Below are 71,403 nucleotides of genomic sequence, written 5' to 3'. Positions count from 1 at the left end.
ATGATCATATATTGACACTGGTAGACAATAAATGGACCATGTATTTTGATGGTGCAACCAACTTATCTGGATCAGGAACCGGGGCAGTATTGATCTCCCTAGAATGCCAACACTATCCGATATCTGCGAAATTGGTATTTTCATGCACCAATAATGTAGTTGAATACAAGGCATACATTCTTGGCTTACAATTAGCCCTTTCAATGAAGGTAAAAAGGTTGCAAGTATATAGAAATTCTATACTCATCATATTGCAAACAACTGGTGAATGGCAAACTCGAGACGCCAAGCTAATTCCTTATCACAGATACTTAGAAGAGATGATAGAAAACTTCGAAGAAGTAACATTCGATTATCTCCCAAGATCATTTTGCAGATGCTCTTGCAACTTTGTCATCCTTACTACAAGCTGAAGATAGTATGGATATAAAATCATTGAGAATCAATATTCTCGAACAACCAGCTTATTGCATGATGGTTCAGGCAGAATTTGACAACGAACCATGGTATCATGACATCAAAAGATATCTTCAATCGGGAGAATTTCCTGAAGAAAGCCAACCAGGTGATAGAAAATTTAAAAGGAAGATAGCCAACAAATTTTTCCTCAGTGGTCAAACCCTCTACAAAAGATCGTTTGATTCAACCCTACTAAGATGTGTCGATGCTACGGAAGCTGAACAGATCATGAAAGAAATTCATGAGAGTGAATGTGGACCGCACATGAATGGACTTCTTCTAACCCGAAAGATTATGAGATTGGAATATTATTGGATAACAATGGAATCAGATTGCATCCAACACGTGAGATGTTGCCATCAATGCCAAGTTTATGGAGACAAAATTAATGCACCGCCAAATGAGCTACATCAAATGTCCGAGTCATGGCCATTTTCAATATGGGGTATTGCTATGATTGGTCCAATAAACCCCAAAGCCCCAAATGGGCACCGGTTCATCCTGGTTGCTATTGACTATTTAATTAAATGGATTGAAGCAAACTCCTACACAAATGTTACTGCCAAGAATGTTGCAAGATTCATTAGGCGGGACATCATTGCTAGATATGAAGTTCCAGAAGCAATAATTATGGACAATGGTTCAAATCTAAATAACAAGATTGTGGATGATTTACTCGAACACTTCCACATCCGACAACTGAACTCATCTCCATTTCGTCCACAAATGAATGGAGCAGTTGAAGCGGCAAATAAGAATATCAAGAAGATACTGGCCAAGATAGCCGAAAATTATCGTGATTGGCACGAAAGGTTACCGTATGCTCTGATGGCATACCTAACTTCAATTCGAACATCAACTGGAGCAACTCCATTTTCATTGGTTTACGGAATGGAAGCAGTGCTACTTATTGAAGTAGAAATTCCTTCATTAAGGATACTATCCCAATTGAATCTTTCAGAAGCTAAATGGATTCAACAAAGATATGAACAACTCAACATGATCGATGAAAAGAGATTAAGAGCTATATGCCATGGGTAAGCCTATCGAAAAGTGAAACCGAGGAATTTCAAAACAAAGGATTTAGTAGTGAAGAAAGTCATCTTCAACAATTCAGATCCTCGTGGCAAATTCACTCCGAATTATGAGGGTCCATACATTATCAAGAAAGTTCTTCCTGGAGGAGCATTGATTCTTGTAGATATGGCAAGAACAGAATTGGCCTATCCTGTAAATGCGGATGCTGTCAAGATTTTCTACCCATAAAATGAAGACAAACATTCAAGAAGAGATTTTGGTTACTTTAGAACATGTGCATATCATGCATATCATACATATCACGCATTTCACGAACATGTTTATTTGTTTTGCAGAAAAAAGCAAAAGAAGTCCAAACCAGTCGATGGTTTCAGAATCCCCAATGAAGTTGTCAGATAATAGAGGGAAGTATCACTTCCAATTCTATTTTCCAATTGATATTCTCTAATGTGCTTTCCTTTTTATCATCCCCAGGGAAACAAAGAAAAAGGGAGCAACAAAAGAAAAATCTCCAATGGAATCAAAGCAAAAACACGCAAACAAGAGGGATTTTGGTAAGTTGATCAGACAAGTATCCCTAAATCATGAGTGCATATGTCGAAGAAGTTGCCTTTTTAAGAGAAAAACGAACTTCTTTTTCCCAAGCGGAATGACACTAAATTGAACAAAACAAAACAGATTGTTTTGAAAAGGAAAATACCTCAAAAATGTTTCAAATCAAAAGTTTTGAAACACGCTTTCTTTGAAAATGCACTAAGCATCAAAATTCCCTAAAAGGGATAATTTGACAAAAGGCTTTGAAAAATTTCATAGAAAAAGTTTGGATTAAATCGAATGGAAAGACATTCAAATGATGAAAGGTAAGCCATATCCAAACACGTCCCCTATACACTCAAAGTCAAAATGGAGAAGTGAGTGAGAAAAACTCATCCGAAGGAAATAGGGGATGTTCGCAATGATTACACGGATTGAAATGATGAAAGGCAGTCATTTCACTATCCCAAACACATACTTATCCCTTGCAAACCAAATTTGAGCCAAAACAGTGGAGAAGTTTTTCCAAAACAACCCTGTTAAGAACCACCCCACATTGGGGCAAATCAAGAAGTTTGTGATTGACAGTTATGGAGAATAGAATCAAAAAAGATTTTATTGCACACTCTTGCATCAATCTTTCTGTGATAACTTCGGATGAAGTCATATGGAAGCTTAAGACATCCCAACAGGAAGAAGAGCACTTCATTTCTTATACCCAAACACATTACCTTTGGCAAAGCCCAATTGAACTTGAATATTCATTTCAGAACCCTAAATTGGTGATCATCTCTTCACACTGGAGCATGAGCATATGATCCGCTTTAATAGATAAGAAACAAAAGGGCATGACACAAAGTCCTTAGAATTCAAAAAGATCAAAGAATCTGGGGCTTGAAAAAGCAGTGTGCCTGGTAAAAGCAAGACCAAATGCCCAAGGAAAATGAGAAAGAAAAAGAGAGTTCAAAAGAAAGCTCAAAATGAAAAAAAAAAAGTCATGACAAAGCAAAGCTAAGATCATGAGAGATCATAGATCACAACAAGTGAGAATGAGCAAAAGAAAAGAGATTGTAATGAATGTTTAGGGGACTCTGATATTCATAAAAGAAAGACCCCTAGTAAGCAAAAAAGAAAAAGGTGGTGATGCCAAGAAGATCACTAATTTCATAAAAATTCTGAATTCAAACAAATGAGCCTTTTGAGCCTACCCAATACCAACAATACAACCTCTCCCCAAAGACTCTTCAGATTGGGATGTTGAGAGTAGAAATAGGACTTTATGACAATAAGTCATCACTCAAAGAAGTGTATGCAATAATATCTTGTCTTGTCCTCGAGGTTCTTAACTTGTAGACCCGAAGTCAGATATGATGAAATCCTTTTTCTTGGCCTCAGAATGCCTATCCTTTGAATAGCCATTGACCAAGCCAACATTACAACCTTTTGAAAGACCTTATCAGATCAATTGGATTGTATACATTGCGAACATCTCCGAACACCTAAGGATTGGTTAAGAGAGATAAAATTGAGGGACATCATACCAGTCCCCTTTCAATCAAATAAAGAAAAGACCAAGTTCATAGATTGAAACAAATCCTTTCTAATGAAGGTCTTCCAAACGATCATTTCAAGCATTTCTTGAAAGATTGCAAGCATTTTGTTCAAATAATTCCTTGAAAAGGAAATTTGATTGTCTGAAATGCGTTAATGCAAAGAATGCATATTTCAAAACTATTTTTCAAAAGTTTTTGGTCAACTTAAAATCAAGTTTTCAAACAGTTTGTGGTAAGCTAAGAAAAAATCACGTTTTAAACAGTTTTGATTAATTTCAAAACTACTTTTCAAAATAGTTTTTGGTCAACTAAAAAAACCATACAAAGGTTAGTGAAACCTCAAAATCACATAACTCACGATCAAGGCATTCATTGTTTGAAGTCTTCCCAAAGTCCTACTGGTGAGGAGCCCCTAGGCAAATTCAAGTCCTACAGGCGAAGAGCCCCTAGGCAAATTCAAAGTCCTACTGGTGAGGAACCACTAGGCAAATTCAAGTCCTACATGCGAGGAGCCCGTAGGCAAATTCAAGTCCTACAGGCGAGGAGCCCCTAGGCAAATTCAAAGTCCTACTGGTGAGGAACCACTAGGCAAATTCAAGTCCTACAGGCGAGGAACCCCTAGGCAAATTCAAGTCCTACAGGTGAGGAGCCTCTAGGCAAATTCAAAGTCCTACTGGTAAGGAACCACTAGGCAAATTCAAGTCCTACAGGCGAGGAGCCCCTAGGCAAATTCAAAGTCCTACAGGCGAGGAGCCCCTAGACAAATCTAAAGTCCTACAGGCGAGGAGCCCCTAGGCAAATTTAAAGTCCTACATGCGAGGAGCCCCTAAGTAAATTCAAAGTCCTACAGGCGAGGAGCTCCTAGGCAAATTCAAGTCCTACTGGTGAGGAACCACTAGGCAAATTCAAAGTCCTACAAGCGAAGAGCCTCTGGGCAAATTCAGGTCCTACAGGCGAGGAGCCCCTATGTAAATTCAAAGTCTTACATGCGAGGAGCCCCTAGGCAAATTCAAGTCCTACAGGTGAGGAGCCCCTAGGTAAATTCAAAGTCCTACTGGTGAGGAACCACTAGGCAAATTCAAGTTCTACAGGCGAGGAGCCCCTAGGCAAATTGAAGTCCTACTGGTAAGGAACCACTAGGCAAATTTCCAAATCCTCAGGTGAGGAGCCTCAGGTGTTCATGGTTCGTGGGTTCGTCCTTAAACCACGAAATCAGAATAACCATCATAATCATTACCAACATGAATTCATGCCCTTGGATAAGCGATAAAGAGATGCTCACAAATAGGTAAGTTTCTCTTTCTCAATCATTAAGAACCTTTCAAAATACATCTTGAAAAGAAAACCTTTGGATTAAATTATGAATTTTAAAAGCAAGATCCCTAATCAGTTGTTGTGAAATTTCCATCTTATCTTATTCAGTGAGTCGACTAAAAATTCAGGTGTCATCTTGTCTTTGAGATCAACCTCTAACGAGCTCAATCTTAAAGAGAGGCAGCTGTTGACACCTGATTTTTAGCTAAAATTTTTTTCATATTTTCAAAAATCGCAAAATTAGGACTAGGAATCTTGGCCAAACCTAGAAACCTATTTCTAAACCAAAAAAATAATTTTTTTTAGCATTTTCTTGCATTTTTCATTAATTTCTTTTAGTTAAAATAAGTGAGAAAATCAAGAAAAATAGCAAATGGAATCAGAAAATTCCATAAAAATAGTCATTAGTCCTATTTTAAATTCAATTTCAATAACACATCATCAATTTTGAAAAATTTCAATTGGGTATGTGTTTTTCCCAAAATTGGGCAAAATCAAACTCGAATTGAACCAAAAATGCAATTAAATTTTTTCTAGTAATTTTTAAGTCATAGTGTCTTCACAACAAATGATTCTGGGACCTTGAATTGCATAATGGTCGGTCTAATTGCACAATTTGACATAAAAATAAAAAAAATCTCCAAAATTTAATTGAAAATTAAGAATTTTGAACCCAAATTGGGAATCGTGCCCAATATGAAATTGTCAAACCATGAGACCATCATTTCGAGGGTTAATCAGATGTGGGCAATTCAATTTTGGCATCAATTTTTCCTAATCAGGTCATTAGGACATCAAATTGAACAAAACCCTATTAACCCGAATACAAAAATGTGAAAATCTTGGACACAATTATAACAAAAATTGGGGAAAATCATATATTTGGGTTCGAAATGTGATGGGGAATTCAATTTTGGGGTTTAATTTTGAAAATTGGGTCAAAATTGAGCTTAATTGGCGAATTTAGACCAACCCGGGTCTGCCGGGTTGGTCACCTTCTTCGCCCGACTCACCCGAGTCACATTAAACCCAGAAAAAACGTTTCAAGCCTGCGACTTCGCCAATCTTATCTGGTCAAATAGACACGTGTTTGACCTGAACGACAGCTTGAGAATCTCTAGCTGTTGTCAGAGATCGGTTATAACCGATCAAAAGTCGGTTCTAACGATCTTGAGGTGGGAAAAATGGATAAACAAAAACTAAGAAAAAACTGAACATTGAAGAAGAAGTGTTCGACGAAATTACTAAGACAGGAAGGAGAGAGAAATAAGCGAAACCAAAGAGAAAAAGTTAGAGAGAGAGAGAGAGAGAGAGAGAGGGTCTGAGGTTCCCACCCGAGTGTCCGGCGCCGCCCTAGACGGCGGAGCACCGGCGAATCGGAGTTTGGCCGAAACCTCCCCTTCGTTGTTCCAGTCGGATCGGCTGGTCTTGAAGGTCTGAAACCGAGGCTTTTCCGGTCAATCCAGAGCTCTTCCGGCGAAGCCAAGACCACCAGGAGGAAGTACAAGTGTCAGGGAACAACCCTATAGGCGCGGATCAGTTCGACAATTTCTTCTGATCATCGAACGAAGAAGGTAAACATTGTTCATAGTCACGGTTTTCCCAAAAATTTCCAGAATTGAATCTTATGCTTGTGTGATTTCGTTGATGATTTTTTCGCATTTTGATGTTGGAAACATGTTCCTGATCATGTTTTGTGTTACATGATTGCATTTTGGGCGTTAAACGAGCATGAATTGTGTCGGCCATTGTTAAAACCATCTCGCTAGAGCTCGAGGACCCCTGCCGGAGCCCCATTTTGGTCTTAAAACATCCAAGTTAGTGATTCCAAGCCCTTGTTTGATGTTTTGTTGATTGTTAGAACCGAATTAGACGGCTAGGGCGAATAGGATAGTGATTTGAAATCTGGAAATGTTATTTTAGGTTAGTGTTAGGTTAGGTTTTTCTAATCGGTTTTTCGCCGGCCGGCAAAAGTCCGGCAATACTTCAGTTGGGGTAAATTGGTAATGGGTAATGTGGACTTTGTAATGGATTAATCGGAATAGCAAAATACCCGTCGGAAGGTCGCCGAAGATCAATCCAAACCGGCGGCCTCGAAAAACACTAGACTTGAGATTGTGCACACCAACCGTTCGAGGAAATGCCTAAATGAAAAATGGCATTAAACGGCACCATTTTCTAGGCGCTGAGCTCGCCGGAGAAGGTGACCGGCATTGGCGAAGCCCGGTTCGGTCAAGCTGAACCGGGTTGAACTGGACCGGTCCGGTTCACCACTCCGGCGGGAAATTTTAAAAAATAAAAAAATAAAAAAAATCTAAAAATTCATAAAAATTCATAGAAACATAAAAATTCGAAAAAGTGTGAAAAATCAGAAAAATATAAAAAATTTTAGAAATTCGAAAAGTTTCATAAAAATAAAAAATTCACAAAAAAAATAAAAAAAAATAAAAAAAAATTAGAAATTTCATAAAAATTCAGAAAATACAAATAAAAAATGTGAAATATTTAGAAAATCAATAAAATATTGAAAAATTGGAAAATTCAAATAAATTTTCAAAAAATCATAAAAAATCAATTCTCGATTAATGAAATTTCCGAAAAAAAAAATTCAAAAATTTTAAAAATTCACAGAATGGTCCAAAAACACTGGGGCCAACCTTAAAAAGTGAAATTTGAAATTTTGGAAGTGCCCAAATGGCATTTTTAGAAAATCCCAAATTCAAGGGTTATAACCCCTAAAAAACCCTAAAACCCTAAAAAAAATGTAAATCATAAAACGAATAAGCTTCTAGAGCTTCATTAAGGTTTGAATGTTTTTTGATTGATTTTCATTTTTAGAGACTATTTAGGATTGATTGATCTAATTGACATTGATTGTATATTTAATACTTGTTTGGTTCTTGCTGCGATTAGAATGGATAGAATTAGTGGGTAAGCCTCGGAAATTTGCATGACACGTTAGACATCGTATCGTTCTCAGGTACCTAAAGGGCGTTAGGGATCTCGATTCGGGATCAATAACGTAACCAAGTCCCCGTACTCAGAATCTATGGTTCGTAGAATCGTGGTATTTCTCCCGTACCTCGATTAGGTTTCTAGTCTACCTACCAATAATGACTAGTGGCAACTCCAAAATCACAAACTTAGATTAAATAGGAAATTACCATCCGCTGTCACATGAGGTATGGTCTGGGAGAGACCCTTACACGGAAATACCTCCTTAGCGCGCAAATCCCGAAAGCCCAAAAAAAAAAAAAAAGTGCGGCGCGACACTAGGCTAACACGTATCTCCAGACAAATAGAATAACACCCAACACATTCAATCAACATGCAATAACATTCAAAGGCACTCTCTAGCCTTACCTCGATGCATATATAACCCTGCATGTTAGTTGGATCATCATAACATATCAGACCACATATGGTCCATACACTTCAAAATACCACCAATTCCTAACATATGCAATTATAAAGTCAATCCAACAACTCCTCATTCATTACCGACCCACGTAACACGCCTCAGGTCCACCACTTCACATGACTCGCATAATACGCATCAAGTCCACGGCACGACTCGCATAGAGACGCATCAAGTTGGCTATCATCCGATATCACCGGGCATTGTCTCACGTAACACGCCTCAAGACACACTCAATTCCTCTTGTAAATACGCATCAAGACTAAAGGATCACATGTACATCCTTGCTCAATTTCATTTCTTTCCCCGCGTAAATACACCTCATGGCCTATCGATTATATGCAATATGTATCTTACTCCAACCACACCATATTAACATGTCCTAATGACACTCAAACATGCTCAATTTCCAACCAATCAATTCAGCCACTTCAATCACCGATCCAATCACCGAATCAACAATTTACGCCACCTCTCAGCAATCACAAGTGAACACACCAAGGCATTCAATCTCGGCCATCAAATCATCATAGAACACCCATATTCAAGCGCCAAACCATCTACAAGGGTAGCAAGCATTCGGCCACAACATCCTACATTACTCCACTTTACCAATCAAACCATAAATCACTAACACTAATCCACCCATGCCAACATTAAATTCAACAACTAAGCATCACAATGCGGCCACAAGGAACAAGGGAAAACCGAATACACAGATTCGAGGCAAATCTGGGCCAACGTACAGTTCTGAAATTCCTTTTAAAACAAATAGTAATTCAACTCCAAAAATTATGAATTTCGGATATGTCCTAGAAAACATCCTGATGAACATTTTTTATGAGAATATAAAATCCAGTTCTGTCTAGAACCACCTCTTTTTGTCACCCAAAGTCAGACATAAAATATTTCATTCGGACTGGCCATTTGGCTTTCAAAATGCATTTCAAGTAGTAACCAAATATCCTTAGAAAACTTTAAAATTTTTATATGTCATAGATACAAATGTCCCCAACAAGTTTTGTGAAGAAAGTATTTTTAAAATAGGTCTGGAAAAATTTATAAAAATTCGAACAGACCCGAAGGTCGGAGGAACAGTGTTTCCGGCAGACTAATTTCGGTCCAAAGATGGACTTTCGAATGGCCTCAAATGACTTCCAAAAATTCCCAAATTAAATTATATTATACTTCAAGATGTTTTTAACAACTTTTATGAAGAACACTACCCCAGATTCGGCGCACAAAAGTCTCGACAAAAATAGCAAAGTTCGGCGGCATAGCAGCAACAACATCCGGGAAGACAACCAACAAGCAAATCTACTTGTCTAGCCCTTAAACCAATTAACCACAGCCACTAATCAACCCCTAATAAGCCTATTGGTAACCCCTTAGCTTAGACAAGGTTTAGAATGCCACTTACCTAGAGAGCCTAAGCAAACCGAGCAAAGAAAGAGGCGGTAGCAGCTGGACGGCGGTTGGGCAGCGCCTCCGGTGGTGGCTGCTGGTGGTGGCCAAGAAGAAGGGAGAGGGAGAAAGGAGAGGATTCGGCTGAAGCAAAAAGGGGAAGGGGGAAAATGAGGGAGATAAGTGAGAGAGAGACTAGAATGGTTGTCATCTTTGGTGAGTGGGAGTGGGTCAACCACCCCACTACAAAGACCAAACTACCCACTCCACTTACACTCTCATCCAATGGTCCAAATTCAAGCACACATCACATCTATCAAGAATCAATGGCCAAGGTTGCATCTTGCATAAAATATCTAAGGGCAAAGAGGGAAATGAGCAAAGTTGATGGGGGCATTCTTGTCTTGTGATTTTCGGCCACACTAGAGGGAGAGGGGGTAGCCAAAGACCATTATAACCTTCACTTAATCAAATGCATTCACAAAATCTCAAGGGCAAAATGGTAATTTTCCACTCCTAGTCCAAATTCCAAATTTCCGACAAATCCAATAAATCTTAAGGTTGGCCACGCCTATGTGACGTCGTTCAAATAAATTAGTCGTGACACTTCGAGAAATTCGACATCCAAGTTCGATTCAAATGACGGCCAATTTCACTCAAATGTGACTTTAGTGTATCTCTGACTAACGGGCGGCTTTTTAGGATTTACGTGTATCGACCTGCGGTTACTCAAGTCACCGAAGGTCGACTCATGGTCGAGTTCTTAGGTCTATGTACATTTCCCTAGGTAGCCATTCCCTAAAGGTTAGTATCCCGAGAATGATCAGTTCCGGGCGAGATTTAACTATAAATGCATTGAAGAATATACACATTTCATTTATTCCAAAAGTGGGTCGAAATTCAGAATGTCACAATATGCATGCGTCCAGATTATTGAATTGAGGTTTGAGTTTGGTTATGCATTATGTGATCTTGTTATTTGCTCATTGGAGCTTATGCCACGTAATGCAGGTTGGATGAGCCAAGGTAAGTACATTGTGTTTGGTTTTCCATCGTTGTTAGAATTATATGTTTAGGGCATTCCGTAGGTACGCGTTATCTTAAGCGAGGCTTAGGGAGTTTACTTATTGAGTTTTATTTCATTGTTGTTATCTAACCATTTTAGACCCCCGACCATGAGTCATCCTCCCTTGCATTTTGGCGTGCCTAGAGACATAGACACGGAGTTTACGAAGTATGTAGTTGGTCCAGACATGGCATACCAGAAGCACGAGTCCACTGTCTTGGTCAACGAGGGTCTACTCGGATGGAAGGCTCATCGGTTTGTAGCATGGTTTATCCGAGAAGGGGATGTGGTATTTGGTCCCATTCGTGGTTTTGACGGACCTCCTACAGGTGGTATTTGGGAGGAAGTCTGGGATCCCATGGACCTCGATCCCCCAGATGGGGAAGTGTCCGATCCGGAGTCTGACCCGGATGGCATGGAGTCCGATCCTGAGTCGCCTCCCGATTACTATCAGTAGGATCGATGGGTTTGGATACCTCATCCTTTTTGGACCACCCCTCCCCCCTTTTTGAGAGCGAAGCTAAGCTAACCCGACTACCAATTCCTTTTTGTATGCGAGTAGTCTATTAGGAAGTGCCTCTAGTAAGGCTTGTATGTATGAACCTTCCTAAGGTTGGCGTTATGTTTATAAAAGTGGCTTCGCTTGTTTGTGTATTAATGTGTTTCCTTTACTATCCCTTGGTATAATTGTTGTTTAGGTGTTTCAAGTTCACTTCCGCATGTGTTCTCTCGTTAGTTAGTTGTTTGGGTCGGCGACGAATTTTGGGATATCGCATTCATAATGACTAAAGCGGGATGTTGCACGCTCGTAGGATTCGGGGCGTGATATGGATGTAGGTCACTATAATCGAACCACATAAATCTGGTATCCGATATATTTCCTTATTTTGTCAAATTTATTATTCGATCACTTGCTTCCGCAACAATTGGTATCAGAGTTACGTTTGGCTAAGTTGAAGCAAATCGATGGCGAGTGAAAAAGGAAAAGTGAGAATTGACAGATTTGATGGGAAGGATTTTGGTTTCTGGAAGATACAGATTGAGCACCATAAATATCAGATGAAACTGCACTTGCTCCTATCTCGGGAGAAACCAGAGACAATGAAGCAAGCTGATTGGGAATTGCTGAATAGACAAGTTTTAAGTGTTATTCGGCAGACGTTGGCTCGTAATGTCGTGTTTAATATCGTGAAAGAGAAGACCACTGCAGGTTTAATGAAAGCCCTATCAGACATATACAAGAAGCCATCTACAATCAACAAGGTCTATTTGATGTAATGTCTGTTTAATTTGAAGATGAGCGAAGGTGCGTCAGTTACTGATCATACCAATGAATTCAATGTGATCGTTAGTCAATTGAGTTCAGTTGATATTGACTTTGAAGATGAAGTAGTACTTTGATGTTATTATCCTCATTACCTTACAGTAGGAATACTATTGTTACTGCTGTTAGTAATTCGTCTGAGTCAACAAGTTTGACGTTTGATGGTGTTCGAGATTTAATTTTGAGTGAAAATATCCGCAGAAGAGAATCGAGCGAACATATTTAATTTTGTCTTGTTTGTCACTGATTATTTGTCGTTTAATGGATGGATTATGGATTTTGGTTGTTCTTTTCATGCTACACCAAATAGGAACTAGTTTACTACTTATCAATGCACGGATAGTAATAAAGTGCAGTTGGGGAATAATTCTGAGTGCGATGTTATAGGTGTTGGTGATATTAAAATCAGAATGCATGATGGTATTGTGAAGACATTGACTGGAGTGAGGCATGTTTTAGAGTTGAAGAAAAATCTAATTTCCTTGAGTGCCCTGGATTCAGCTAGGTATCGATATTATTCAAAATGTGGAGTTCTGAAGGTTCTTCGAGGTGCCATAGTGATAATGAAAGGAATCAAGTATAATGGCCTATATGAGCTTCAAGGTGAGACAGCAACGGAATTCGCTGTGGAGATGCATCTGTTCAAGAGTTTGAATTATAGCATATGCGTTTGGGGCACATTAGTGAGAAAAGCTTGAAAGTTCTAAGTGAAAGGAATTTGCTATGTAGTTATGTTGCTGACGAACTGAATCTATGCAGGTGTTGTGATTTAAATCAACGGTGGAAAGTGTAATTCAGTACATATGTCAGAGAAACCATGGATATTGCAAAATTTATTTACTTAGATGTTCGAAGGTTGTCGCGGTTTCCTTCAAGGAAAAGTGCAAGGTTTATGCTAACAGTTGTTGATGACTACTCAAGGAAGACCTGGGTGTTTGTGCTTAGGCACAAGTTTGATGATGTTGTCAGGCTCAGGCAGCCAAGAGCTTTGGTCGAAAAGGAGCAGGTAAGACGATCGAGCAGGTGCAAACTAACAATAGTATGGAGTTTTGCTCGGAGCTGTTCAACGAATTCTTCATGAAGGAAGGCATAGTGAGACACCGCACTAGTGTCAATGAATCACAACATATTGCAAAATTGATGAGCAAAACATTACTAGAGATGGCCCATAGAATGCTCACTAGTGCTGATATGGTTAGACGATTCCTGGCGGATGCGCTTAGTAAGCGAGCTACCTGAAGAATAGATCCCCATCAACTGTGATTGGATGTCGGACTCCTGAAGAAGTTTGGTTAGGTAATGTTGCTGATTATTCTATTATTAGAATATTTGATTGCCCATGTTATGTTCGAGTTAGTGATGATAAGCTTGATGGAAGGGCAAGAAAGTACATGTTCCTAAATTATGTACAAGTTGAGCGAGGTTATCGGTTGTGATGCCCGGAATTAAACTCACTTGTTGTCAACAGAGAAGTTACGTTTGACGAGTCTCAAGTACTTCTGGGTAGGAGTGTTAATAGCAGTGTTCATACGGATCTGAACAGTGTTCAGCTTGAGATGGAGTTGCAACCAGAAACTCTTAAGATAGTGGGTACTAGCAGAGTAATCAACACAAATGGTGCTTGTAGCGAGGTGGAGCCTATTGAGCCAACAATTGCTGTAACTGTTGATATTGACAAGGTGCATATTCAATCTTCTGACATATATTGATGCAACGATAGTTTTGTTTTATTTGCGGTTAATGAGGTTGTGTCGAAAAATCCTTATGGAGTGGTTAAAGGTGCATGTGGAGTTGGTGTTTTGATGAATAGCGAAATTCAAGCGCGCTTGGACTTGAAAGATATCTGTGGCGATTGAGCCTATTGGGGTTGTGGGAGAGTAGTAGCGAAGTCATGACAAAACGATTATGACTTGGCTCAAGCGTCAAGCCAAAGTGGAAATTGTTAAAAATATGTCTCGAGTTTAAGCCCGAAAAGAAAAGTTTCTCAATTCAAGTAGGTTTCCTATTTTGGATAGGTTTCCTAATTAAATAGTTTCCTAGTTGGAAAAGGTTTCCTAAAAAGAGGTTTCCTAATTTGGATCCAATTCTTGCCTATAAATAAGAAGGAAATGTTATTTGTGAAGATTATCGAAGATGAGTTTCTGCCAGTGAATTACACTCTGAAGATATCCGAGTGTTTGTAGCGATTAAATATTGTGGTAAGATCTATGTATAATTCTTTCGTGAGATTAAGAAATTCTTTCGTGAGAAATTGTTGGACGAAACACTGTGTGAATTATTGTGTGTAATTGGGGCTTGAGAAACACTGAAAGTGTTTAAGTGACTCAAGTGTGATTGTAATCTCCGTTGTATCGCTGGATCTATAGTGGAATTGTGCGCTACTCTCCCTGTAGATGTAGGTCACTACGACCAAATCAATTAAATTTGGTGTTCGATTTATTTCATTATTCTATCAAATTTATTATTCGATCGCTTGCTTCCGCAACCATTTTTTATGAAAAGATTTCCGAAATCATTTGTTTTCCGTGAAACTAACAAAGTCTTAAAATACTAAAATAATTACTACAGTGGTATACGAATAGATTTTAACCAAATAAGTATTATCGTTCGAAAAAAGGAAAATGACATAAATGGTTATTGAATTTTAACTTAATCTACAATGTGGCTTTTGAACTTTTAATTTATTCAATGGGGCTCTTGAATTTTAACCTAATGTGCAATATCGTCTCTGAACTTTTAATTTTTTCAATGTAGTTCTTAAACTTTGGGTACATATTTAAACTAGTCCCTGAACTATATGAAAATGTTCAATATTGTCATTGAACTTAAATTAATTAAAGAATAATATTGACTATTTTCATATAATTTAAGAACTAGTTTCAACATTTACCGAAAATTCAAAGATCACGTTAAATAAATTAAAAATTCATAAATAATATTATATATTAGATTAAAATTCATTAACGGCATTGAATAAATTAAGAATTCAAAAATTACATTATCCATTACTTGCACCATTATCCGTTCGAAAAAGGGGTAGGACATTCATAAAGAGGTACGACAGCTTCCTCGTGAACCGTAAATAATCGAATCGGCTAATCGCTCGTCGGAGCTTGGCGTTTGCCCAATCCATCAGCCACTGGGCACACGTGGCAGGCCGAAGCACCCCCCGCTCCCCGAAGGAGAGATTTGTAGCAGGTGCGATACAATGAGCACAATGCTCTCTGCGCAATCGAAGGCATTGCATTGCCAAAGCCAAACCACCAAACTTGGAAGAAGTCAGTGAGATAAGTCGCAGTCGAAAAGTCTCTGAGAATTCTTGAGCTGAGAAGATCGAAAGCCGAGAGGGGTGTCTTCCCTCTTTGGTTGGAATTGCTGATGGAACTGTGTTAGCTTTTGCTGCTACAAGCAAGAAGAGAGAGATAATGAAGGGCCCGGTGCTTCGTAGGCCTTTGATTTCGGGAGTGAAGCTTCCCTTGTTAGTTGGTGTGGACTCGTTGCCTTGCACTGCGACGTCGCCCGCAGTTCAAACCTCGTGTTCTCGTGAGTTTTTCCCCTCTTTTCTCGTACCTTGTCATCGTTCTCTGATCTTCAGTCGTTCATGGTGTCTGCGAAAATGTTTGCGAAAAGTTAATTTTCCGGATGCAATCGGTTCTTCGTTGGACGGCTGAATCGGATCTCGTTCTTGCTGAGAAAGAAAGAGTTTGAGTTGAGGAATTCGTAGTTTGATGCTTACCCTATTCTAGTCAAGCTTCTGTAGTGAGAACTGAGCGAAGTTTTGGCATCATTGTCCTTATGATTGGTGTTGGACTATGCATATGGGGCTTAATCGATGGTGAGATGATTGACCTTTGCCCTTTTCTGGTTAAGATTTTTAGCCGATTTAAGTGAATTGGATGTGCAATCTGCTCGATTTCTCCCTCTCTGCCATATTAGCCACTTGAAAACGGTGCAGTTTGTACCAACCAATCGTTTCAACTTGTAAAATCACCGGGTTTTATCGAAGCCAGTGTATCTAGAAACTAGTTTTTATAATATTTGCTCGAACTGCAAAGATTTTGCTATATAATGATCGATGTAAGAAGTGCAGGAATGAAACCGATGAGTGAGGATGAAACACAATGCAACACGGATGTGGAAAAGAAGATGGCATCTTCTTAAGTATATGCAATTTCATGACATCTTCGTCATATTCTGGACCCTAAAAACTGGATGATTCTTCTCCTTCAATTTGCCAAATGACCAGAATAACATTGTACTGAAAACTGTTTAGGTTTCCGAAAATTAGCTTCATGGATATTACAACTTAGGTTGACAGGTACTCCTCATAGACCAAAAAGAGTTACAAAAGATTTTGGCACTCTTCCATGTAAGGAGACAAATATAAGCATGAACCTTGGTACACTTGCTTCAGAAGATGGCATACTTTTCCTTAATTGTTGTCGACTTTGGGCTGCACTAATTTTGACAAATTAGCCTGAGTTTTCTTTTGGGCTTGGGCTGAATGCACATTAGGTTGGGTTGGCTTACTGAAAATCAGGCTATACTGACTAACCTCCTAATCTTTCTCTTATTTTAGCTAGATGGAGAGGATTATCAAGAACGAAACAAACATGCAGCACATTCCGAGCGCAAGCATCCAATGTAAGTATTGGATCGGGGGGATATGAAGGTAGGGATGAAAATGAAAATCAGAATGCCTTGGGAGAGAATCCACCCGGAAGCAGTTCGTCAACAATGTGAGTTCTATCTGATTGATTAACAGCTCATCCCTTTTTCTGATTTGTATTTGCAGAATCTTGTTTTATTGGATAGCCTATCCCATTCATGACGATGACGGGTTATATTTTTTATTCTAAGAATGTGTTGGATATGTTGCTGTTAGATTGCAGTAATAATGAGTGGATGCTTGATGTATGAATCCAAAGCAGCAATTGCAATGTAATGATCCACAAAGTTTTACCTTCACCGGATAGGCATGTATGATATTCCTAATTTGTGCTTTCGGTATCTTGTTTGTTTGTCAAGACGAAGGGAAAGAGAAATCATCATTAATAAGAATTGAGGTAGAAGTTCTACTGAACATGCTAAACTAGATATGCTGTCTAAATGAGTTGAGTTCAAGCTCTTTTAAAAAGATCATTAGTCCTAATCATCATGATCTTTCAAGATCTTATAGAAAGATGCATTGTCCTTCCACCCTTGCTATCTTTCAACATTTGAACTCTAGCCCTTAGATTTGAATTAGGATTGGTATAGAATCTCTGTATATTGTAATCTCTTATTATAGGTATTTTATATGTTCAGTAAAAAAGGAAAACAAGAAGCTTTTAATAAGTATGCTTGGTGTGTATCAATATTGTAGCTTTTGGCCTATACTTTGTCTCTTCTACAAAAGTCCCATCCTATTTGCATTGTAATAAACTGCGATTTTTCAAAGAAGAAAAATGGTTTCTTCCATTTCTTATTTTTTATCATACTTACATAACACTTAAATAGGGCCTACAATAACTAGAAAATAGCAAGAAATAAAAAACAGATTTCCTACTTCTTAATTCTAGCGATTTACTTCCTAATCCTAAGGATTCAGGAATAAAAATAAATGGAAACAAAATATTCCTATCTCGGGATTTTCTCCGAGATCTTCGAGATTTTCTTCTAATTCTTCAACACCCCCTCTCAAGTTGGTGCGTAAATGTCTATCATGCCCAACTTGCTGATGAGAGACTCAAAGTTAGGTCTGAACAATCCCTTTGTAAGAATATGCTATTTGTTGTGTTGTTGGCACAAATGGCATACAAATTGCTCCTGCATCAATCTTCTCTTTGATAAAGTGTCTGTCAATCTCAACATGCTTGGTTCTATCATGTTGCACTGGATTATGTGCAATGTTAATTGCAGCCTTGTTGTCACAGTACAACTTCATGGGCATTTTCACTGATACTTTAAGTTCTTCTAGTACTCGTGTTAGCCACAACATCTCACAAACACCGTGGGCCATTGCTCGGTATTCCGCTTCTGCACTGCTTCGTGCCACAACATTCTGCTTCTTACTTCGCCAAGTAACCAAGTTCCCCCATACGTATGTACAATATCCTGAAGTCGACCTTCTGTCAGTAATTGACCCTGCCCAGTCTGCATCCGTGTATGTCAATCTCCCATTGAGTAGATTTTTTGAATAGCAGACCTTTTCCGGGTGTGCTCTTTAGGTATCTTAGGATCCTGTACACAGCCTCAAGATGTTTTTCATATGGAGAGTGCATAAATTGGCTTACCATACTCACAGCAAAGGCAATATCTGGCCGAGTATGTGACAAATAGATCAGTTTCCTTACTAGCTTCTGGTATCTTGATGTATCAACAGGAACCTCATCTTTGTCATCTCCAAGTTTCTGATTGGGATCTATAAGAGTTTCTGCCGGTCTACGACCACTCATTCCGGTTTCCTTTAGAAGATCTAGGACATATTTCCTTTGTGAGACTACAATTCCCTTTTTCGATCGAGCTACCTCCATTCCAAGGAAATACCTTAGAGTTCCCAAATCCTTGATCTCAAACTCAGAAGCGAGACATTCTTTCAACCTGTTCATCTCAACAATATCATTCCCAGTGAGAATGATGTCGTCCACATACACTATCAAAGTTGCAACCTTCCCGTCACAAGAATGCTTTACAAACATGGTATGATCAGCTTGTCCTTGAACATACCCTTGTTTCTTCACAAAATGAGTGAACTTCTCAAACCAGGCCCTCGGTGACTGTTTCAGTCCATATAATGACTTCTTCAATCTACATACCTTTGATCCAGAACTTCTATCAAAGCCCGGGGGAAAATCCATGTATACTTCTTCCTCCAAATCTCCATTCAAAAAAGCATTCTTCACATCTAGTTGTTGCAGGGGCCAGTCAAGATTGGCTGCAAGTGACAGGAGCACTCTTACAGTGTTTAGTTTTGCAACTGGAGCAAAGGTTTCAAAGTAATCGATCCCATAGGTCTGGGTGTATCCTTTTGCGACCAACCAAGCTTTATACCTTTCGAGAGATCCATCGGATCTATGCTTGGTTGTAAATACCCACTTGCATCCAATTGTGGTCTTTCCCTCAGGTAGATCCACTATATCCCACGTTCCATTTTTTTCTAGAGCTTTCATCTCTTCAAGAATTGCTTCCTTCCACTCAGGAACCTGTAGAGCATCCTGCACAGTTTTCGGAATCTCCACACAAGACAATGTTGAGGTAAAGGCACGGAAATTGGGTGAGAGGTTTTTGTGAGACACATAATGAGACATAGGATATTTGGTACAAGACCTAACTCCTTTTTGGATAGCAATAGGTATGTCAAGTTCATCAGGTCTGACAGATTGAGTTGGAACATTACCTGGTGACTCTATGGAGTTCTGGTCATGCCCCGGTTCGGACTCATGGCACCTTAAGGGAGCAGGAGACTCATTTCTTTGAGTTTTGTCTCTTCTCGTGTAGACTTGAGAATAGGATGGAAGCTCTGTATTCTCGGTACTAGTTTTGCACCTGTTATATTCACAAGTAGGATGCGATGACAATATATGTGGACCCGAATTTTCATTATTTAAAACACTTGGTTCAAAATCTGGTATAAGGGTTGCGGGAATATGATTTTTAGGAAGAGGTTTTTCAGGTTCTAGACAAAAAGAATCTATGATGGAGTTGTGCGAATCTGCACTTTCTTTCCCCCTCTGAAGATGAGCTCCAAAAAAAGGTGTTGATTCAAAAAAAGTGACATCCATGGTGATAAACATTTTTTTGGAAATCGGGTCAAAGCATTTATACCCTTTTTGATTAGGTGCATAACCAACAAACACATCGTTTTGCTCTAGGATCAAGTTTCCCCCGATTTCTATCATGGATGTGGACAAATGAGGTACAACCGAATAGTTTTAAGGGTAAGGCTGAAGCAAGTCTATTAGTTGGGTAGGTCTCCTGAAGAACTCTTAGGGGTGTTTGAAATCCTAACACTTTAGAAGGCATCCTATTGATGAGATATGTAGATGTAAGAAGAGCTTCATCCCAGAGATATGTGGGAACTTTAGTTGTGAAGAGTAAAGCTCTAGTTACTTCTAAAAGGTGTTTATTCTTCCTCTCTGCCACCCCATTTTGTTGAGGGGTGTCAGGGCAAGAACTTTGATGCACAATCCCCTTTTCCAAGAAAAACTGTCCCAAATTTTTATTGAAATATTCTTTCCCATTGTCACTTCTAAAAATCTGGATTTGTCCTTGGAATTGTGTTTGTACCATGGTGTAAAAATTTTTGAAAACAGTCTCTACTTCGGATTTCTCTTTTAACAAGTATACCCAACTCACCCTTGTATGATCGTCAATAAATGTGACAAACCATTTCTTTCCTGAGAATGTAGGAATTCTAGATGGGCCCCAAACATCACTATGAATTAAGGAGAATGGTTTCGATGGCTTGTAGATTTGTGAGGGAAAATTGGTTCGATGATGTTTGGCTAATTCACAGAATTCACACTGAAATGAAGATGGACTTTTATTCAAAAATAACTTTGGGAACAAGAACTTTAAATATTGAAAATTCGGATGACCTAGCTTATAATGCCATAACATAATGTCATCATCCTTACTAAGAGTAACAGATTCAAAACAACTACCCTGGACTTGTCTACTTGAGCTTGTTCCATCTTCAAAGAAATAGAGTCCTCCACTCTCTCTAGCATTGCCAATCGTCCTCCCCGAGGTCAAGTCCTGAAACTCACAATGAGATGAGAAAAAGTTAGCTTGACACTTTTGATCGGAGGTTATTTTACTAATGGACAGCAAGTTACAAGATAGCTTTGGGACATGAAGAACTTTATGAAGTGTGAGGGCTGGTGAGAGCTTGATAGATCCTGTTCCAGCTATGGCTGAAAGAGAACCATCTGCAATTGTGATTTTTTTATTTCCTGCACACGGACTATAAGTGGAAAAGAGTTTTGAACAACCTGTCATATGATCGGTTGCTCCTGAATCGAGAATCCATGGAGCAATTTGGTGTGGATTTTCTATGAGGAAAGCAGTGGAAAAATAATTACCTTTCTGGGCTAAAGAACAAGATGGATTTGAAGAAGGTTGTGGAGATTGAAGGATTTTGTATAGGTGCTCTAACTGTTCCTTTGTGAATGGAACCAAATCAGACTTGATTTGCTCTTCATTTGTTGCTTGGAACGCACGACCATCGTTACTGCTCCTTCTCTTCCAACCTTCTTTCTTCCAATTCTGTGGTTTCCCGTGAATTTCCCAGCAAGTCTCTTTGGTATGCCATGGTTTCTTGCAATGTTCACACCATGGTTTCTTCCTCCTGTCTTCCTCAGAATCAGGCCCCCGAGATACAAGAGCAGAATTTTCGGATATAGAGCTGACACTTGTTTCCGAATCATGTAGCATGATTCGCCTCCGAGATTCCTCCCTTCTAACTTAAGAGAAAACCTCGCGGATGGATGGTAGAGGTTTTCGACCAAGGATCCTGCCTCTCACCTCATCCAGGCTTCGATTAAGGCCTGCGAGAAACATGTATACTCTATCATTCTCTTCTCTTCATTTGTCTCTGACAATCAGCTGGACTTTCCCATGTATCATCATAGCATTGATCTAATTCCTGCCACAAGGTCACCATTTCATTGTAGTAAATAGTGACCTCACGATCCCCTTGCTTCAATTGCCATAGCTTTGTCTTGAGTTCAAAGATCTGGGAAGAATTTTCCAAATCAGAATATGTTTCTCTCACAACGTCCCACACATCTTTAGCGGTCGGAAGGATTAGGTGAGGTTTTCCAATTGTTGGCTCCATAGAATTGATCAACCAGGCAATCACTAAGGAGTTCTCAGATCTCCAAATCTTCCAAGACGGATTGCTTTTTTCTGGTTCCTTCACCTCGCCTGTTAAATGGCCGAGCTTCCCTCTGCCATCAATTGCTAGTTTCACCGATTGAGCCCACTCCAAATAATTTTGGCCATTCAATCGGTGAACTTCAATAGCAGGTTGGAGTTCTGGGAGAATTGCTCTCCACCATTGCTCGATTGTGCAGAGAGATCAGCTAGGTTGTTCTCTAGCATGACACCTAAAGGAGTGGTGTTCCTACTAGCTCCAGTCATCGCTGTTTTCACCATAGTAAGAGCCGGATTTAAAACCAAGCTCTGATACCATGCGATTTTTCAAAGAAGAAAAATGGTTTCTTCCATTTCTTATTTTTTATCATACTTACATAACACTTAAATAGGGCCTACAATAACTAGAAAATAGCAAGAAATAAAAAACAGATTTCCTACTTCTTAATTCTAGCGATTTACTTCCTAATCCTAAGGATTCAGGAATAAAAATAAATGGAAACAAAATATTCCTATCTCGGGATTTTCTCCGAGATCTTCGAGATTTTCTTCTAATTCTTCAACATAAAATTTGTTTGGCAAGGCAATAGGTGATGCTGTGACTAAATATCTATACTTCCTTTAGTCTCTTAAACTGTGCTTTAAATATCAGCCAAAAAAATGTCCATGGTTTGAATTCGCTTCTCTCTCTCATCATTTGAATTGTGATGCTAGGAATCTGTGAACTTAATTAACGAGTGTTTACTTTTGTGATTTGCAGCAAGAAGATCCCTAGCCAAATTCCTTATCCTCTCTCTGTTGCTTTGGTTCTCTTTGGATGCGCTTTGGTATTTTCATTGATTGTGTTTGTCAAAGGCAGACCTTCATCACTATTAGCTGCAATCGCAAAGTCAGGCTTCACAGCTGCATTCACATTAATATTTGTTTCTGAAATCGGGGATAAGGTAGTTTATCATGGACAGACTTATACTTTTGTCACAAAGCATACATACGAGAGATTCTCATCTCTCTGCTTATTCATCATCTCATGTCAATTTAGTTTCTTTTGCTTCGCAACGTCCTGATTTCTTGGTCTAATTTCACTAATACTTCGGAAGAGTTATAACATATGGGCTGGATTTACAAATGCCTGTTTGGACTATTGTCAACTTGAGGATGTAGGTGACTACCCACTAAAGTGTTATCGACTACTAAGCCCAGCTCTTCCTATGTGATTGATGATCCAATAAAGAGGAAAAATTTGGCATTGAAGCGTAAGAAACCTATGAAATTGAGACCAGTTTGTTGTCTAGTAATATGGCTAATAAAGAATGATGCAATGGAGGCTTTACACCTATGCATCACACTCAAGTAGTTTGAATCTAATTTACTTATGACTTAAGCATGATACTAATCTCACTGCATGTTGACATCCAATAACTATCCCCCTCTCGATGGTTGGTCTAGGTTTGGTCCTCTTTATCCATTCTATGTGCTTGTGATGGTCTGATATAATTAGAGACTGTGTATCTCTTGTAATTGCTCAGGTCCTGGAAATGCTAGATCGTAGTGTCCCTTCACTTCACCCCATGATATCTCCTTTTCTGCATTAAAAACTCGGGATAAGTGCATTGAAAGCCCTAAAATTTGTCGAGACAGTGCAATTTAGTCCTAAAACTTTCAAAAGGTGCAATTAAGTCATAAAACTTGTCGTGATAGTGCAATTGAGTCCTAAAACTTTCAAAAAGTGCAATTAAGTCATAAACCTTGTCAAAATGGTCTAATCAAGTCCTTCCATTGATTGCACTTTTGAAAGTTTTAGGATTTGATTGCACTTTTGTGACAAGTTTTAGGACTTGATTGCATCTTTTGAAAGTTTTAGGGCTCGATTGCACTTTCTTGACAAGTTTTAGGACTTGATTTCACTTTTTGAAAGTTTTAGGGTTCAATTGCACTTTAGTTACAAGTTTTAGGATTTCCAGTGTACTTGTCCCTAAAAACAAAAGTTACTTTGCCTGGGCTCCTATTGAGGTCAATTGCATGGTTTCTTGAGTCTAATATATTTGGAGCTCTTCTATGTCTTTGTAAAATCTGACTTATTAGTTAACCTATCTCTGCTGCCAGATAATCAATATGGTCATTGGAAGATTTGAATTTTCTTCTTGTGCATTTCTGTTCTCAATTTTACTAGTAACACCTACCTTGTCTTTATTGTAAATTCGGTACATGATATGACCTCTTTAATCTATTAACTGAATTTGATGAGAGAAGTTAATGCTTGCTTAACAGCGGATACTGTTTAAAATATGTATTAACTCAAGGTATGGTTGTTCCTATTGCCCAGACATTCTTCATTGCTGCATTATTAGCCATGCAATACAGAAAGGGACTGGTAATCTCTCTCTCTCTCTCTCTCTCTCTCTCTCTCTCTCTCTCTCTCTCTCTCTCTCTCTCTCTCTCTCTCTCTCTCTCTCTCTCTCTCTCTCTCTCTCTCACACACACACACACACACACACACAGACATGCTAGTGGTGTAAGAAGTTGATTTGGCACGAATAAGTATCTAATATTGTTATTGAACTGTAGATTTGACCTGAAAATGTCTCCTTATGAAGGAAATATCATCTGTGGTTCACCAATAATTTACACCTGTCAGAAAATTTCCATTTTGCTGCTTGATAATAATAGAGAATTTACTCTTCATGTGAACTAATATCAAATGCTTTGACAGGATTCTGCCCATGATGGGCGATAAATTGTAGCAATGGAAACTCAGTGCTGTTGTTTTACAAGCTTGTTTACCTTCTTTACTGATTTTAGAGCATGGAGAATATTCACAGATCAAATGATGCATGAAGTGACACTGCTTCTGAATTATCTGTTTAACTGATGTCCAAGTGCTGGGATGGACAGCCTGTAGTATGATGTCTAAAAACTACATGTTCTTATGCTCTTTAAAATATTTGAACAGGTTCTTTTAGGATCAATGGGTGCTCTTTCATTAATGACCATCCTGTCTGTTGTGATTGGAAAGATATTTCAGTCAGTACCTGCTCAGTTCCAGACTAGTAAGTTATGCTGTTCCTTCGTGTTTTCTTGTTGGTTTCTCCATGAACTTTGAAAGAGCTTCAGTAGAGAGACTTTCAGAATGTGCTTGAAGTATCACCTTATAGGTTGCAACTAAGTTGGACATTTGATACGTGTCTTCAACAGCAGTTATCACGTGTAACTCTGCCACATCATTCAAAAGATATGAAAAATTCGAGTTAGCTCAGCAGAATGAGCTTTAAATAATGGTAAAATGTTTGCATACCTCCTGTGTTGAAGTAGCCCTAATATTTTGTTTTGGTCGACTGGAGTCCATGTATCTTCCATTAGTTGAAAATAGTCCTTAGTGAGGATGGATGACATGACATCCCCTGTCTGATGAGGCATTTATATCTTCCCTTTAGCTCTAAACTTTCTGGATGATATTATATCCTCTGTACTATGATAAACTTAGACTTGTGCTGTAAACAATGTCATTAGCTAAATAGTAGCATACAAAAGCAGAATTCTCACGCAAATAGAGTTTTGTTTGCCTGTGGTGAGTGTTTGGATCTTCCACATTGACTATGTGGGTGCAAATTGACGTAGTTGCCTGTCACATTTTTAGCACTCAAGGCAGGGTCATGGCATGTCTGCATTACCTTCTATTCGACTTGTAGAGATTAAGTTATTGACATATGAACTTGCAAATTCAATCAAGAGCCAGAACTCAGCAGAAAGCTGTTCTGCTAGTCTTTAATCCCCTGACAGTTAGCCACTCTCTGGCTGGGACTGAAGAGCTCTGGAAAAACTTGTGCTACAATGCCTTTATTCATGTGGTAACCTGGCAAAGAAAGAAAAGGAAAAAAGAGCAAAAGAAAAGGAAAGAAAGAGCAAACGAAAGATAAAGGTTATGTTTCTTATGTATGTTCTGCTACAGGGGTTTCTCAGACACGCCTGTATATACTAAAAGGAGACTTTTGGTGCAGTTCAGTCTCTTGGCACGCTCTGATTAAAGCACAGAGATTTTTTATGCTTTAAGTGCAGTAAAAATCACCTGTCAAGTAAAAGTTACTTGTACATATGAAATTTCAGCCACGTGCTGATGCTGATAGCTTCTCATTACTTCAAGTCTGAACTTTGTGTCTGTCTATCACAGAGTAATGTAGGATCGAGATATCAAATGACGAAGAACTAAAGTACACAATTTCCCTAGTGATGCGTGATTAGGAATGCGCATTGCGTTTTAGGATTTATTAGAGATTTGGAACATGAAAATCAACATTCCCGACATTTCAATGTAAATGATAATGTAACCTTGAAGACTTATGTGCTCAGCAATTTTTTTTTTTTTTGTGTAAAAGTCATCTGTTTGAACTTCAACTTGGATGCACATAACTATCAATTATTGAATTTACCAGTTCTAGATCTCTGCAGCTTGTCTTTTCTTGTCATGATAGAGAATCCATCTGATCCTTTGGCCTTTTTCTTACAACTTTTTCATGTCTCTGCTCTATGTGATCATTGAAACAGCCTTACCAATTGGGGAATATGCTGCTGTGACTTTGCTTATATTCTTTGGTCTCAAATCAATAAAAGATGCATGGGATATTCCGTCAAATGTAGAAAAGAGTGGAGAGAAGTGCAGTCCTGAACTAGATGAATACGTCGAAGCTGAAGAGCTTGTAAAAGAAAAGGTTTTTTCTTAAATTAGATGCTTGCTTCCTTGTGATCCTTCAGTGGATATACATTTTCTCACTCGGCTATTTTCTGATCCATCTCTCAGCATGCTTATGATAGGTTTTGGCATTTAAGAAAGATTGTGGCACCTGATTTGACTCAATATGTTATTAGGTCGCCAAACGGCTTTCAAATCCTCTTGAGATTGTCTGGAAGTCCTTCAGCCTCATATTCTTTGCTGTAAGCATTTTCGTTCCTCTACTGGTGCTATATTTCATGCAAAGTAGAAGATGCAGGATTAATTTGCCTCTCACTGCATTCAATGAAATTATTAAATTTGCCTCCAGAAAACTTTACATTACCATTGAAGAACCTGTCTTGGCTTGTTTTAGTGTTCTACAGCTTTTGGTCGTTGACTGCATGATGATATCTGTATTTGCCTTGCTCTTTATCAATGTTGCGTACACATACTGCGGATATGGAGATCCTTTTCCGCTTTTTAGTACTTTCAATATTAATGAACTTATTTGCTACATGTTGGTACTTTGAATGGTCATTCCTACGATAAAGATGTCTTCTGACCTTTAAACTGCAACCAGGAATGGGGAGATCGTTCAATGCTCGCAACAATAGCCCTCGGTGCGGCACAGGTCAGTTAGGTTTAATTATACTGCAGTGCAATCCTATAGATGTTGGCTGATATATCCTGATACTACCTTCCTCGTTCACCTCCAGTCTCCATGGGGAGTTGCGAGCGGAGCTATTGTTGGACACCTTGTGGCAACATCTATTGCGATTCTCGGGGGTGCATTTCTAGCCAACTACATATCTGAAAAGCTTGTGAGTTTGACACAAATTCGAATACTGACAATTTACTCTCTCTCTCTCTCTCTATCGCAAGACATGCACTCCTTTGAGCATTAGGGACGCGGATCCTCTATCCTGCACCATACTCCCATGTGTCTCAACATATGTCTGCTCTTGATGCTTACCTCATTCACACGCATCAACGGTTGAGAAGTGGTTAAGGGTTACAGCACGAATGGGAGCCCTATGGTTATAGAGTATCTTCATCCAGAATATGCTTTCTTCTTGGTGGCCTGCTATTTGACTAACCTTTCTGTGTTATAGTACATTCTCAGTCTAAATGCAGAGCTGTCTGTTCCGAATTTCCACTTGGAAAGTATCAAAGAATTCCACTTATGTACTTGTTGCTCTTGGTTGAAAAGCTTCCACTTGGAAAGTATCAAAGAATTCCACTTATGTACTTGTTGCTCTTGGTTGAAAAGCTTCTACTTCATTATGCAGTATAGTTTTGGTACCAACACATCAGGCCTAAGATGTGCACTGTACTGCCTACAGCTAGATAAATAATGGTTGTATTTTGCTCCAACTAAGTGATCTCAATTTTCCACCCAAGTAGCTGTATTTGCTGCACGTTATGAAAAGATCCATGCTCAAAGCAAACTCACTTGTTTTGACTTTAACTGGTTTTTGCCGTTCGTGTTTTCAAACAGGTTGGCTATTTGGGTGGAGTGCTGTTTCTTGTTTTTGCGATAGCGACATTCTTCGGAGTTTTCTAGAGGTTTTTAGACTGTTGAAAGAGTGAGCTCAGAGCTCGTGAGTTATTGCTTGCGGAGCTTGGTTAGAGTGACAAGATCTAAATAGGCTGGAAATAAAGGTGCTGAAGATTAACCATAGGCCTCCTTTTATTTTTTGCTTGTTTTCATGTATAAGCATGTGTTCTTCATCATCATGAACAAGGTTGCAGTTTCATTCTGATTTTGATTATTTCAAACACACGGTCCAAGATTCTTATAAATGCTATATTTTGGAATTCTCCAGGCTGGACCTACCGTTGAATACATAGCATGATATTTTGTTCTGATACTAATAATAAAAGGCTGTTTGTTCTGAGTATCTAGATATTTTCCCGTGATTGCTATGGTTCTTTTCATTCTCTCGCCTATTTCACCATAACACATGGTGCTACAACAATTGCACCCTTCAAGAACAATATATGTCGGGTCGGGAAAAGGGTAGGATGATGTCTTTATTCTTGAGGTCTTGAAGCAGTTATAACTTGGTAATTGGAAGACTGATGTGTGATTAGTCAATACAGGAGGGTCATGTTTTTCACTGGATATGAGAGAAACTCGCAAAGAGGCGATTGTGTTGTTAGTTCAGTATATACTTAGTTAATTTCATTGTGGAGACCAAATGGAAGAAGAATTGAATATGCTAGGGATGAGTGGAAGAAGAATTAACCAATTCAATCAGGAATGACTTCAGGCTATGGTGTTCCTTGACTAGTTTCTCATTCATAGAGCGAGTCTACACACAATGCAGTTTGATTCAACTTCAGGCTATTATTCCAGTTGCAGTTTGATTCAACATATAAAATGCATACATTGCATCAATCCTACAAAATTGATCATGACATCCTCCAAGATCAATGCCTCTGCTTGCCAATATGCATTGCCACTCTTCCTGAAAATCACAAGAGGCCTGTAGTAGGGAAGGGGCTCATCACTTCATCACAAATTCATTGATCCTTTGATTCATCCTGGAATTGCATTCCTCATGGAATGGAAATCCAAATACTAGACATTTCAGGTTGCAAGATTCAATGTTAAGATGAGGTTCCATCCAAACTTGGAAATTCCAGTATGAGGACTCCCATTCCTTCAGTAGTTTAATTCCAAGGTGAACCAAACAAGGCATAACAATGATAGGATTAAAAACTTTGCCTGCTCTTACCAATTTTCAGCCGTAGTCAAATTACAGTGAAATTTCCCCGTATTTAACAGCTCTCTGTGCTATGAATGGACCTTAATAAAATGCCGGAAACATAAATTCACACGAACTAGCTTATATTAATGAGAAGTGATTATGGCACTCTGATCCCGATCTTTGTTATCATGAGAAAGTACTTTTCATTTTGCCCAAGGCCTACACAATTGAAGGCTCTCCTAATTCAACAACATTGATCCTCTGGTCAAGGCAGATAGGCAGGCTTTTTTTATGGTCATCAAATATTATTATCGAATCTCTGGCACTTTCTTTTTCCATCGCCTCGACTGATGTCGGATCGCAAAGTCTAGTCAGTTTACCATTCTACATTGATGGAACTTTGCTGATTCACGCCTGATCGAGAAGCTTTGTCAGTTTGGCCAATGAAGGACAACAGGAAGTGCTGCACAACCATCCAATATTGGTGAAACTTTGCTGGGTTGCTTCTCTGTACTTTCATTGTCTAAATCTACAGAAAGCAGTCATAGTTTCTGGCCCTTTCTAATCTCCAAACGCATCAACTAAATGAATTTGCACCCACAAGTCAAAAGCCTCACTGTTCCTTTCGAGTAGTGGATCAAAAACAAGAACAAAAAGGTTGCTGTTATTGAATACAAATACATCAGATATGCAAATGAATGCATTTTACCGGAGCTCGATCACTCAATCGTCAGCTTCTGTTTTGCACCTGAATAACGGGAGAAGATCCTCAAACCAGGCATTGCATTCAGATTTTCTAAGAAAATGCCCCAAACTTAACTCAATGAGGTTAGTTGTGGGATGTATGCAGTTGCAAAAAGATGAACAGTAATCATATGCAATTACAATTTCCAATAGAAATATCAATCATATATTCTCCTTTATGGATTTAACCTACAAGATTCATCTTCCTCATATATTCTCCTTTATGGATTTAACCTACAAGATTCATCTTCCACAAGATACCGAGCCATTACCCACATCAGAGAACTAGCTGAAGTTTCTTTCCAGATTCTCAACACGCCATTCTTGCATCCAATTCATGCATAATTAACTCGATGGCTAATGACTTTCTCAACATGACATTGCTGCGGCAGTCCGTCTCAGCATTTTTCTCCATGTCCTAGATGAAAGAACCCAGAAAGAAGAAGACTTATAGTTTGGAGATTCAAGTGAATAATGGAAAATTTCGAGGACGATATTGAATAGAGAAAAATAGTTTGAAGAACATGAAGTGCCATTATCCTCCTATACCATTATCTAATTGTAAATGTGCAAAAGTTCTATGGATCTTCGAGGAACCGATCTTCCGACATTGTACATCATACTCAACTTTGTTTTGTCATAACTCCAATATAAGTTGTCATATCTTTTGAAGCAAAATCGCTCTACATAGGTCGCATCAGAGGAAACAACTCGAAATTAAAGGAAATTAAGCGCGATCGAGAGCGAAAACTTGGTACTTTGCACAAAAAAAAGGGAATTCGATGCAACACAAGGAAGCTAAAGTGCATAAGACGGCAGCGGAAAGCAAACATTACAGGAATCGAAATTGAACCGAGTATTTCTCCGTAAGTACTCAATCACGTTCAGAATTGCTTATGCTTTATAACTATTCCTCAAACAGATCGAATTCCTATCATCTCTAGTTTTGGTTGATCGAATAACCATTTTGGTTAGTCAAATAACCTTTTACATATACCAGGTGGCGCTGAAACTTGACATATCCCGATTCTCCTCGACCCGGACCTGTCTCATTTGTTTATTATCAAGATTGAGATCAACCATAAATCTGTCGTAATCTAATGTTATTTTAACAATATCATATATTTTAGATTGAATCTATATATACATTAGTAATTTATGTATAAGAACTAGAAATTTGGTAAAGTAACAATTACAAGTAAATTATTCGGATAATGACACAAATAGTCCCTGAACTTTGGCTCAATGTGCAATTTGGTCCCTAAATTTTTAATTTGTTCAATGTAGTCCTTGAACTTTAGTCTAATGTTCAATGTGGTTCCTGCACTTTTAATTTGTTCAATTTAATCATTGAACTATATGAAAATATATAATATAGTCCCTGAACTTGAATTAATGGAATGATTACACTGACCATTTTTATAAAGTTCATAGACTATATTGAACATGTACCAAAAGTTTAGGGGCCGTATTAAACAAATTGAAAATTCATGGACCATAATGAACATTGGGTTAAAGTTCAGAAACTACATTGAACAAATTAAAAGTTTAGAGATAAAATTGCACATTGAGTCAAAGTTCAATGACTGTTTGTGTCATTTTCCCTAAATTATTAGATAAAGTTTGCACATGAATGTGTCACTATGGCATAATCTCCTGCGGGCTTTATATCGCAACACACTGCAAAACTTCATAGGTACGTAAAAAATAATAAGGTTGTTACCAACCCCAAACTGGTACACATGTGACAAATTTATCCCCCATTAGTTTTCGTCAAATTTTACTATTAAATTGCATTGATGAATGTAATTCGCCCGGAACGTGGAGGCGCGCCTTCACATCCCCCTACTTCGTATGTATTGCATTGATAAGAAAAAGGGGAAAAAAACAGCGCGGGAGCGAAGGTGAGATTGATGGCAGACTCCGCCGCAGACTGGGCCGGCGTCGCCTGGACCTTGCTCGCCGGAGTGAGGCGGCGATCGCCGCTTGTCCAGTGCATCACCAACTTCGTGTCCATGGACCTGATGGCCAACACCCTCCTCGCCGCCGGCGCTTCCCCCGCCATGCTCCACTCCCTCCAGGAGCTCCCGGACTTCACCCCTAATGCCGACGCCCTCTGCGTCAACGTCGGCACCCTCACCGCCGACTGGCTGCCGGCCATGAAGCTCGCCGCCGAGCTCGCCGCCCGCTCCGGGAGGCCATGGGTCCTCGACCCGGTGGCCGCTGGGGCTTCGGGTTTCCGGTTGAACGCTTGTAGGGAGCTCGTGGGGCTTAAGCCCACCGTCATCAGGGGGAACGGGTCCGAGATCATCGCCCTCGCGGATGCCTCCATGGGATCCACCAAGGTGATTTGATCAAATTCGTAACTTTATACGTATTTCCTAGAGTAAAGAGAGAGAGTGCGTGTTTTCGTTATTGGGTATCTGGCAATGATGAATGGCTTTTTGATAGTGAGTGGAAATGGGTGTTCGGATTTGATGTTGAACTTGACTCCCGGTGTTCTAATTTTAACCTTTGGTCAAATTTCAGTAAACTTGTGCCGACTGATTTAAAGTCATGCGAGTTAAGAGTTTGAAGTCTGAGCTGTATGGCTACAATTCGCGCGAAGTTAAACAGGAATGGTCTGCTATAAACCGTTGATTAGTTTGCCTGTGGATATATTTTCTCTCTGTTCGAACAGATTGATTGCAATTTGCCATACACCGAATGGTTCCTTTCATCAGTAGTATCACAGTGAACAGAAATTAATCTGTGCGTCGTGATCTTCCTTTTTACTATGTAATCTAAGGGACAGACATTATCCTTGCTGCAACATTTGAAATTTTGTCAGATGTGCTTGTAATTGTATCTGGTGAGATTGCAGTTTTTTGCTTTGTTTTGGATGTATTGAGCATGAAGCCTTCGACATGTTGTCCTGCAGACTTTTATACCACATCACTCCCTTGATGATGTCTTGCAAAAACTCAGTTAGTCCGTACCTCTGTAAAATCTCAGAAGTTATTAGAATGTGAGATATAATTGGAAAAGAATAATGTTTGTGACTGGTCCTTCACCATATACCTTCCTCTCACAGGGTGTTGACAGCTCCCATGACTCGAAGGATGCAGTAGAAGCAGCGAAGTCATTGGCTCAGGTAAGTGAAGCTATAGTCGCGGTATCTGGAGCCATCGACATAATTACAGATGGGCAAAGAGTGGTAGGTGCCTCGAATGGGGTTCCAATGATGCAGAAGATAACGGCAACCGGGTGTTCTGTCACGGCGCTCATTTCGGCCTTTGTTTCTGTTGACCCTTCACGTGCCTTTGAAGCTACAGCCTCAGCATTATCTATATTTGGTATTGCCGGTGAGATTGGAATGGAGATGGCAAAAGGTCCAGCTTCATTGCGCATGCACTTGATCGATTCCTTGTATGGACTCGATCAAGCCGCAGTTCTTTCTTGTGTTAAGATCTCCAGCATGTGATGAGTTTGAGACGCTACATAAACAGTATAGGTGATATATTAGGCTACACTGAGTTGGGTAAGGCACGTCTAGTGAATGGGCGACTTACAAAGATGCAAAATGCCATGTTGTAGCGAGATGAGTATCATTGGCTATAGAAACTTCGTACAAAAGTTCTGTTCTTGAGTGTAAAGTTGGTTTTCTGTGGTCATACGGTTTTATGCAAACTTAAAGCATAACACCTAGTCCTAGCACTCTCAGATATTATGGTAAGCTGCTGTTATGGCTCACAATTATATACTTTTCTCTCATATTGTTGGATAATGCAATATACTCGTTGCTGGCTAGGATTGGTCGGAATCTTTTGACTTTTTATACTGTTCAATATCTTTGCGAATCTGAATTTAAGGGCCCTGGTGTCCAAATAATAAAATCCATGAGGGGAAAGGCTCAACAAGGTGAGTGTGCTGTAGCACTCATTAAGTGAGTCTTTGAATTTAAGTAACGGCAGCTTGCCTGCTTGTTGGTTGTGTAGACTAGATGGCAATATAATATAGTTATGGAGCTCACTTTTTCTGGAAAAGGCTTTAGGGTTTCAATAGGATTCTAATTTTACAGGTTGTTGAGGTAACCATAAGTGCTTCCTGTTAGGAAATTGCATGAATCGTGTCTTTTCAATCAGCAATTGTTCGGAGTTGTTGCTCGAGAAGACAACAATTTGGACATCAACAGCATTTGGTTATCTTTTGAATTATTGTGGAGAACGAAATCTGATGCACCAGTAATCTTTCCTCGTTAAGTCATGTGAGAACTAGGATGTTGAGGAAGTCTCTCTTCTTAATACTGGATATACTGAATTTTCTCTGTTGTATAGTGTGCTTCGTTGTCTTATGAGATAGTTCTGGGATTAAATGTTCGTCGCTTCCCTTTTAGTCATTTATCTAATAGGTCCCTTATCTACATACATCGCTCTTTGGTAACTTTCAGGCGTCTGCCTCTTACGCTGACTGGTAAATGCTTCTTGCTGCTTATAGCAGACAAGAAAATAGCTGGTATGTCGGAATTTGTAGTTGATTCTGCGATTCCTCTCTGTTTTCACTTGATTCAAGAAGTTGCTTTTCTTTACTGGATAGTTTCAGGATCGAATTCATTTATAGATCTTATCAGACCTCGTGGATTGAGCAAGGATTCAAGGATTTTTTCTCAGTTCTCTTTAGGTCGGTTCTACTTGGTAATATTCCCAATCTAAATTATGGTTTTTTGTTCCTTCTTTTCTGGTTCACCTATTCTAAAGGGTGATATCTTCCATCGTAATGATATCCACGCATGATTTGGAACCATTTTGCTAGAATTTAGACCTCGGTAATCAACTTGGACATAGTACAACAGGTGACATTTCGAATGGAAACAAACAGATTGACAGCACTCGTCTTCTCACACACAAACTTCACATGGTTTCTGGACAACACGGGAACCTAGTACTTTAAGTGGACTGTGATCCTGAGCAATGTCTCTGCACCATCTATGAAAGTCTGGCCAGTTGGCACGAGCGGCCGCACTTCGGCGAATCCACAAGCATTCTTGAATTTTCCAGTCCCACTAGTGATCGATAAATACGACATGGGGCTCCCGATCTTGTATATGCCGTAGAAGTTGAGGCTGTCGCCATATTCTCCTCCCTCGATCATGGCCGTGAATGCCATCATCTGCGTGCTCCCGTCCGCAGAACTTGCAACGTACACTCCCTGCGCTTTGCCAATGGTTTGCGACCCAAGCTCGGGGCTTAACGTCAGTATATCGTCGATCACGGTGATTGTCCCGAACCCGAGACCCAACCCATCAGGACCCAGCTGGGTCTGGATATTGAAGTTGTTGCCATTGTTGTTCTGATTGATGACGGGCTTTCCCGCAAAAGTCGTGCCGGCCAAACCAGTCCCGAGTGGGATCCCATTGACGCCATTGACCGTGGGGATAGCCCCGTTCGCGTTGGGAATAGCCACGCCGCCTTTCGGAGGTATGAAACCTATAGGCCTCGCGAAGGGCACCTGACCGGTGTATATGTTGCCGAGCAACCCCGTGACGGGCCTCGCTGTGGGGCTGCTTCCCCCGAGGATGTCATGCATGTAGAGCTCAAGGGCTGGCTCTCCGCCTACAGCTGATGCCGCAGGGCCTGCTGCCGCCACGTGGAGCAGCAAGTGGATGGCCGCAATCAGCACCGCGATGGGAATCTGTAGGGATGATTGCTTGGACATCTTTGTAACTGCAAGCTTGAGAAGCTCGGAATTTGCAGCAAATGACACAGATGGTTTCTGAATGTGGATGATCATCCACTTTTCAGTATGCAGTTTTATATAGAGATTGTCTTTAGGCAGAGGCTAAAGGTGGTGTAGTTGTTATGCAGCGGCTGTGAGAATCCTTAAGGTGGTGAAGTTGTTATGAAGTGGGGTTGTGGAGCTGGTCGTGTTTGTTTAGGTGCTGAATTTAATTTTGGTACACCGAAGGGCAATGATTGGCTAGAATCCGATTAATTTTGGAGTCTTCCTGTAGATTTCTCGAAAACTAGATCAAAATTTAGAGAACGATTAGTGTTACATCATTTTGCTTTACAAAGCGTTGTGCGAAAAAGAAAACTAGACCATACTATAAAATAATTATCAATATTCCACGCACATCTAAAAATCTTTTATAGGGAGAAATATCAAAAAAGTCATAAATTTGTTGTAATTATGATAATTCAATCATAAACTTTTTGCTTTTGTGCTAGTTTAATCCATCCGATCAATTTGGCTGGCCAGCGTTGAAGTGGCATTGTCGGCGCTTATGTGGCATTACCCGCGTTGACGTGGATTTTTTAAAAATAATTTTTTAATAATTTTTTTTCCTTTTCTCTCTTCTTTTCTTATATTTAGTTGTTTTGGCGAGGGGCCGCACGCCCTTGTTGGCCCTAAGTGGAGGGGAAAATATTAAAGAAAAGAAACGAAAAAATGAAAAAATATTATAAAAATTCAAAAATTATTTTAAAAAATCCATGTCAATGCCGACAGTGCCACATTAGGGCTAGCCAGTTAAAATTGACCGGATGGACTGAATTACCAAAAATGTAAAAAGGTTTAAAACTGAATCAACAAAAAATAATTTTAAGACTGAATTGGCATAATTGCTATAGATTTATGATTTTTTTGATAATTTTCCTCCCTTTTAAATATACTCTAATAAGTAAATTACGACCCATGGCAATTAATTAGGTACAATTCCAGACAGGATAACAGTTATATTATGCAGAGTTATATCCGGCTGACCAAACACAATCTTATATTAACGGGTTATCTTTGGAAGAAGAACTTAGCTCAATTTAGGACCAAAAAACTTCGTAACGAAGCAAAAAATGTTGTGAAATGTGGGCTTTAAAAGCCACTGCTATTTGGAAAAGATCAATGCCTAATTAATAACAAAACATCAACAAATCAACATAAGTATCCTATGACTTTCTTTTGTGATGCCACAATTTCTTGGAATCATTCATAACATTGCCTTAACAATTGGTTACTTATCGGCTTCCCTTAATTTCATATTATTTGTGCCATAGTTGGATGCAGGAAAAAGAAGGTTAGATAATAATTCGAGTTGGATTATGTTTTTTTTATTTTTCCATTTTTTGTCGGTTCAAAGCATGACCCTCTTTTATTTATCACCAAATTCCATAAAATTCTCAAGATCTTAAAAAGTGAAATTTTTTTTGAAAAGATAAACTTAACTTATGATTTTGCTCGCGTCTATTTGATCGCGTCTCTTGTTATTTATCATGTTGCAAGAAGACACAGGACAAGCCGGGGAATGGATTGATTCTCTGTTGAGCATGAACAAAGGTTTTTTTCAGAGGGTAAAAACATCCTCTAATTGCTGTCAATTGGGACAGGATATCAACTGTGTTGACAAGATGGAATGATTTCATGAGTTACTCACCCTTGAGTCAAGGCTATGACAAGCCGATCAGTTTGGATCGAAAAGAGCTTTCACCTAAGACTTAAATATCTGCAGTCATGCAATGGTTGGAAATTGCATCTACCAGATCCAACCTTAATCGAGTCCACATTCATAACTAGTCATACACTAAGAAACAGTAATAACGAAGTCGATCTTTTAGGTATATGGTATTTCTGTCACTTGGAACGTTCCAAGGGCTCAGGGCAAGTAACACTGCAGGAGAAGCATGTATACATTGACAGGCCGTGCTTCTGGAAAAATAAAATCCAATGAAATTACTAGCTAATTGGATTAATCTCAAAGAAATTCCTAAGTTAGATTTAAGAGCATGAAGAAACTTCTAAATGATGCACCAGTTGCATCAGATGATAAAGATATATGCATGTAAGGACAAAGTGCCAATTTTTTTAAAAAACCAAAATATGTTTAGACCAATTACTTTAGGAGGTGCAGTAAATTACTCTTAGACATAGTTTCGAGAAGAACCAGAAGTTTCATCATTATTAATTTAAAAGAACCATTCCTCATTTAGAATGGTTGACATTGAAACAGCTGCAAAGAGAACGCTAAACCACTCAACCTCAGCTGGGCCTGAACCTTCCCTTTTTAGCATCCAAAAAATTGCAATGAAAATTGGAATAACTTTTAAACCCAGCAGAATGAAATGAATACGATAATTAATGAAGAAAAAAAACTTCACCAATTAGCAAATATGTAAGCAAGAGAAGAAGAAACTTTACTTTTTTTTTTTTGATAATCGAGGTGTCCGCGCGGCCGGCGAGCTAGGGCTCAAATCAGCAGTGATGCCCGACTAGTCCTCGAGGGGGGCTAGCGCAGCATCCCACCGCTACGACCCCCCACTTAAATCACCGATGGGCGAGTTTGAACCCAGGACCTCTCGTGAAAAAAACTGAGCGCAAACCAACGCGGCCACCGATGGGTGGGTAAGAAACTTTACTTTTTTGTTTACAAACATTCCAATTTTCTTGCCAAGTACCTCGAGTTCCAATCAAGCATGCAAGACGCATCTTCTCTGCATAGTTCCAATGAGTGAGGACCTTCCCCCGATCAGCAGTCACAAACTTCTAAATGAAATTGCGGGGAACAGTCAGATATAAGCAAGCTACAGTATCTCCAGCCAAACCGTTGGACAGCATCCTTATGAAATATTGAATGATATGGATGTTGACAAAAAAGTTCATCTGCGATCTCACTCTCAGATGACTCCTTACACCAAGGCTGCCCCTGTTAAAGCTAATACAACATTCTCCCCAGATCAACCGCACTTTCTGCATACATTGATTTTCCTCCTCTGTCTCGAGTCATATGTTGCCCTAATAATACTGAAATCCATGATTAAACCCCATTTCAGAGGCTCAAAACAGATTGCCTTTCACCTCACAAGGTCTCAATTTGCAAGGAAAGATCATGAAGGAACATAGAAACGATACTGAACATAATTTGATATAACACTCCACTTCACATTTGTGTCTAGACAAAACTGTAGCCAAATAATTTTTGCCATTATCTATCAAAGAATAATTTACTAATCAGAGCATTTCATCGTGATTCCTCCAACTTTTGACTGATCAGGAGCTGCCTTGAGTCAGATAAGTACCTTAATTTCGAGCACCGCCAAAAGTTCTGTTATTACGGGGACACAATGCAATAATTACCAGGGGAACACAGCTAGGCATAGAGAATTTAGAGGAAGGAAATTAGTGATTGCAGAAAGAAGGAAGAGCCGCCATCAATTGATTTTTCCTCAAGTTTCAATTCAGTTTGAGTATCCAAGATGTTGAACGGAAGATAGGAAGATGAAATATTAAACATGGAGGGATGAAACAATGACCTCACATATGAAGAATTTAACTTTATAAAGTAACATGTAGACAAAAGAAAACGAAGAGCACAGTTTTTCTTCGGTTTAACAAGCATCCTATTCCTAGATGAACCTGACCAAGTACCAAAATTCCAAACTAGCATGCAAGACCCATCTTCTCATTATAGACAGCCAACAACTGCGGTGCTTCCCCCAAATAAGTAGTCACAAACTTCTCCAGGAACTTCTTCTCCGAAACAGTCAACAATGTAGTCAGGCTACAAGGTTTAATTACACCTTTAGACAGCAGAACTTGAAAGACTGATCCCCGCGGAACAATTCTCTTCCCTAAGCTAAATGTGATGGCTAGCGGACGTTGGGAAATAACCGACGAATCGAGCCCCACCACATTGACAAAGAAGTCCATCGCAGCAGTAATTTTGCTCTCCGACAATGCCATACACAATGGATACTTCCTAAAAGCTAAAAGAACTTCCTCCTCGGACCAACCCCACCGGCCATACACACCGATTTTCCTCCTCCACATCGACTCGCTCATGCTCATGATCACGTGCAGAGCTGTGACAAAACTCAGCTTGGCAGGGTCGAAACCCATTGCTTTCACCCTATTCATGGTCGCATCAAATCGCCAGGACCGACACCAGAAGATCTGCCCGTGGTACAGGACTAAATGCCTGATGTTCGCTTCCGGCACTCCGGCACTCCTCAAAGTCGTGATCTCAGGAACAAGTTCGGCTTGAGGATCCTCGTACAACATTCGCGGAGCACGTGTGATGGCTGCGATGGCCCTTTCATCGGATTGTAACAAATTACTAATATAATGAAAAGTGGGTACCAAATGCTGCTCCAGGCTCCTGCTCAAGATCTTCGGGACTGCCACCACGAGTTTGGCTAACCCGAGGTCGGAGATCCCTCTCGAGCACAAAAAATCGATTTTTGGCAAGAGGGTCTTATCTGGGTCCGCTGAAAGCAACGCGGGGAATCTCCTAAGGATGTGCGAGATTTGAGCTGGAGCGAAACCTCGGTCCTTGAAGACACCGATGACTGCGTCTGGTCTTGAAGGGGTTTCGAATTTGACGAGCTTGGAAGCGCAGAGAGCCGATTCTGGAGAGAGCCCACATGAGTTAACGAGGTAGGAGACCGTGAATGATTGCGATTTTGAGGAGGTCGAGGAAAATCTGAGCAGGAGACGTAGGTAATCAGCTTGGGGAGGAACTTGAAGAACACTGACATGAAGCAGGGCTTTGCGAGAGAAATGGAACATGAGTCTCTGAATCTGATGAACATGAAGAACTCCAGTTTCTTCCTTCTACTACAAAACTGGAGGTTTCAATGGGGTTTCTAGACAAAAAACAAAAGGGATAACTGCATTCAAAGTCCTAAAATTTGTCACGAAAGTATAATTGAGTCCTAAAATTTTTAAAAAGTGCAAATAAGTCATAAAATTTATCACGAAAGTGCATTGGAGTTCTAAAACTTTAAAAAAGTGCAAACAAGTCCTAAAACTTATCACGAAAGTGCAAACAAGTCCTAAAACTTATCAAATTGATTCAATCAAGTCCTAAAACTTATCACGAAAGTACAAACAAGTCCTAAAACTTGTCAAATTGATTCAATCAAGTCCTTCCATTAATTGTACCTTTTGAAAGTTTTAGGACTTGTTTGCACTTTTGTGACAAGTTTTAGGACTTGTTTGCACTTTCGTGATAAGTTTTAGAACTTATTTACACTTTTTGAAAGTTTTAGGACTCAAGTGCACTTTCGTGACAAGTTTTAGGACTTGTTTGCACTTTTTGAAAGTTTTAGGACTCAATTGCACTTTTGTGATAAGTTTTAGGATTTCTAGTGCACATATCCCAAAACAAAAGGGTTAATAGGATGAAAAATTCCAAATTAGTATATTTACGATAATTTTATTTTAAATTAATTTTTTTATTATTAAAAATCTTAAATTAGTATGTTTGTAACAAATTTATCCCGAATTATTTTTTTTACCGCTAAAAATTCTACACTAGTGCATTTGTAACAATTTTACCTCGAATTAATTTTTTGACTACGAAAAACCCCAAATTGGTACACCTATGACAATTTTACCCCAAACTAATTTTTTGATCACTAAAAACCCCAAACTTGTACATTTGTGACAAATTTACCCTCCATTTGTGTCCATTAAATTAGATTAACATCACGAAAAATCACAAATTGATAAACTTGTGACAAACTGGTACGCCTGTGATAAATTTACCCCGAACTATTTTTTTTACCACCAAAAATCCTACACTAGTGTACTTGTAACAATTTTACTCCAAATTAATTTTTTTACCACAAAAACTCCAAATTGGTACACATATGATAATTTTACCCCAAACTAATTTTTTGATCACTAAAAACCCTAAACTGGTACATTTGTAACAAATTTACCCTCTGTTAGTATACATTAAATTGGATTAACATCACGAAAAATCACAAATTGGTAAACTTGTGACAAACAGTAGGGTAAAACCCCAAACTAGTACACCCGTCAACTACCACGTGTCATCAAACTTAGCAATTTGACAGTAAAATTTAACAAAAATTAATGGAGAGTAAATTTGTCACAGACGTACCAGTTTGAGGTTTTTTGTGATAAAAAAAATTATTTTGGAATAAAATTATCACATGTATACCATTTTGGTATTTTTGGTGGTCAAAAAATTAGTTCGGGGTAAAATTGTCACAAGCGTACCAGTTTGAGATTTTTTGTGATAAAAAAAATAGTTTAGGATAAATTTATCACAGGTGTACCAATTTGGAGTTTTTCGTAGTATTAACCCAAAACAAAAGAAAAAACAAAAAATTCATGGGGTTTTGCTTTCTTCCCGCATGTTGTCCTCTTTAAATTCAAGATGGACTTTGAAAGGAAAATTGTAATTAGTAGGGATGGGCAAGGTGTCGGTCCAAATCTGAGAACCACACTAGCCAGTTCTAGAACATTCTCATGGAAATAGGTTCGGTTCCCAATTTTCAGAACAGATAATAACTAGTTCTCAACTTTCGGTTATGTATAAGGAACTAGACCAATCAAATCGGACCAATCTGTCTTAGTTTTCCTTTTTTCTATTAATTTTTTTATTCTAATTTTCTAATCTAAAGTTGCGCCCGTGTGCATCGGTGGTTTTTACAAAACCATAGCCTCTCTTACTAAGATTCGATTATTAGGCTCCGTTTGTTTCGTACTAATTTGGAAAACTTTTTTCAGAAAATAATCGATTGTATCATTTGAAATAATCAGTTAAAAAATATTATTATTATTGATAATAATTTATGTCTAAACATTTTCATAAATGATGAAAAAAATTCCGTTCATTCATTTTTGTAAACGATACAAGCGATTATTTTTAGGAAAATATTTTTTAATTTAGTCTTGTTCGTTTCGCGGAAAATTTAACACTTTCGGAAAATACTTTTCAATCATTTTCCAAGAAAAATGATAATATTTTCTAGTATTCGGCTGAAACTTGAAAATATTTTTCACCATTTGGTATCTGATTTGATTTTCTGAGAAAATTATCAATAAATTCAATTTTTTAATTATATTTATTTTTTTCTTTTTTTTTCCTTTTCTTTCTTTCTCTTGTTACAATGTTTTTCTTAAAAATTATTTTTTGCAATATAAACGGAACCTTTATTTTCTGTGGAACGGAGCCATGTGAACTATATAATCAGTAGACTTTCGCAGCGAAGAGGGCACTAATAGATGATGAAAAGAAATCACAACTTGTTCATTCTCTTTGAAATGCCGACGCTGATGACTTTTTTTTTTTTTTTTTGGTGACCCAGGGAACCCCCGCACGGCCGACAGCCGGGAGGTAAACCCTGGGGGCGACACGTGCTAACTACCACACACGTGCACCGATTAAGTCACCTTGCGGCACCCGGGATTCGAACACTCAACCTTTTACGAGAGGAAGAGTGCGACGCTGATGACTTTCATCTCTTCTTTGTAATACCTTTTGATAAAAAATATATCCTCGCTCACCAACTAGCTTGGCCAAATATGCTGGCCTTACATAATTCTCTTTTATGTTTTTTCCAAAGGATATGTGCACTGAAAGTCTTAAAACTTATCACGAAAATGTAATTGAGTCCTAAAATTTGCAAAAAATACAATCAAATCCTAAAAATTATCAAATTGATGTAATCGAATCCTTCTGTTAATTCCGTCCAACTTGGCTAATAGAAAATATTGACATAGTTTTTTTTAATATTTTCTCTCTCTTACATAACTAAAATGACATCCTTTTGATCCAAATTTGATTTTTAATAAAAAAATTTATTTAAATTAAATTTTAAAAATAAGCTAAATTTTTTTAAACAAATGCAACCTTCGCCATCACTACCTCACCATTGCCAGGAAGGGCCAGAGATGGTAGGGTAGCGGTCGGTGGGGGCCGTCAGCCCTCACTCTGTTCTAGCCGAGGGCTAGCAACCCTAGTCCAAGCAAGCCCTCGCCTGCAGTCAATGAGGGTCCTCAAGGCCTAGTGACCCTCCCTGACCGTGCCCCCACCATCGCCAGCCCTTCCTGGCGATGGTGGGGTGGCAACAGCGAATGGTTTTTTTCTAGCTTATTTTTTAATTTTATTTAAATAAAATTTATATTGTAAATCAAATGTGAACCAAAACGATGTTGTTTTAGCCACGTCTACATTTTCCGTTTCAATTACATAAATTTGATAAGTTTTAAGACTTAATTGCATTTTTTAAAAATTTTAGGGCTCAATTACATTTTTGCCATAAGTTTGAAGACTTTCGGATCATATCCCAAAAATTGCTTTTTTTCCCAATGCGAGAGACACCACCTCCTGGGGCATGCCAGTTTATCCCTCCGTCCATGCCATTTTTAATTCTCATTGTCTTGCTTTTTTTCCTTCTTTCTTACGAAACCAAAAACAACAACAACGTGTAACAGAGAAAGTATTGAAGGCTCTTAGCGAAACGTGGTCAAAAGGGTCACATATGATGAGTTCAGAGGCAAAAAAATAAAAAATCTACACAGTGGGTCCTGGTTCAACCTGGAAACCGGACCACCGGTTCGATGCTCAGGTGGATTCCCAATTTCAAGACTAGGGAATCGGCCATGTCCGGTCCGATTCCTAATTTCAAGGTGAGAACTGACCCATCCTAGAACCGATCAATCTTAGTAACTAGAATATAAGTTTGAGAAAATGGTTCCGAAATCCCATGTGGCATTTTCTTGATATTTCTTAGCATATATGGGCTTACCATCGTGTCAGAATTTCTTTGAATTCTGACTTTTCTTTTTTTTTTTAATATTTTTTTGACGTGGGTCCACATTAGCACCATGCATGCGAAAAAATATTAAAAATATTCAAGCGAAATATCGAAGTAGCATATCAGCAAAATCGTTTAAGCGATCGTCAAAAGGACATAACTTCATCGGAAGAAAACCATTAAGAGTTGATGGTACAATTCCATACGTTTAGGATTCAATTGCACGTTGAGCTAAACATTCAGAATTGTTGGCGTAATTTACCCTATTGAAATTTCATGCGAAACATGAAGGCCTCTTGGCATTCCAAGGCCAGATTTTATGGAATCTTGCGTGCATATTAAGGTGCTTATGGAGGAAAGTTGCGTCAATAGACATGCGGCCTTGCCGGTAAATGGATTGAGGAGGTGGGGATACTAGTATCACAGGTGCGGAATTCGATTCTCGCATTCTGCAAGTCAGAGAGTGAGGAGAGTTAGAGATAGGGCAGGCCAAAAAAAAAAATGGAGGATAGTTGCGAGATTTGGATCACTGAGGATTTCCCAGCTTTTAGTCCCAGCTTTTAGTTATCCTCTAAGCAAGGGAAGCATATCGACTTCGAGCAATAAACCTGATGATACTTATGCTGGGACGAAAATGCTCAATGTGAGGCATACATTGAAACTTGATAGTCAAATATGCAGTAAGAAATGGAGAATGTAGTTACCTTTGGCATGATCTTGCGCATCTCATGGGAATCTACGGTACAATTTGTTCTAAGAGATTGGCCTATGATTCTACAATGCTGAAGTTGCAGCTGTTATATGTAATTCTGAGTGGAGGCGGCCCAACGCAAGATGTAAGAAATACAGGACATAAGGTCAATCAGCAGAAGATTCTCTTGTTCTCTCCAAACATGCTTTTATTTTTTTGGCTTGCCATACTGGATAAATTGCCTACATTTAGGAGGATTAGCAAGGGTTCAACTAGCTCTGGCCATTCTCTCTGGTTGCTTTGTAACCATAGCAGAGAGGCCAGATCACATACTGTTCTTTCGATTGCAGCTACTCTCATCGAGTCTGAAACTCTGGGCTCGAGCTATGCAACTCTGCTTTATTCATGAAAATATCGGTGACTCAAGTAATGAATTAACTAGGTTGAAACAAGCTACTAAAAGGGAGGGATTTTCAGAAATGTGGGTTGAAGTTAGTATGGAATGACTGCATTTTTCGAACCTGGAGGTCAAGGAACACTAAGCTGCATTCCCAGACTGTTCCTTCTGTTAATGCTGTAATTGAGATAGTTAAATTTATGTTCAAACATTGCTTTGAGGTTTGCAGAAACTTTCGAAGCAATCGTTACAACTGAACTGCATCAGAACTTATGCTCTGCATATACTCCAACTCTAAGCTGGACTGACCCGTGTAACGCGGAGAACAGTTGAGGATTGCTGTCATTATTAGATAAGTGACAGTTGCACAACCTCACTCAAGCCAACCACCACATGCTGAAGAGAGCGATCATTGTTCTGCAAAGAAGAGCTAGTTGTTGAGTCGGACATTAGCACAAATACTAATCTTAGAATAATGCTAAGTATGTTAATGTCGTTTTATCGAATTTGTATATCAGAGGATAAACTTTTTCTTGGTTATTGAATATGGTCAACTTATCTAAAAGTTCACTTGTAATGTACCGCATCACTCAAAACAATGATTTTTTTGGCTGAACAAAAGCTTTGCATCCTACTAAAGATAACTTTAATATGATAGTTTTACGAAGAATGTTGAAGAGCATTAAACTTGATCGCGGGTCTGTCGGCTGACGAGCCTGCCCCAGCCAAATGTGCCCAAAGAGCATTTTGCTCGAGTCAACATGTGTGCACTACTAAAATGATAGACGACTAATTTTCCTATGGACAAGCTTGGGCAACAAATTAAGTGGTTAGACTAAGCCCCCCTACAAGTCTTAAGACAACACTAGGACCGGATCATCTGCAGTATATTAAAACAACAACAGACTAAACAAACAAAAAAACCACTTGACTATCCATTAAACTGCACTTTCCAATTTGAACACAACTGGATTGCCTGTGCTGAAATCAATTTGTGTCCTAGACTTCCACCTTACACTTAAACTGCAAACTTCACCACCTTTACTGCCTGATCAGCAGTACGAGCAGCGTGAGAGTGCAGTTGATCATTTTGTGCTCGCCACACGTAATAGATGCAAGGGTTCCATTCTAATGTGAGGAAATAAGGATCAAGGCCACCACCTCTATCATTCATTTTTTGATCTGAACATTCCAATTTCCTGGAACCCTATCAACGAGACAAACCGTAAGCACTCTCTTCTGTACTTGAGCTCAGAAATCACACTCAAACAAGAGATGTGCTCGAGGTTCAACTGTGCTACGACAGAGGAAGCATAATGAAGGTGTAGAGGAAGAGCTCCATCCCATAATTCTGTCCAGAGTTCAGCCTATTCAAGATGTCCAACAGAAAGAGATTAAGTCAAATCTGAGAACAATTGGAGAAAGCCCGACTAAACATGCGAATCCACTATGGAACTCCTCTTCCTCATAATGTCCCAAGCAGTAGGAGTCGATGCACCAGCAGAAGTGGCAGTGCATTGAACCGTATCATCCACCGAAGAATCTGGGATTATAGGACCACAGAGAGATACTTGAATAGCTATTAGATCACTTGATTTGGCATGAGGCCAATGCCATCAGAATTCAGAATAACATTAGACAACATAGCAGTCAGATGCAAAGCAAAATCATATGACACTCTTCAAGAAAACACTTCCAATAGAATCACTTTTGTTTCCCAAGCCACCCATTTGCTTATTGGATAATTTGGATTCAATGACTAATCAATGATTTGGACTGCATGCAGAGGTCTCTCAATTACTTTCCTTGGATGGGAGCTTTATCTTTGGACAAAATGTAACCTTAACCTATTCATTCATAGTTTACCCATTCTCAATCATCAGTTTTCATGTCTTCCAGTTTATAGGAGAAAAAATATATTTGCCGTTTTTGTTTAGGAGCGAAAATAGATGGCTTCTATTTGTTACTTCTATTATTCTAAAGAACAAATAGAAGCATGCCTGCACTATTTCTACAACATAGCAGTTGAGCTTGGAAGGTCGCAAGAACACCAGCATAACGCACTTTGCTGAAAACACGTGATCTTTCCATTTTCTGCTCCAGAATTGTACAGACACCTGGTACAACACAATTACATGAGCCTGAACAACCGCTCATAATATCATTTCTGGTCCTGATGACCTAGAGGAATGAATCACGGCATGGCGATCTGCAGCGCCTCACGACAAAGACAAACAAGCATCTAACGGGAACAATATAAACGGTTGTTAAATAACTAAAGCATATTGATATATTAACGGGACAAACACCCCCACTTAGTGACAAACTCCAGAACGGAGACGTGGAAGGAAGCTGAGAAAATGCAGACACAATTCATGATTTTGATTGCTTTAACCCCACTAAACACCTTTTGGGTCCCTCGACACCTAATGCGGGTCATGGTCCTGTTCAAGCTGGCCTGCTCTCCTTCCATGGTCATTTACCTTTTCAAGGTTAAAAGAGGGAGCTTTTCTCTCATCAAAATGGGCTAAAATGTTCACGAAAATGGAGGATGGGCTTCATTCTAACTTTACAAGTCGTACATTACTTATAATTGTTGTACATTATTTATAATTGTTGTAAGTTGCTTGTACTTACAAATAATAATTTACATTGTGTACAATGATATATCTGTAGGGTTCATAACATGAAAATATTAACACATAATATTTAACCAATAGAAGAGTAAAATACTTCAAATTGACATAAAGATGGTAGCTACGCTTAGTGATTCCTCTCGATAAATGTAACTTTCCTTTAAATCCTTGTAAAAAACAAGTTAGTAGCCATCGTTCACGTCCAGTAATTTGACGTGTATATTAAACATCCCAGCATTGGTGACTTTCCACGAAAAATCGAGCATTGGTGACTTTCCACGCAAAATCGAAATCAACCTGAGTTGGTAATAAATCTTTTTTGTTCATGTTCTCAGCAACTTACCTCCATGATAATAACATTTCTTCACGATTGGTAAACTTAAAAGCCTTATCAATGAGTAATTGTCCTCATATGTCGTAATTTTCCTTAATCGACAGAAACATTGACAATTTTGCTATCTATAATTTTCCTTAAATATCCATAAGTTACTATCTTTCGTACATCATCTAACGGTTGAAATTTTTCTCTTTCTCATCCAAAAGTCCAAGTTATATGTGAGCGTAAGTGTGAGAAGATAACTCTCGTTTTCTTATTAATATGAATTATTTCTATCTCCTATATGACTAAATACACCTCATTTTCACTAAAGAGACAAATTACTCAATTTTTTAATTGCAATTTAAAGTGGTGACCTCAAATATATTTACTTTCTTTCTCTTTTAATTTTTATTTTATTTTATGTAGAATCTAGTTGTCATAATTAAGAACCATTTTCTCTATCTAGTAAAAAATGAGTGGTGGAAACGGCCCCACCCAAACAATTTCTAATTAAACCTTTTCACTTTACAAAACAGGTATCATCTTCCTCCTTTAAGCGGATTAGATTGCCAAGTCTCTTTTGTCCCACGTATTGGTTTGCTTTGCGTGCGAAGCTGCCGCATGGTGGTGTGTTGAGGCACTCTAAAGTTCACGTTGTACTCAATAACAATATGCCGGGGGGAGGGACTCTCAACAGACTGCACAAGCCCATGCCACGGCATAACAGCCCTAGAATAAGGAAGTAAGTAGACAGGTAATTCAATTTCAAATTTTTTTTCTTTTCTTTTTTCGCATAGAACCTGTCCAATTATGAAAAACTGGGAACGGATTCCCCAGTCAATTTGGTAAACACACTTTGGTCAAAAGGGAAAAAACTAGGCAAAGACTTTATTATACTGCTTAGGACTGATGGATAATGCCTCTACTTAATTTAGGATTATAATAGAGCGCAGCTGTTTCCACCCTATATAACTTATCACTCCATTTTCACTGATGAGACAAAATTGCCTTCAATCATTCAATTGCAAGTTATAGTGGCAGCCTCATATTGATTTACCTTCCCTTTTTTTTTAGATTTTTTTATATTTTATGTAGGATCTAGTTGCTATAATTATGGTCGATTTTGTATGCCCAGTAAAAATGAGTGGTGGAAACAGCCCCTCCAAATAATTTCTGATTAAGCTCTTTCACTTTCCAAAACAAGCATCATCTTCCTCCTATAAATAAATCAGATTACCAAGACTCTTTTGTCACTGATCTCTCAAACAAAGACTGAGCTTGAAAGATGGGTAAACCAACAAGGCTCATTTTGGTGTCCTTGGCTTCCCTTGTATTGTTTTGCTTTGAGTGTGAAGCTGCGAAACCCGATGGTTTTTTTAAGCCTGATAAAGTTCTCCTTCAAATCACTAACAACTTGCCTGGAGGGGTGAATCTCACAATCCACTGCAAGTCCAAGAATGACGATCTCGGCTTCCATGGGCTTGGTCCTCGTGAATCCTGGTCCTTTAGATTTCAACCCAACGCGCTTATAAGCAACACTCTCTTCTTCTGCAGCTTTGAGTGGCCGGATCAATTTCATTACTTTGATGTTTATGTACAACAAAGAGATGCTATACAATGCAAACACATTTGTTTTTGGGGGGTCCTTCCAGATGGCCTCTGTTTATACAACATATTAGGTGGCAAATATGACATCTGCTATCATTGGAATCCGCCGTCATCAAGACTCCCTTTACCAGGATCTCTGGCATATTAGCTTATCTGTTGAGAAATGATTACATGAGAATAATGAGTGATCGAATAAATTCTCCTTCTGTGGTTGTTCATAGTTAATCATCACAGACTTTCAATCAGCGCATGCCAATTGAATTAAATTATTTTAACTGGGTTCAGTCCCATATAATCCATTTCCAATACTTCATTTAGACCTAATTCAAATAGAAGTGACATTTGCAAAGTTAAATTATCTCCCTCCGTTTAGTGTGGCATATAACCAAACGCAGTCCTCGAATTATTCAACATATGCAATGGATGTTTCGATCCCCAATCTCTGTTAGTAAGTTATGCGGTGGAAAAACAGTTCTAAAATGTCAATTTTTAAGCGTGTATATTCTCTCCATAAGGACAATTTTTTAGGAGGAAGGAGGATGCTTGTTTAGTAAGTTATGGTAAGGACAATTTTTGTTTCTCATTTTGTCGGATAAGGAGGAGTACATCTTGTTTTGTGAAGACCAGTTCCTCGTCGGCCACAATCATATATTAACCCTAACTAGTGATGAACGCTCCTCCACTCTTATCCTTCCGTTGGCATAACATATGACATTGCCGTTATGATGCAACGGAATTACATTAAAATGGAAATAAGATCATGTATAGCAAGAAATGAGAAAAATAAATGTAATCATAATCGATGTTGCAATTTCTGATATGACAATTCTTTATCCTTTGTTTGGAAAACTTTTTAATAGTCTCTAAACTTTCGCCCAATATGCAATAACCATCCTTCACTTTTAATTCATTTAATATGGTACTTGAAGTATTTCTAAATGCTCAAGCTAGTCCCTAAACATTTAATTTGCTCAATCTAGCCCCTCAACTTGTCAAGTCGGTTATTGAATTCACAAGTTCGCATAATTATACAATTGACCAAATTTTTAAATATCTTTTCATTTGAATTAATTTCCTAAATCAACAGAAAAAATGCTATCTTTTTATTACATTTTTATCTTTTTGGTCTTTGTAAATAGTACAATAGTAAGTATTTTTTAGCTATGATTTGTATGATAGTAAAGTAAAAACATCATTTAGAGTTGTATCAAGTTGACATTCTTGTTATTTTAATTTCCTTATTTACAGATTTAATTAAATTTAATTAAAATAATATGAAACATAAAAGCTTGAAAACTTTATGTATCTAAAAAAATTATGAACAAGATTTAGATTTTACAAGTGTGATACCTATTGGTAAACCAATATCATCTTCAGATATCCTTTAATTTGTTTTGCATAATAATGGGAATATCAATCCAATATAAATCTAAATGAGGTTCTACTTTTACTATTATAGATTACAAATTAAATGGAACTATTGAAATATTTATAAAAGCCAAAAAGGTAAAATTGTAATAAAAAGATAGCATATTATTTGTTAATTCAGGAAATGGATTGAGAAGAATATATTCCAAAATTCGAGCAATAGGCTAATTACGAAAACTTGTGAAAATTACCAACAAAAATATTTAACTTTTTCATGAAAAGTTGAAGGATTATATTGAACAAATTGAAAGTTTAGGGACTTAATGGAACATTTAGGAATAATTCAAGATTCATATTGAACGAATTAAAAATTCAGGGATAATGTTGCACATTATGCCAAAGTTTAGGTACTATTAGTGTCATTTTCCCTAAAAAAGTATAACAAAAATTCCAAGTAAAATAGGGGTGAGAAACACCAAAGTTTGTTTGGTACAACTATAGCTAGTAATGGCCACTGGGGCTGGCATGATGCATAGCACCTTGGCCCAAGTGGGCCCGGGCTGGCTTAGGCTCTTGGGTCCAAATCGACCGGCCTAAGCCTATTTTTTTTAAATGCCAGTGAGATTTCATTCATTTTGGATAGACAAAAGTTAATATCATTCATGGACTGTTTACAAAAAATATCAAAATGCCTCAATATGCATAACTTATTCACGTCGATTGTTTTGTGTATTTCTAAGTACTCCTATAATGTCTTACATGCTTAGTGTAAAAGTGTCTTGCTAATAGTAAATAAACACAAATTCTTTAATATAGTAAATAAAGAGACTTGATTTTTTTATTAGACTAATGAAATTTAATTTTACCAGGAAAATGAGATGTTGAGATACAAGGGACTAAATAGCAATAAATATAATTTTGACAAAAAACCATAAAAGGAAAATGACTAAGTTGAAGAAACTGTGCAAATACGGAAACCATTAAGGCCGGTTTTGTCAATCTAATCAAACATGGGTGGATTTAGGGGTGAAAAGAGCCCCGCCCAAATAATTTCCAATTAAGCTCTCACTTCACAAAACAAGCATCATCTTCCTCATTTAAACAGAATAGATTGTAGAGTCTCTTTTGTCACAGTCTTCTCAAACAAGGACAGGTCTGAAAGATAGGTAAACCGACAAGGCTCATTTTGGCATCGTTGGCTTCCGTTGTATTGCTATGCTTTGTGTGTGAAGCTGTCGAATCCAATGGTCCATTTAAGCACTCTAAAGTTCACGTTCTAATCACTAACACTTTGCTTGGAGTGCCAACTCTTACAGTGCACTGCAAATCCAAGAATGACGGTCTCGGCTTCCATTTGCTTGGTCCTGGTGGATACTGGTCCTTTGTATTTCGACCCGACGTGCTCATAAAAACTCTTTTTTCCGCAGCTTTGAGTGGCCAGGCCAATTTCACTTCTTTGATGTTTATGTACATACTAGAGATGATGACCGATGCGAACACAATTGTTTATGGAGGGTCCTACGGGATGGTCTGTGTTTATTCAATTTCGATGACGGCAAATACAACATATACAATCCTTGGAATTCACCGTCATCAAGACTCCCTTTACCAGGAACCTTGGCATAGAGGCCTCCTTGTGGAGAAATTATAACATTAGTACAATTATTTTAGATTAATTCAGCAAAACAAACCTCAACACTAGCACACTACTAGCATTATTCAGGAATTTCGGCCAAGTAACCGATAGCTTCGCAAAGTACAACGAAATTTCGGAACGTTTTATTAGACCAACACCAAAATGCCGACTCAAGTATTCAATGTCTAAGCAACGAATTCGAGCTCAGTTCTCAAATTCAAGTTAAGACTCCATGAACATCTTTTTGTGCCATCCACTTTAAGTGTATTTCAAGTAGGAGCCTATGCTCCAACCCGATGTTCTTCAAGCTTTTCAAACCAAATAACATCGCGTTACGGCCATATTTTATGCATCCTCTATAGTTGTTCAGTTACTTCATTGGACCCAAAAGCCACTCCAGCTATTTGAAGTATGAGTCAAATTTTAGGCCACTCGAAACTAACTCATATGTATCCCCGTGGCTCAAGTGACGACTCAGTTTTACCCTTGGTTACAAACTTGCAGGCAGCCAAGGGCAGAGAGCTTCGGCTTCCGTTTAAAGAAGCTTCCCCATAGTCTAAATGCCTACCATGCAAGTAGAGTGGCCGCCGTCGCCACCTCCGATCTACCCTTGTCTGCACTTAACCAATTCAACTTTGTGACATTACGATGCAAAACTAGACTAACGAAAGATGGCACGAGATGTAAACCAAAATAGGAGAGAAGAAGAAAATCCTTGGGTGTGAAAGGTTCGATTACAATTTTCTCCCTCACAAGAACAATCAATCTCTTCCTACCTAAATTTCGACTTATCTCTGACCAGGATTGGCATTTGTGAAAAAATCAACTCATACAAGATGGGCTTAAACCCATCGTCCTAACCAAAACGCTTTCCTTACAATGATTGGTGAGTTCAACTGGCATGCACCATCATTCGGAAGTCTAATAGTCCATGCCGCCCATGCCAGGAGGCATTGCCGCACCCTCCTTTTCGTCCTTAGGGAGTTCGACCACAACTGCTTCAGTCGTCGTCAACAAGGATGACACACTGCATTAAAGAAAAGATGGATATTAGGCAAGTGGATGAGAAGGTACGGTTAAGCCCAAATCAAAAGTAAATGCTTTAGCCAAAACAAAGAAAAGAAGCACAGGAGAAAGCAAAGTTACTCTCTTACCTGGCAGCATCAACCAAAGCAGTCCTGATAACTTTCAGTGGATCGATAATTCCAGATTTCACCATATCAACATAGTCACCTGCAAAGAATTTAAAAAGATGAGAATAGATTGCATCTCTATTTTTTAAAGAATAAACCATCCTAGAATCGTGTAGAAGGAAAATTGTGAGTACCTTTTGCTGCATCATATCCTAGGTCAGGGTTATCCTGCTCCAAGAGCTTCCCTACAACAACAGCTCCCTCGACTCCAGCATTGGAAGCAATGGCATGCACAGGTGTCTGCAACAAGAAGAAGTTACTTGCTAAAACATGGAATGAGTACGAATCACTCCCTCAAGTGTCAGAACAGAAACATGCCACGTGTTTTATTATTCCATCCCTTTTGAACTTAGCTGATTTGCTACATAATAAGTCTGAAAAGGAGATATACAGACCTTCAATGCATTCTGAATAATCTGGACACCAATCTTCTGGTCAAAGTTGGCAGTTTGCAATTTGTCCAACTCTTTTGATGCATAAAGAAGAGCAACACCTCCACCTGCATTTCTGCCTCATCACACACTTGTCCACATAATACAACTCTATGCGGGTTGAACCGCAAATATGGCTAAAGAAGGTTACCTGGTACTATACCCTCTTCTACAGCTGCCTTTGTGGCATTCAAGGCATCTGTAACTCTATCCTTCTTCTCACCTACTTCTGCTTCACTAGCTCCTCCAATCTGTGTAGGGGCAAGAAATAAGATTTGCAAAGCTTTCATGTCATAGATCATAAGAAACATCGAAACAGGGAACTTATACTAAAATTTATTGTGTTCCCTAAGTGTAAATTAACTAAATGATACATCTCTGTATGGAACAAACCTTCAAGACGGCCACACCACCAGATAGTTTCGCCAATCTCTCTTGCAATTTCTCTTTATCATAGTCTGAAGTGCTCAACTCAATTGCGGACCTAATCTGTTTCGACACAAGCAGAAAAGGTCAAGTTAAAAACTAACTTCCAATCAAAACAAATGACCAGGATACCATACAAGAACAGCGACGCAATCAAGAACGTTACAAGTGCCTACGCTCCACTAGGAAAGACAAGAATGCAACACAAACCAGTTCACATCTCTCCTCTATGGACTTCTTGTCACCAGCACCATCAAGGATAATTGTGTCATCTTTAGACACCGTGACCTACAAATTCATTGGAGACAAAAAGTAAGTAGAAGGAAGTCATTAACAGCAATGCCTGAATTACAAGGGTTAAATTAGTTCAACGTGGTACCCTGGCTTACCTTTTTGCAAGATCCAAGCATCTCCAGATCTACCTTCTCTAGGTTCATCCCAAGCTCTTCAGTTATTACCTACCAACAGAAAATAGAAAACATGAGTGAATGGCTTAATCATATCAATTGGAAATCAGACACAGGCTATCAGGCAGATAACTCACTTCACCACCAGTAAGACTGGCAAGATCCTGTAGACCTGCTTTCCTGTTCTCTCCAAAACCAGGGGCCTTAATAGCACAAACCTAAGCGGAACATGATGGAGAAAAGTTCAGCACTTCCTATTCATGATATTGATAAGGAAATGGCTAGTGAAAAACCTGATAAAGCATTACCAACCTTGATTCCAGCTCGAAGCTTATTTAGGATAAGAGTTGCCAGGGCATCACTTTCAACATCCTCAGAAACAATGAGTAATGGTTTCTGTCTCTGAACAAAGGCACATTCCGTCAGACATGTATCCATGCAATCGCTAACTGGATATATCAAAATAAAGTTGGTGCATTGGAGGTTACCTTTAGTGCCAACTCTAAAACTTTTACAACCGCATTTATACTTGAAATTTTCTTCTCATGGATGAGTATGAGGGGATCTTCTAACTCCTGTCAAAGCAAAAGACACCGTCACTTGATTGTTGCTGCACAATTGTAGATAAACCAGCCAAACCAGCCAAACCATCCATAAAGATGCTTACGCATTTCTGGTTCTTCTGATTGGTGATGAAATAAGGGGAAATGTAACCTCTATCCAGCTTCATCCCCTCAACAACCTCTAGTTCATTGTATAATGTCTTCCCATCCTGCAAGAAAAAGGAATTCGAAATCCATGGGCCTCAGCAATTAAAAAAAGATGCAGCTCAAATCAAAATCATGCATACAAAGTATCAGCATGACAAATATATATATATATATATATTTATATTTATATTTATATATTTATATTTATATTTATATATATAACTCAACACAAATATATTGAGATATGTTGTAACTTACCGAGATTGTGATAACACCCTCCTTGCCCACCTTTTCCATGGCCTTTGCGATCAATTCACCTATTTCCCGCTCACCATTAGCCGATATCGTTCCAACCTATCGATATACACATAGCATAATTTGTAATGAAAGCCGTCTACATCAGAAACCCAATGGATGCCAACTGCTACTGCATAAAATCGTAAAAAACAATGGGTATAATACCTGTGCAATCTCCTCTGATGTGCTGATCATCCGTGCCCTGCTTTTTAAATTTGTTACAACTGCATCAACTGCCATTGTGATGCCACGTCTTAAGTCCATTGCATTCATCCCAGCTGCAACTGACTTGCATCCCTCGGCGAATATTGCTCGTGTGAGGATTGTAGCACATGTGGTGCCTGAAACACAAGGAAATTGGTATAAGCAAGCATCAAATATGATGAGAAAAGACAAATTCTAAGCACCACCAAAAACAATGCATAAGCAGGATACTGATCCCACCATCTCCAGCGACATCATTGGTTGCATTTGCAACCTGCTTTACAAGACTAGCACCAACATTTTTAATTCTATCCTTGAACTCAACACTCTTTGCCACAGTAACACCATCCTTTGTCACCTTGGGTGCACCAAAGCTTTGCTCAATCACCACATTACGACCCTATAAATAGTAAGAAAAAATAATCATATCAAATGGTTACTAATGCCAATCATTTCAAAAAGCGGCAAAACTAGCATAGATGATCGCCAGATCCCACTTTCCTAATGTAATTGAGTATACACAGCCCGGAAAACATGGAAGAAAAGAGAGCTCCGTTCTCTTGAATTATTCAAGTATACATTAGGACCAGTTTTAAAATAATGTCCAAAAAGAGCAGCATAAGAGTCAGCTGCTTCAAAACTTTCACACAGCCGAGCAAACAGAAATTTCGAAATTTCGAAAAGCCCTGAGAGTAAATTTACTTGTTTTGCAGCAGAAATTAGGAAGTTATTCCCCCAAGGACCAAGACATCAACAGCACCGCATTACCTCGATTCAGAATTCATCCAATAACAGGAATTAACCAATTTAAGCTGATATTACAGCAGTCCCACCAATCATTTTACCATGACAGTACTCCAGCTAGCTACCATACGTGTACTAGAATCAGGGATGCCAAACAGATTACCTTCGGGCCCATAGTGACCTTCACAGCATCTGCGAGGTCTTCCACGCCCTTAAGCATCAAGGAACGTGCCTCGACCCCAAATTTGATATCTTTGGCAGCATAATTCCTTGTCCAGCTTGCTCTGCTACCAATCTGCGCAAAAGCAACATAAAACAAATTTGAAAACCACAGAAACAACCTCGTGCCGGTTCACATGCCCGGAAATCCATCGAAGGAACTAACACTGACCTGGTGAGCACTGTTCCTTGCGATCCTTGTACAAGGGGAGAAAGACAGAAGCAAACAAAAAAAAAACCAAGAAGCCCACATCAGCAAAAGGAGCGACTAAGAAAAATTCAGCTACTTGTCTGATTGATATTAAAACAAAAGCAAAGTCGAGATAACATATAATGTGAATGTATCCAGTCCGGTTACTCCAGCGATCTACAAGAGCTTGGCTCAAACGCTCGAAAGATGGAGCCTTTCCGCTTCCATCACCAGAAACGTGGAAATGGCGAGCGACCCAGATTAGCTGCCGCCGGTTTCTCGCACTATCGAGACGAAAAGAGAAGAAGAGCCAGAGCAAATCTTGGAGAGTTACCTGGCTTTGGAAGCAACGCTCGAAGCGAAGCGGTACATGGTGGTAGCAGAAGGAGGAGGACGAGACGAGACGAGACGAGATGGGAAGGATCGAGTGGCGGAGCAGAGGGTATGAGCTGCTTGGGTGTTGCAGGAGGAGGGGGAGGGGCTATGGCATTTGAAGAGAGAGGAAGGCTCTAGAAGGAAAAGGAGCTTATAGGGTTTAGGGTTTTTGGGGCGTCCATTTTTGGGAAAACAGTAAAAAAAAATTAAAAAACGAAAAAAGAAGGAGGGGAAGAGATGGTTCGATGTGTAAACGGCGTGGACGTGGGGATTCGGGAATCGCCACTGCTTTTTACGCCAGAAGACACACGAGGGATTTTTTTGACTTGTCCTCCAAGAAATAGAAAAGTGACACTCCCAATCGATGAACTAATTTCCTAAAAAAATCCCCAAAGTTTAAGTATAGTTTCAATTCTATCTCAAATTCTTCTTTTTCAAAAAAAAACCTCAAATTTTAGGTACAATTTCAAATTTACTCCAAAATTTATTTCGATCTCAGAAAAAGCCTCAAACTTTAAGTTTAGCCCCCAATTTACTTTGAACTTTTTTTGTCTAAGAAAAAATCATCAATTTTTACTCTAATCCCAAATCTATCATCATTAACCCTTTGTCACTAATTTTCATTTCTTTAGGATGGCACCTTATATTTTTGCCAAGCGTAAATGTATCCATATTACAAATCTTACTAAAATGGTTTCATTGTGGAGATAATCTTCCAACCTTGCTAATGTTGATTTGTTATCGATGTGAAAGTGTCACATCAAGTTGGGACTGGACACGAGAGTAGATTTGAGGATAAATTGAAAATTTGTGGACAAAACAAAAGTCAGGACAGATTGGAACTGGACTTAAAGTTTTAAGTTTTTTCTTAGATAAAAAAAAATTCAAGTCGAATTTGGGATTGATCCTAAAGTTTGGATTTTTTTTTTCTTAAACAAAACAAAGTTCAAGATACAATTGGATTTCGGACCTAAAATTTGAGATATTTTAGAGAATTGGGCCTCCAACCTATTGTAGTCCCACTTTTAGGTTTTTCCTTTTTTTTTTCTTTTCTTTATACTCGATCAAAGCCTATCTCGTGTCGTGCTAGAGCAAGTCGTCGTGATTGACGTAATCTTATATTCGGGGAACCGATTGTGCTTTTGTATAAAGGAGGTTTGCATCGGAGGATAGGGAAGGGCAGGGCGTGGATCGAGACATGTTGCTATCCCGGCCCACGGGAATTCTAATTGGGTTGCGCACGAATGTCGTGATAAAGCCAAGTAGGGTGGCAGAGGGGAGCCCCGTTTTTGAATGCATTTGGGATTAGTTACATTACTAGATACCTCTACTCTTTTAAATGGCACGAAGTTATTTAGGTAAATTACAATTAATTTGCAAAAGACAAGGAAAATCGACTACACAAGCATATTATTTTGCTATGAGCATATCCATTTATCACAAATATTCGTCAATCTTTTTTCCAATTCTTGCGTGCTCTACAAGATAGATTTGGGGTTTCATGTTATATCGTCGTTTGAAGTATGGGATGAGTTTGGAACGTGTACTTGACTTGTTAAATTCAAGTTGAAAGTAGGGTTTAGTCATTTCAAACTTTTCCCGGTGCATTTTCTATCGACAGCGGATGTATTGTAGATTCCCATTGATCTATTCTATGCGCGGCCAACTCCACGTTGAGGCAAGATATCAAAAGTAGTACTTCATAGAGGTAGTGACCATTTAAAGTGATTCTTACTTACATCATAGAGGTAGTGACCATTTAAAGTGATTCTTACTTACATATTACTCAAAATAACATTAACTATTGGCAATACAATCCCTATTTGACGCTTGATTAGGTACAATTCCCATTCACCCTAGTTGAAAATATGCAGAAAATAAGAATTAAGGAATTTGTGTATATTTTGATATATCATAATGAAGAGTACATTAACCTATTAATAGGTTCTATGAGATAACTATATGCACAATCAAAGAAGATATACTCGTAATTTTGAGAGATATGGATAATTGATAAAATTATCAAAATATCTCTAAAATAAGAAATTATCCTAAAGAAATCTCTATTATCTCCGGCAACCTTTTTGAAAGCTCTAGAATTCACTTCTCGGTGAACCTTCTCACCTAGCAATATTCCTTTCTCTAGTCAGATTAACTGTACTCCATCCGAAAATTCCACATGTATTGGAGAGGCTCCAAAAACGACGTACCCAAGCCAAGCCCCCAAAAGTAGTATAACAACTCAGTAACATAAAAGGGGATAACCATTTGGGATGGATTTTATACTTATAAAATAAAACCTTTCACATTCCGGAATTGGAGTGTCGCAATTAAAAATTTAAAATACTTTAGCTAAGTTAAATTTGCCCATATATTGGATTTTTTTTTTAAATCCAAGTCGCTAATGAAGAATTTCAAATTAATGTTGTTATTTCAACTGAAATTCTATTATTTCCTTAGGAGTCGGGTGCAAAATTTCATTTGTACAAACTAATGTGGATGAATGTCGTACATTATTTTTGCGTTGAAATTTTACTTTTGTCCCTAGTTTAGTGTTACACCAACGTCACTCGCCTTAATAATATAAGCCGGATTTCATTAAAGTCCTGGTAAAAGTTGGAATGGAGACCATCTTTTTCAATTCGCCTTATCGTATGGAAAGATCGATATTCTATTGGATAGCATAATCTGACTATTGTATATAGAATAGCACAATCAACTTTAGTGAAACTCAATGCTAAATATAGTTTGCATTCATGACAGTTTTTGTAAGGGAAACCTTAATATAACTATATACACAATACGTATAAGTTCTAGGTCAGTCGATTTTTCATTACTCTCACTCAATTGGCACATGCCGTCACGAGATCGATTTTGGGCAATCTCTAGCGACCAACAATGATCTAGGGACAAAAATATAGATCTATTAGACTTGACACATGATCATTAATCATAGATGGCTATTCAGGTATATATTATATACCAAGCTCGATATCCAAATACATGGCGAACGTTGGTGAATTTGGGCATTTTTTGTACGGCAAAAGAGTAGGACCAGGGTTACGATGGTTTGTTGTGATTAGTAGTAATACATCACTTTAGTCGATGAAACAAGTTCCTATCACATTTTTGGCTACATTTGTTTTACGAAAAAATAATAATTTTAAAAATAATTTTCTAATTATAATTGTTATTATCGCTTACAAAAATGACTCAATGAAAAATATTAATAACAATTCATGCCTAAATACTTTTGTTGGTAGTAAGAATATTTTCCATTACCTTTTTTTCTTAAGAGGTATACATGATCAAACATAAGATTTTTTTTTCCAAATTATTAATTTTTGTGAAACAAACGAGATTTGATGCACAAATTGAACTTCAAGACGTATGATAAAGTTAAGGTTTGAGGCATAAAAAGAACTTCCCAACTTCTTTGTTTTAGAAAATTGAGCCGTGGCAATAAATTGTTAATAAACAGTGGCAATATTTGAAATGATTAATACCATGAAAAATCATAAACTGGTATATCTGTGACATATTTATTCCAAACAATTTAGGATTTTTTGACCACAAAAAACCCTAAATTAGTACATATATGATAAATTTACCATACGTTAGTTTCCATTAAATTTTACCGTCAAATTGCTGAGTTGAATGGCACTTGACAGTTGACGGATGTACTAGTTTGGGGTTTTACTCCCTGTTTGTCACAGATGTATCAGTTTGTAGTTTTCATGATATATATCCAATTAAACGGAAACTAACGGAAGGTAAGTTCGTCACAAATATATCAGTTTGTGTTTTTTGTGGTCAAAAAATTAATTTGGGATAAATTTGTCAAATGTGAACCATTTTGAGATTTTTCGTGGTATTAACCCTATTTAAAAATAACTTTAGATGGACAACAAAGGAAATAACAAGAATAGGAAAGACATGACCTATTCACAAGACACGAAATACATAGTAATGCACGAATTGTAATGTGAATATTTGAATATGATAACGTACCACACCTCAAACTTTATATGTTGACATTAATTAACACATTTTCATCGACATTTATTTGGCATTTAAATCAAAATTAGAATGTTTTAGGATGACACGAATTGACATTATTACAAACATGATTTGACACACCAATATGTATTACCACCTCTAAAAGAGAGAAGAATTGAGAAAGCAAAGAAAACTTAGAGAAAAGAAAGAGAAAGGGAATCAATAGAGAGGGGGCTAGGTTCATGCACATCACGTACACCCTAGCGCAATGTCGTTTCAAAGTTATTTTTTGTGATACTATTTCCACCTCTGTATGACTAAATTCACCCAATTTTCACCAAATAAGCAAAATTTCCCTCTATCAATTGCGATATAAATTGGTGGTCCCAAATTTATTCACTTTCCTTTTTTTAGCTTTTCTGTATCTATGTAGGATCTACTTATAATAATTAATAATTTCATATATTTAATTTTTGTTAATTGTAGATTTTCCATGTATATTAAAGGCACTATGCTTTTTTTATTGTTAAATATTACTTCAATAAAATTTTGTTTTGTCAAAAAGAGAAATTTTCAAAAAGTCTAGTTCTTTTCCACGTTGTCGATCATATTTGTGGATAAATCGTGGAGTAGATGAATTTAATTAAATCAAAACATTGCGTAAAGTAAGTACTTTTTTTAAATGCCAGTGAAATATCATTACTTTTGGATTAACAAAAATTAATATCATCTATGAACTGTTTACAAAAAAATATCCAGATACCTCATTGTGTATAATGTTTTTAGTTTATTTCTATATATTTCTTTAACGTCTTACATGCTCTATATAAAAGTATCTCGCCAGTATAATAAGGAAAAAAGATAAATTCTTTAATATAGTAAATAAAGAAACTTGTGATATATTTTAGATTTAATGAAATTATTAAAAAGTTCACCAAGAAAGCAAGCTTTTGAGATAAGAAGGGAAAAAAAATAGATAAGTTGTTATAAGATCGATGATGAAGAAGAGACATTTCAGTTTTATACTATATCAAAGAATGTCTTTTTTCCTTACTATTAGCGAGATGATTTTACACAGAGTATGCAAAACATTATAGGAATATGTGAAAATGAATTTTTCTTTAATTATGTTAACTATCACAAAAAAAAAACTATCATAAATTAAAAAAGAAAAACTAGAAAAAAGGAGTAATTCCATCACTTTAAACTACAATTAAAAGATTGATCACAGTTTTGTCTTTTTAGTGTAAATAAGGGTAGATGAAGTCATTTAGGGGGTGAAAATAGCGCGGTCCATTTTTTTTATTTTTAATTTTATTTTGAAGTATCTAAATCATTTAACCTGATATACAACCTTAGTAGAACTGCAATTTTGGGTCATATGACTAGTTCTCTAGGGCGTTGCTAATATCGCCATCGTGCGAGTAGACTGAAGGTCATCATACTCTATGTTAAGCCCGGCGACTAACACGAGGCCTCCAAATAATATGTGTTGACACTTGATTTTTAGCTCGTTTTTCAGTTTTTTCCAAAAATCACAAAATTGGAATCAGGAACCTTGGCCAAGCTTAGGAACCTATTTCTAAACCAAAAATAATTTTTTAGAATTTTCCTGAATTTTTCCTTAATTTCTTTTGGTCAAAATAAGGGTGAAAATCATGAAAAATAGCAAATGGAGTCCAAAAATTCCATAAAAATAGTCATTAGTCTTATTTTAAAACCAATTTCATTAATACAATGTCAATTATATAAAATTTCAATTGGGAATATGTTTTTTCCCAAAATTGGGTAAAAACAAGTCCAAATTGAATAAAAAATTCAATTAATTCATTTCTAGTCATTTTTCAGTCGTAGTGTCTTCACAACAAATGATTCTGGGACCTTGAATTGCATAATGGTCAGTCCAATTGCACAATTTATCAAAGAAATCGAAAAGCCCCAAAATTTGATTGAAAATTAAGGATTTCTAGCCCAAATTGGGGATCATAACCAATTAGAAATTTTCGAACCCTGAGACCATTATTTCTAAGGTTAATCAAGTATGGGTAATCCAATTTTGGCGCCAATTTTGCCCAATAAGGTCATATGGATATTGAATTAAACAAAAACCCTAATGATTCGAGTTTGAAATTTGAGAATTTTGGGTTTAATTGTGATAAAAATTAGGGCAAATCACATATTGGGGTAAGAAATGTGATGAAGAATTCAATTTTGGGGTTAAATCTAAAAAAATAGGTCAAAATCGAGCTTCATTTGTGAATTTAGACCAACCCGGGTCTGTCAAGTCACTGGGTCGACCCGACAGAACCCGGGATGGTCTCTTTCTTCGCCCGACTCGCCCAAAGCATACTAAACCCAGAAAAATCCGCTCGTGCCCGCCTCTTTACCGACTTAATCCAAACTATTGAGCACGTTTTAAACTCCGATTCTAGTTGGCATTGGAGATTCGATCCAACCAACCCCAAGTCGGTGATAACCAACTTTAGGCGGGAAAATCTAGCTAGAAAAACTGAAGAAACATTACCAAAAGGCAGAGAACATGCTCAAGAAAATTTCAGAGAGAAAAGAGAGAGAGAACTAAATAGAGAAAGAGAGGGAAATCAAGGAGAGATAAGGGAGTTGAAGTCCCTTGATTGAGTGATCGATGCCGATTGATTAAACGGCGCTCGCGAATCGATCATTCAAGGCGGACTTCCTCCTTAGGCGATCGATGTAAAGCTGATTGCCGAGGTCTGAAAATCGATCTTGGCAGGTTGATCTAGGACTTTCCCGGCGAGGCGGCGTTCACGAACTTGAAGAAACAAACTTGAGAGAATCATCCTAAAGCCTTCATCTAGCTTGAAATTTCTAGTTTGAACCTCATCAGAGAAGCTAAAGTTGACAAATGGTCACGGTTTTACAAATATCCAGAATATATGTTTGAGCTATATCACACTTCATCATGCGAATTTCTTTGTGATTTTCGGTTTCTTAGGTAGCGAATGATAACCATTCTATTCCAGAATGAGTTCCTGAAACAGAAATAAATTTTTCTATTTCTGGTTCCAGGATGAGTTTCTGAGAAAAGAAACCCGTTTGATAACGACTAAAAATTTCTATTTCTGGAACAGAAACCCGTTTGATAACAGCACAAAATTTCTATTTCCTGAAACAAAAACCCGTTTGATAAACAACACAAAATTCTATTTCCAGGAACAAAAATCCATTTTTTTAGAAATGGAATAAAAATAATTAGAAAATCCAAAAAATTCCTAAAAATCACAAAAAAATTCAAAAAATCCAAAAAAATTGAAAAATTCATCACAATTTCCAAAAAATAAAAAAAATCAGATTGCGGGAAAATAGTAAATTTGTTGAATTTTTTCAAAAAAAATCAAAAAATCAAAAATTTCAAAACTTCATAGAATGGCTTAAAATACCTATGGTCACCCACTTTTAGTGAAATTTAAATTTTTTTAGGTGCCCAACAAAAATAAAAAAATAAAAAATTTCAAAACTTCACAGAATAGTTTAGAATACATGTGGCCACCCACTTTGAGTGAAATTTAAATTTTTTAAGGTGCCCAAAAAAATTCAAAAACTCAAAAATTTCAAAACTTCACAGAATAGCTTAGAATACCTGTGGCCACCCACTTTGAGTGAAATTTTAATTTTTTGAGGTGAAAAAAAAAGCAAAAAATCAAAAATTTCAAAACTTCACAGAATGACTTAGAATATCTGTGGCCACCCACTTTGAGTGAAATTTTAATTTTTTTAGGTGCCGAAAAAAAAAATAAAAACATAAAAAATCAAAATTTTCAAAACTTCACAGAATGACTTAGAATGCCTCTAGTCACCCACTTTGAGTGAAATTTAATTTTTTTTAGGTGCCTAAATGGTATTTTTTCTTTTTTTTGATTTTTTAATTTTTTTTCGGCACCTAAAGAAAATTAAATTTCACTCAAAGTGGATGACCACATATATTCTAAGCCATTCTGTGAAGTTTTGAAATTTTTGATTTTTTGCTTTTTTTTCTTTTTTTCGGCACCTAAAAAAAATAATATTTCATTCAAAGTTGGTGGCCACAGGTATTTTAAGCCATTCTGTGAAGTTTTGAAATTTTTGCTTTTTTGCTTATTTTTATTTTTTTTTCGGCACCTAAAAAAATTAAATTTTGCTCAAAGTGGGTGGCCACAGGTATTCTAAGCAATTCTGTGAAGTTTTGAAATTTTTTATTTTTTTATTTTTTTTGGCACCTAAAAAAATTTAAATTTCGCTCAAAGTGGATGGCCACAGGTATTCTAAGCCATTCTGTGAAGTTTTAAAACTTTTGATTTTTTGCTTTTTATTTTTATTTTTTTAGGCTCCTAAAAAAAATAAAATTTCGCTCAAAGTGGGTGGCCACAGGTATTTTAAGCCATTTTGTGAAGTTTTGAAATTTTTTCTTTTTTGCTTATTTTTATTTTTTTTGGCATCTAAAAAAAATTAAATTTCGCTCAAAGTGAGTGGCCACAGGTATTGTAAGCCATTCTGTGAAGTTTTGAAATTTTTTATTTTTTTCGACACCTAAAAAAATTTAAATTTCGCTCAAAGTGGATGGCCACAGGTATTCTAAGCCATTCTGTGAAGTTTTGAAATTTTTTATTTTTTTATTTTTTCGGCACCTAAAAAAAATTAAATTTCGCTCAAATTGGGTGGCCACAGGTATTTTAAGACATTCTGTGAAGTTTTTAAATTTTAGATTTTTTGATTATTTTATATTTTTTTTGGCATCTAAAAAAAATTAAATTTCGCTCAAAGTGGGTGGCCATAGGTATTTTAAGTCATTTTGTGAAATTTTGAAATTTTTGATTTTTTTATTTTTTTAGGCACCTAACAAAATTTAAATTTCGCTTAAAGTGGGTAGCCACAGATTCTAAACCATTCTGTGAAGTTTTGAAATTTTTTATTTTTTGCTTTTTTTTCCCACCTCAAAAATCGTGACTTCCAGATGAACATGTGTTTTGAAGAAAGAGTTCTCTCAGAAATGATTCTCATTTTTGGTCTAGAAATAGAAAACCTACTTTTTTTTTTATTCTGATTTCTGGTTCAGAATTGGTTATGGAACAAAAAGTTGTTCTAGAAATAGAAAAATGGAGTTGCGTTACCAAACGGGTTTCTGGTCCAAAACTATTTCTGGGAACAGAAAATCAATTCTGGACAGAACCAAAATGGTTATCATGCGCTACCTTAATGTTTAAAACATGTTTCCGAACATATTTTTCATTGTTTGATGTATGTTGGATCAGATTTGTGTGAAATCTTGAGTTGGCCGTCCATGAACTCCATAGCCAGAACTCTCAAACCTCGCCGGAATGCTTCCCGACGGTCAATGGCCGTTCCAAGTTAGTTGATTCTACTCTCTTATTGTTTTGATTGTTGTCTTGATAGTTAGAAATGGCTAGGGCGCATGATTTCTGATCTGGATGTTAGTTAAACTAGGTTAGAACAGTTCTGAGTTAGTATATTTAGGTATGATTTTCACCGGCCGAAGGTGTTCCGACGACGAACTGGCAGGGTTAGGCAGTTAGAGGATGGTATGGAGTTAGTGCAGAACTTGAAATCAACGCCGGAAAACCATCGGAAGGCCGTCGGAGCTTGGTCCGAAGTTGCGGTCTTGAAAATGCAAAATAAGAAATCATGCTCACTACCTGTTCGGCAAAATGCTGAAGAGAAGATAGGCCGAACGGCGCCATTTTCGTGTCGTGCTAGCTGGGACGATGACCGTCGCTGGTACCGGCCAGTCCAGTTCAATCCTCGGTGGGAAAATTTAGAAATTTTTTTAAAAAAAAAAAAAACTATAAAACTCTAAAAAAATCCTAAAAAAATCTAAAAACTTTGTAAAAATTCAGAAAATCTAGAAAAACAAATAAAAAATGTGAAAATTTCATAATATACAAAAAATTTAGAAAATACAAAAATTGATAAAAAATTCTAAAAATTCTAAAAAAACATAAAAATCAACTCTCGGAAAAGATAATTCTCAGAAAATTATTTTCCCAAAAAAAAAAAAACCAAAAACCAAAAAATTTCAAAAATTCATAGAATAAACCAAAAACATTATGGCCAACCTTTGCAAGTGAAATTAGAATTTTTAGATGTGCCTAAACGGCATTTTTAGAAAATCCTTAGTTTATGGGTTTTTACCTCTAAAAAATCCTAAACCCTAAAACAACACACATCATTGAATGAATAAGCCTTTAGGGCTTTACTAAGGTTTGGATATTTTGAATTGATTTTCAGTTTAGAGACCCAAATTAGGATTTTTTTGCTTGATTGCAATTGATTGTGTTGCTTATATTGATTGACTGAGTTCTCACGTTTAGAATGATTAGAATTAATGGATAGACATCGGAAACTCGCGTGACACGTTAGACACGTCATATCGTTTTAGATACCGAAATGGCGTTAGGGATCTCGATTCGAGATCATTAGCGTAACCAAATCCCCGTATTCAAAATCTCTAGTTCGCATAATCGTGGTATTTCTCCCGTACCCCGATTAGGTTTCTAGTCAACCTACCAATAATGACTAGTGGCGACTCCAAATCAAAAACCTAGATTAAATAGAATGATAAGAAAATCACAACCCGCTGTCACGTGAGGTATGGTTTGGGAGAGACCTCCCGTTTGTCTAGCGATGGGATGTCTGTGAGACGTTTGGGCGAAATATCTATATCGGACCTTAGTAGCCCGTTCGGAGACAGTTTTCCTATTCGTGATAAATGAAAGTACCTCCTTAGCGTGCCCAAAAAGGCACGGCGTGACAAGCTTGGCGACTCCGCTGGGGAATTTAGATTTCTAAGTGGATTTAGGCCTAGATAGAACGATGTGCATGTGTTTTATGTTCGCTCAAGGAACCCAGGTACGTCTCACTAATGATCGTGTTAAATGATTTTGTAGGTGGGAGGTATAAAGAGTTGTTGTCTTTGTTGACCTTTGTTTTGCAGGATGGTGTTGGGATTGAATGTGATTTGATTGAATTTTTGAAGTGCTGTTTGGTAATTAAATTGATATGCATGCTTTTAAATTGCTTTAGCACTATACCATTGGCACACACCACCCGTTGCCCAACCTCGGCTACATTTAGGATTACCCTTAAGAGGTATGTGTTTAGGCGAAACTATGAGCCGATTGCTCATGGGATCGTTTAAATGCAATATCGATCACTGAGATGGAATAATATTCTATTACTTTAGGCCGATTGCCTATTGGAATGGAATCCCTTGTCCATTAAGGTGGTGACCTCAAGCCTTTAGTATATCCTACCCTTTTAAGTGTCAAAACCTCACTTGTTGCATATGCATGTCTTTGTGATTGGTATACCTAAAACCATACAAAAATGTCTCAGTGAGTAAGTATCGTTCCATTCCTTTCTCTTTCAATTATGCAAGTTAGTTGACACAATTTGAATAAAATGCCTAAATGATAATCAATGGTTGATCTAAATGCCCTATACTAGAATGAATGATTAGGGAAACATGCTCCATTTGACTTTTTTTTATATGGAATGTATTGGTCCATGGTGAATTTTCAATGTAATTCGAATAACGATGTATTCAAAATGTGACATGTACAATTTAATGAGCCGAATGTTCATCTTGATGTATTCGAAATTATGAACCGTAGGCTAGGCCTTTATGGTCTAATGGAGCATGTTAAAAGGGCATTTGCATTAAACATTGATTTCATCCCCATTTTCAAGTATATGCTCTTTTAAGGCTTAAATGGATTAAAGGTGACATTTGTATCACTTTCTAAGTATGTAAATGTACTTTATCTCCATTTTACCCTAAATGGACATATGATTGAAATGGAGGCATTAGAATTAATTGGTAATCCATGGTGACCGATAAAAACTTTCTTTTGAATGCTTTAGATCAAACATGGGGAAATTAGATATACAAGTCATTCCAGTCCCCCGAAAGGAACTTTTGATATAGTGGGGAAATATGACCAAAGACAACCAGGTTTATGTCAGAGAGAGACTTTGATACCTATTTGAGCTTATCAACTTTAAACCTCAAGTGAGCTTAATTCAGGCGTTAGCCCATTTTTGGGAAATTACCACTACGACATTTCAACTTGGAGAACACGAAATGGTGCCAACGTTAGAAGAGTATAAAGCTACCATTGGGATTGATTTCAAATCAAGAATCATAGATCCTTTGATTGGATTAAAGCCTGCAAGTGTGATAGCTGAATTCCTCAACTTAAAGACTTCTCAAGTGGAAAAGCTGATTAAGTCAAATACTGAGAGATTTCCCTTATCCTTTCTAATAGCGAGTACTCCAAATTGCCAAAGAAGACCGGGAATATTTCTGTGAAAGTTTTCATTCTTGCTTTCTTTGGGTTCGTCTTATTCCCTACATCAAGAACCGAGTTAAATCATCTAGTTGCAGTGATTGCTAGGCAAGCCTGCTTAAGGTGGGACTTCTCCAATATGCTTTTAGCGGAAACTATCATATCTCTGAACAAGTACCAAAGCCAAGAGAAAGGTGTACTTCAAGCTTCAGCCGGATTACTTTCTATATGGTTCGTTTCACATATTTGACCTTGGGAATGACACATGCACATTCAAGAAATTTGTTTAGCTGTTAATCCTATTGAGAGGTACCTTAAAATGCAAGAGAAACTACCAAAATACTCCTTCCATGAATGGGCTAATTTCATCAGGGCCTTGACTCCCTATCAATTCCAATGGAGAATTAAGTGGCCAAGAATAGACAAAGCTCTGATTACTTGTCAAGAAGGCAATTTGGTGCCATTGCTTGGTTTGAATGGTGGAACCGCCTATTGCCCATTAAGAGTTGTGCGACAATTCGGAATGATCCAACACATACCACCTGGTTGGCATCCCGAGGA

The 71,403-nt window shown here is 37.9% G+C and overlaps 6 protein-coding genes across 8 annotated transcripts; 2 read left to right on the top strand and 4 right to left on the bottom strand.

Moving 5' to 3' along the window:
* The first annotated feature begins 15,215 nt into the window (after window positions 1-15,215).
* Window positions 15,216-28,352, top strand: LOC115681101 (protein PAM71-homolog, chloroplastic). Of its 3 annotated transcripts, XM_056314263.1 has the most exons (11): window positions 15,218-15,653; window positions 16,690-16,849; window positions 22,729-22,912; window positions 24,292-24,339; window positions 24,919-25,015; window positions 26,508-26,671; window positions 26,829-26,894; window positions 27,254-27,304; window positions 27,390-27,494; window positions 27,963-28,030; window positions 28,172-28,352. In XM_056314263.1, exons 1-10 carry the CDS (start codon window positions 15,536-15,538, stop codon window positions 28,026-28,028), a joined length of 1,059 nt encoding a protein of 352 aa, XP_056170238.1. In that variant the 5' UTR covers window positions 15,218-15,535; the 3' UTR covers window positions 28,029-28,030; window positions 28,172-28,352. The 3 variants fall into 3 exon arrangements, with proteins under 3 accessions (XP_056170239.1, XP_056170238.1, XP_030460803.1); XM_030604943.2 differs by lacking the exon at window positions 27,963-28,030; XM_056314264.1 differs by lacking the exons at window positions 26,829-26,894; window positions 27,963-28,030 and having other exon boundaries at window positions 15,216-15,653.
* LOC130138865 (uncharacterized) lies at window positions 20,610-21,551 on the bottom strand. Its single transcript, XM_056314268.1, has 2 exons — window positions 21,176-21,551; window positions 20,610-20,849 (listed from the first exon to the last, which is right to left on the bottom strand). The coding sequence occupies exons 1-2, from the start codon at window positions 21,525-21,527 to the stop codon at window positions 20,815-20,817; spliced, it is 387 nt and encodes a 128-aa protein (XP_056170243.1). The 5' UTR covers window positions 21,528-21,551; the 3' UTR covers window positions 20,610-20,814.
* Window positions 28,353-31,991: 3,639 nt separating the features above from the next.
* On the top strand, window positions 31,992-33,933 carry LOC115681102 (hydroxyethylthiazole kinase). Its single transcript, XM_030604944.2, has 2 exons — window positions 31,992-32,476; window positions 33,205-33,933. The coding sequence occupies exons 1-2, from the start codon at window positions 32,045-32,047 to the stop codon at window positions 33,592-33,594; spliced, it is 822 nt and encodes a 273-aa protein (XP_030460804.1). The 5' UTR covers window positions 31,992-32,044; the 3' UTR covers window positions 33,595-33,933.
* Window positions 33,934-34,042: 109 nt separating this feature from the next.
* On the bottom strand, window positions 34,043-35,992 carry LOC115681103 (dirigent protein 18-like). Its single transcript, XM_030604945.2, has one exon. It carries the CDS (start codon window positions 35,898-35,900, stop codon window positions 35,049-35,051), a length of 852 nt encoding a protein of 283 aa, XP_030460805.2. The 5' UTR covers window positions 35,901-35,992; the 3' UTR covers window positions 34,043-35,048.
* A 3,402-nt stretch (window positions 35,993-39,394) lies between these two features.
* Window positions 39,395-40,730, bottom strand: LOC115681100 (transcription termination factor MTERF6, chloroplastic/mitochondrial-like). The gene has a single exon (XM_030604942.2). It carries the CDS (start codon window positions 40,662-40,664, stop codon window positions 39,537-39,539), a length of 1,128 nt encoding a protein of 375 aa, XP_030460802.1. The 5' UTR covers window positions 40,665-40,730; the 3' UTR covers window positions 39,395-39,536.
* A 13,280-nt stretch (window positions 40,731-54,010) lies between these two features.
* On the bottom strand, window positions 54,011-58,662 carry LOC115681132 (chaperonin CPN60-2, mitochondrial). Its single transcript, XM_030604971.2, has 18 exons — window positions 58,482-58,662; window positions 58,130-58,154; window positions 57,902-58,033; window positions 57,235-57,394; window positions 56,956-57,131; window positions 56,752-56,847; window positions 56,451-56,555; window positions 56,272-56,358; window positions 56,096-56,185; window positions 55,921-56,001; window positions 55,766-55,834; window positions 55,587-55,664; window positions 55,344-55,439; window positions 55,102-55,201; window positions 54,915-55,018; window positions 54,654-54,759; window positions 54,481-54,559; window positions 54,011-54,353 (listed from the first exon to the last, which is right to left on the bottom strand). The coding sequence occupies exons 1-18, from the start codon at window positions 58,517-58,519 to the stop codon at window positions 54,248-54,250; spliced, it is 1,728 nt and encodes a 575-aa protein (XP_030460831.1). The 5' UTR covers window positions 58,520-58,662; the 3' UTR covers window positions 54,011-54,247.
* Between the last annotated feature and the right edge of the window lie 12,741 nt (window positions 58,663-71,403).

The sequence above is a fragment of the Syzygium oleosum genome, unplaced genomic scaffold (assembly GCF_021117445.2).
Source record: "Syzygium oleosum isolate NSW1041296 unplaced genomic scaffold, Sole_v2.1 Sole_v2.01, whole genome shotgun sequence".
Classification (NCBI taxonomy): Eukaryota; Viridiplantae; Streptophyta; class Magnoliopsida; order Myrtales; family Myrtaceae; genus Syzygium; species Syzygium oleosum.
This window is presented reverse-complemented; position numbering and strand designations above follow the sequence as displayed.

Bases quoted from the DNA above. Each gene is read 5' to 3' on its own strand.
- LOC130138865 (XM_056314268.1), bottom strand. From the start codon at position 21,527: ATGCTACATGATTCGGAAACAAGTGTCAGCTCTATATCCGAAAATTCT. The intron at 20,850-21,175 runs GTAATTATTTTT...TGTGAGTTTCAG, and splicing joins TTGTTCTTTAGCCCAGAAAG to GACTTGACCTCGGGGAGGAC.
- LOC115681132 (XM_030604971.2), bottom strand. From the start codon at position 58,519: ATGTACCGCTTCGCTTCGAGCGTTGCTTCCAAAGCCAG. The intron at 56,186-56,271 runs GTAACCTCCAAT...GCCTTTGTTCAG, and splicing joins TTTTAGAGTTGGCACTAAAG to AGACAGAAACCATTACTCAT. The intron at 54,760-54,914 runs GTCTGTATATCT...TTCTTGTTGCAG, and splicing joins TTATTCAGAATGCATTGAAG to ACACCTGTGCATGCCATTGC.
- LOC115681102 (XM_030604944.2), top strand. From the start codon at position 32,045: ATGGCAGACTCCGCCGCAGACTGGGCCGGCGTCGCCTGGACCTTGCTC. The intron at 32,477-33,204 runs GTGATTTGATCA...TTCCTCTCACAG, and splicing joins CCTCCATGGGATCCACCAAG to GGTGTTGACAGCTCCCATGA.
- LOC115681101 (XM_030604943.2), top strand. From the start codon at position 15,536: ATGAAGGGCCCGGTGCTTCGTAGGCCTTTGATTTCGGGAGTGAAGCTT. The intron at 25,016-26,507 runs GTAAGTTATGCT...TCATTGAAACAG, and splicing joins ACCTGCTCAGTTCCAGACTA to CCTTACCAATTGGGGAATAT. The intron at 26,895-27,253 runs GTAAGCATTTTC...AACTGCAACCAG, and splicing joins TCAGCCTCATATTCTTTGCT to GAATGGGGAGATCGTTCAAT.
- LOC115681100 (XM_030604942.2), bottom strand. From the start codon at position 40,664: ATGTTCCATTTCTCTCGCAAAGCCCTGCTTCATGTCAGTGTTCTTCAA.
- LOC115681103 (XM_030604945.2), bottom strand. From the start codon at position 35,900: ATGATCATCCACATTCAGAAACCATCTGTGTCATTTGCTGCAAATTCC.